Raw genomic sequence first — 72,089 nt, forward strand, 5'->3', positions numbered from 1 at the left:
AGTGATTGTCCCCAAGTCAAAAAGAGAACATCAAAGAAGAAGGCGCTCAAAGCAACATAGGATGACTCGAGCGCGTCCGAAGAAGAGGAGTCCAACACTGAGCAAGTTGCTCATTACGCCTTAATGGCCATCGGAGAGGAGGTAACGAATTTAATAGATGCATATTTATCATTTGATGAATTATTAAATACCTTCCATGACTTATTTGATGAATGCAAGATTATTAGTAGAAAATACAAATTGCTAAAAAAGGAGCTTGATAGTCTTACTTATAATTTCGATAAGTTAAAGACTGAATATCATGATAGTTTAGGTTCATGCATAAAATGTCATGATTTAGAAACTCTCCAAAAGGAAAACTTGCTACTTAAGGACACCTTGAAGAAATTCGAGGTTGGTAGCAAGTCCTTGAACATGATCCTTGCAAACAAGGGTCACGTTCCCAAAAGAAGTGGAATCGGATTTGTGAGAAGTCCTCACAAAAATCCAACCACCTTCATAAAAGGCCCCATCTTACATGTTCGACACCAAGACAAATGCAACTTTTGTTGCAAACTTGGACACAAAACGCATTATTGTCCATTCAAGAAAATTAGTCCGAACAAATTAATTTGGGTTCCTAAAGGAACCATGATAAATTCTATGTAACATGATAAACAATGTAGATCTATTTTTGAGGCACCCAAAAGCAAATGGGTACCTAAAGATCATCCTTTCTTGTAAAGACATAAAACATCTTAAGCTGGGAGCAAGAAATAATATCCTGCTCATTGGATTCTCGATATTCATGAACCAAGATCCAAAAAGAACTCGCAATGCTCTCTAGCCTAAATAACAGAAGAGGATTAGAAAATTAAAATTACAAATGCGATATAGATACAATCCTATTTGATCTCTCAGAATTGGAAACCCATGATTCTCACTTCACATATCCTCTAGATTTTCGAACTCATTGATTTCATCCGTTCGTTACTTTCGAATCCAACTATATCATGAACTTACTAAGTTTGTCATGAACTTGCAAGACCTAAACAATCTGTCACAAACATGTGCATGACATTTAGAGTATGCACGTCACAAGATCTATCTTGATCATGCAAAATTTCTTATCTTACAATAGAAAATTCTTACGTAATTACGTAAGTAAAGTTGATTGCTCTGAATGAAAATTCTTCTCAAGTCAAAAACATTCAAATCAGATCACACTGCGGTCAGAACAAGTGCTCACCGCCTGCAGGCGGTGGCACGGCCCCAGCTGGAGGTAGCACCTTCAGTTGTCACGTGTTGCAAGCGGTTGCACCGCCCCAGCCAGCGGTGCAACCGCCCGCAACTCTGCCTCTTTTTAACCTGAGCTAGGGCCGGCAGTGGAACCGACCCCAACTCACTCCCTTCCCCTCTTTACTCTTCCAAAGCTTCGCCACCTCCATTTCACCCCCTCATAGCATCCCAAATACTCTTCATTTTGAAGCAAAAGATCAACAATCTCTCCTTCTATTGAAGATCTCACTAAGGTATTCTCTAAGAATCCCTTAAATTCTGTCTTTGATTCATTTACTCTTGCTCATTACTATCCTCTTAAATAGCAGTAGTTATGGGGTCTAGAAGATCCTCAAGGGACAAAGGGAAGAAGAGATTAGTGGAAGATTTTGATCTTACCCTTTTCGATTCAAAATATCATACTGAAAAGTTTTCCTCTTTCGAACTTAGGAGTGTCAATAAGGGAAAACATGTAGATTTAAATGAACTAAGAGACTTAGAGACAATCCAATGGTTTGCAAACTTAGATCTACTCCCTATTTTATAAATTAGTGAACCCATCTATCCAAGACTTGTTAGATTATTTTACAATAATATACAAGTAGATGAAGAAGAAAGAATGTCTACCTATCTCTTAGGACAACACATCTCCATTACGGATAAATTCATTTGCGATATGATAGGCATTCCTATAAAAAATAGAGGACTCTACTTTAGATGATCATGGGATGATGAGACTGTTGGGACAACATATGTTGAAGCCTTAGGAACAATTTTCGCCAATCCCAACTTAGCATTTGTTCCTAAAAGTTGTGAACATCTACTGCCACTAAACACTAAGGTACTTCATCATATCCTAACTAGCATCATTCTCCCTAAACAATACCATCATGATGAAGTAAGCCAATTAGAATTAGGAACTATGTATTGGATCATGAAAGGACATGACATCTGTCTTGGTTATCTTATCCAGCAAAACATGTTAGAACTATCTAAGAAAGACATGATGCTCTCATATGGTGGTATAATCACTAGAATACTGAAAGCCTACGATATTCCAATACCACCGGAAGAAGAAGTAATAAAAGTAGATAGGTTTAGCATAATAAATAAAAATCTACTTCACCGATTAAGATGTGTTTATAGAAACAGTAACTGGGTTAGAATGCCTAGAAGAACTGATCCCCCTCAACCTGAACCAGAACCGGAAACACCAGTCTTTAGGGGTACTCAATCTCCTCCGATCTGTCCCTTTGAGGAAACACATTCATTTGAGCAAGCTCCTGCATCATCTGTCGAAGATATTAGGATTCGGATAGACCGATTTGAATAAAGACAAGAACGGTTTGAACATCGACAAGATCAAATCCTATCTGAGCTACAACAAATTCATCAACAATTTGACTCTTTATTTAGGCATTTTAATTTTTCACCTCCTGAATGAGCTTATATGTGTATTGTAAACTCTTTATGTTACTCACTATGATCACAATGCCTTGTACCTTGATCTTTGATATGGTTACCTGATGTATTTATTTGTGAGCAGAGTTACAAATATCACTCATTGTTTAATCTCATTACTCACTGTCGGATTTTACATCGAAACTAAATGTTTTTGAAAACCTTGTGTCTTGGTTTCCATGATTTGTGAAAATAATATACCAATGCAGTTGATGCGTCATGTTATTATATTGCCATAATATTAAACATCAACTACCTGATATTTTTACAAAACCTCTAAATGAAGAACAATTTGATTTCATAAGAAGAGAATTAGGAATGTTGATGTGTCCGAACACATAAACTAGTTAAAATTATTTTTCGGACTTTATTGAATGATCAAATCACTTGACTGCCATTACATGCCTAAATAACATGTTGGAAATTATGTGTTGAATACAAAAATTTTCATAACAATAAGCATGTTTTGTCTTCATGATTATATAGCATAGTCTTGTCCGAATGCTTGAAAGTGTTAATTTCATTTTCGGATTCGCTTAACAATTGGTATCCTAAAAATCAGATTTTCTCATACACTTATTATATGAAAAATATTTTTCTGAAATGGAATTGATGAAATGATTCCTGCTTATAAATTCCATCTTGAAATATTGATGATAGTGTTTTTACTTGCAAAGATTTGTTTCACATACATATCTTGATACCTGTAAAAATGAAGCATGATTCAATCTCTCATCGACTTTAACTTCATGATTTAATCTCTCATCGGTTTTAATTTCACTCAAAGTAAACTCACAAATAGCTGGTATCACAAATGGCCTTCCTCCTTCATGCAAAAAGATTATAACAAATAAAAAGGAAGAAGTATTCAAAGCAATCTATGTATCATGCTTTCCTTTATATGCTTGGAAAATAACATGTAAAGGCATGAACAACTATCACACTTATGCTCAAAATTCGCTTATTGTTCTCTTGCTATCACAATTACCATGCTTTTTGTTGATGACAAAGGGGGAGAAATATATGAGTATTAATGCCATGCTTGCATTACCAAGAGATATATGAATAGATGCTATGATTGCTATAATTTGCATTATGCTTTGTTTGTATCATGTCAAGATATCAAAAAAACTTGCATCGTAATTTTACGTATTGATATCTTACCATGAAATGCGATAATTGCTAAAACATTTGAAATGTGTGCATCATGTAATGATATCAAAATCTTACTTCGCGGTTTTACATGTTGATATATGATGAATTGCTACTCTTACCATCATTCAAACTTGAAATGTGAAATTTGAAAATGAATGTCAAGCCTTGACATCATCTTCAGAGAGATACATCATGATGGGAATCATGATGGGAGTATTGATAAGTTTAAATGATTTTAACTTATCAATATGTCTCTTAAATTCAAAGGGTTTGAATTCAAGAATGACTTATCTCAAGTATGACATATAGACAGGGGGAGTTAAGGTTAACTCCATTATCAATTGATTGTCATCATCAAAAAGGGGGAGATTGTTGAATCTCGGATTTTGATGATGAAGTCAATTGTCATTTGTTATCTAATCTATATGTTGAGATAAGTGTACAGGATTAACTACGATGAAAGTAAGATATGCAGCAGGAGTTACGCCGGAGTCAAGACAATGATCACGTTGGGAGTTCGAGAGTTCGACGGAAGTTCGGATAGTCGTCGGAGGTTCTGCAGGAACAAATCCGAGAAGTCCATGAGCTTGCCAAAGAAACTCGTCGGAACTCGCCAAGTGGATCGTCGCAAGTCCAGGAGTTTGTCGGAAGTCCGCAGGAGCATCACCGAGGGTTCATCGGATGATCGACGGAAGTTCGCCAGAAGAAGCGATTGACGCACCAGAGCAAGATTGCAGTAAATGTCTTAGGAAATATCGTAGTTAGTACAATAATTAAGTTGGAAATGGGAGGTGATCCCATTAACTTAATCTTGGGGCAATTGGGCCCCTGAAAAACCCAAATTGGGCCGAATGGATCAACCCATTCGGACCCTGATTTTTGCCAGGCGGTTGAACCGCCCAAGCCAGGAGGTGGCACCGCCTGGGCTAAGTCTCCGAGCGAGACTAGGTGGTGCAACCGCCCCAGCCAAGAGGTGGCACCGCCTGGGCTCACTCTCCGAGCGAGACTGGGCGGTGCAACCTCCCCTGACAAGAGGTGGCACCGCCTGAGCTCGGTCTTCGAGCTCTGGCAAGAGGTGCAACCGCCTTAGTCAGGCGGTGGCATCACTTGAGCTCGGTCTTCGAGCTCTGGCAGGAGGTGCAACCGCCCCTGACAGAGGTGGCACCGCCCAGAGGCTCAGTCTTCGAGCTCTGCCAGGCGGTGCAACCGCTCCAGTCAGGAGGTGCAACCGCTAAATCCCGGAATTCCGGGAATTGACAGTTTCGAGCTCCAAATTCAAACTGGGTTGGGGCCTATAAATACCCCACCCATTCAGCACTGAAAGGGAACAACATATACACCAAAATCCTGATCTTGTTCTGTGATTTTTAGAGCTCAAAATTGTTGTAAAGGCCAAAAGTTCTTCTCCCTCTTTTCTTCCAAGTTCTGAGCTTTAAAGAGAGGAGAGAAAATTCTGTAAGGGTTGTCTCCTAAGCCCGTCAAAAGGAGTGAAACTGTAAAAGGGTGGTTGGCCTTCGCCTATTGAAGGAAGGCCTCTAGTTGACGTCGGTGACCTCGTCGGTGGAGGAAGCCAAAAGTGGAGTACGTCAAGATTGACCGAACCACTCTAAATCTCGGTTTGCATTTACTTTGAGCATATTATCTTTACTGCAAACCTCCTCTAAAGCTTACTGATTTCTGCACATATACGATCCGGTTTCAAGCTTTGCACTTTCCGAATCGGCGTTTAGACGTAAATCAGTTTCATCGTACGATCATCATATTTCTGTTTGCGTTTACGTTTTGATTTCTATCATAACTGCAAACTGCCTTTATATCCTTGCTTAAACTGCATCTCGCTTAATCAAGTGATTTACGAATCAGTATTTAGACATAAATCAGTTTTTTCGTACGAATATCATATTTCCATTTGCGCCTACTATCTGATTAGAATCATAACTGCAAACTGCATTTATATTTTTGCTGCATCTCGCTTAAACAAAAGTTAAAGTGATTTACGAATCGACTTTCTTACCAAAATCACTTTTAACGAACGAACGCAGTTTTTATTTTTCGTAGAAGGTTTTCCGCTGCACTAATTCACCCCCCCCCCCCCCCCCCCCCCCCCCCCCTTAGTGCTCTTGATCCTAACACGAGGCGCGCTCCTCGGCCGCGGCAACGACCTTTGTAAACCCCGCCCCACCCCCTACCCTCCCGGGCCCTCAATTATAGGTTCTCCTTCCAGAGGGCGGCGTCGACCTCCAACTGGTGCCCAATCATGCGCCTGGCGTCGAGGACCCGGTCGACCAACGCCATGCCATAGTGTTGACTCTACGTGAAGGTCGGTGTCAACACCCGGGCATAAAGGGGTCAAGTAGAAAAGGAAGCCACCACTTACCTAGACGAGCGACTTGGCTGCCCACCCTGCCAGGTCTTTGGAACGGGAGCTATACAGATCCTTAACTATGGATGGGTGGAGCGCCCCCCGGAGGAACTCCTGAGCAGTAGGCCTGTCGCCCTAGATGCAATTGTCGGCCCTAAGGGTCGACCATCGGGCGGCATAGGGGGCCCCTAATTCCCCGGTCAGGAGATCTACCATACTCGGAACCTGGTACTGCTCACCGCTGGCCTAGGAGTGGACACAACACAACTCCCGTATCAGCAATGGGTGCAACAGTGCCCTCTTGGAAGGGTCACCAACGGACGACCCGGCCGATCCCTTACCCTGCACGCCCCCCGAGCCCTCACCCTGGGGGGCAGCCCCAGGCAATCCCAGGATGGCGCTCAAGCAAGTGGCGGGGCTCACGGGTGTTTTCCGAGCCAAAGCCTTCGTCCTCTTCGAAGGGCGCCCCTCTGTTGGAGACGCTGACGCCCTCTTTGGAGTGCCCTCCTACGAGGGCTCCCTACCTCCAGAGCCCTCCTTGTCCCGAGACAGGGGCACGATAGCCTTGACGCTGGCTATCTTCTTCACCGAACAAAGATCCACTATCACTGCAAAAAAAGACTGATCGGTCAGATAAGTCAGGACAAGCGAACAAGCCATCATAAGCAAATGGCCATACCCCTGGTGGCGGGGCTCATCTCTGCTTCAACCATTCCCCCCTCGGTCATCTCCTTAATTGCCCGAGAGGAGGACAGGATACCCCTCAGTCGATCCACGACCGTAGTTTCCCCATTGATGGGCCTTATCGATAATGCCCCACTGGGGGGGCATTACCCAGTGGGGCATTATCGATGGGCCTTATGGATGGGCATTATCCAAAAGGCCCATCGATAATGCACCCACACCCCCGCCACCCCGCCCCCCCCCCCCCCCCCCCCCCCCCCCCACCCAGTGCCTTCCAACACCTAGTGCTGAAGCCCCACTAGGTGTTGGAAGGCACTCCTGATGGGCCTTTCGGACCATCGATAATGCCCCCCCCCAGTGGGGCTTCAGCACTGGGTGTGCCTTCTGACAACAAGGGTTGAAAGAGGCGTTTCTTCTTCATTAGCTACAACGAAGAGTGGGGCTTCAGCACTGGGTGGGGGGGGCATTATCGATGGTCTGAAAGGCCCACCTAGTGCTGAAGCCCCACTCTTCGTTGTAGCTAATGAAGAAGAAACGCCTTTTCCAACCCTTGTTGTTGGAAGGCACACCACTAATCTTAAAACCGCTACAGGCGGTCAGGTAGTACCCGCCTGGCCCCCTGTCCAGGCAGAAGCAAGTCAAAAAGAGGGCCCGGGACGGCTTGATCCCAACCCCCCGACACTCTCAAATGAAGGCCACTAGGTACCGCCATGAGTTCGGTGACACCTAGGAGGGTGAGATCCCCCAAAGGCAAAGACAGTCCCTAATGACAGGGTGCACCGAGAACCGCAGCCCCGCCTCAAGCGCCCCCACAGTCAGCTCGAACCCATCAGGAAACCGATCATACGGCCGCTGCCCGGACTAAGAGACATGCAGACCGTAATGCTCCGGGATGTGGTAGCGATCCTAGAGCACTCTAAAAAGGTCCTCGGTCACCACCGAGTCCACGTCATGCCACGACTTGAGAGCCTCAAGTGCGGCCGAACTCCCTGAGGCCTTTGAGGAGGCACTACTTGAAGACACATAGACCACCTCGTCCTGGGAACCCCAGAAAAAGAAGAAGGAGAAGGAGGAGGGGAAGGGGAAGGAGATGAAGACAATGACAAAGACAATGACGGAGACATCCTGACCTTAAAATTGCAAGAAAAAGCTGGGGCGCGGTGTCACGGACTTAGCTGGTTTTACTTAAGTCGTGCGGCACCCTTGCGTGTCCGTCCACAAAGGTCAGCCTCCCCGAAGCCTCCCATGGTCCCTTAGGACCCACAAAAGAGAGAATGGGATAGAGAAAACGCCTCACTCGGGATCCATAAGCAAACATCTCCAGAAACACTTCATAGACAATGCAAATTACAAACAGACTTTACAAGCTCTGAACAGTTGCACAACAAAGGGTAAAATGTTCCATTATAGACTGAAAATCTCTCACATGTGTCCACATGACACAACCTTTATTTATAAGCCTAAAGCGACCACCAACCTAACTAAAATGGGACTATTAATCCTTTGATTGTCCCTCTACATGCTGTACAAAGCATGAACATATCAAAAGACACGGACATACATAAGCATTACATCAAACATCCTATTTAGAAGTTTGTTCGTGACATTCTCCCCCACTTATTCCTTCGACGTCCTCGTCGAAGCCTTTGTGAACACTACAACTCCTCGCCTTTGTTGAGTCTTCAATCTTCTGCTCCAGTTGCAATGCGCCTCTTGGCTCCCAGCTGCTCTCTGCTACTATTTTTGAGTAGTCGAACCTTTGATCCGCCATGCTACTTCAACTCGCCAATGACTCTGACTCTAGTGTGGGGTTGGCTGAGTTATGTTGATCCCTGTTGGTTCCTACGGATCCTCCAGATGAAGGGAAAAGACCATCCTTACTGCGTTAGTCTCTCAAATGCCTCATGCTGCTTGAACTAGGTGGATGCTTGTTGGAGCTTTAACGAGCATCGTCTCACAAACTTCTGAAGTTTTGGGTCCTTCCTCCATAAAACTTGCCCATTGACTCTTCTTTCACTTAGTTGTCACTTCCAATTAGGTTCGCATCACTTCTGCTTTCAATTGACATTTCGTTGGGAAATGAAGCGGACAATCTACTCTCAGTAGCACTGATCACCGTTGGTGAGGATTTAACAACCATTATCTTCCATTATCTTCGAAGGGTCTTTGAACTTATGCAGAGCTCCTCTGTTGGATAGATAAGAGAATTGGGGTACTTGGTTTCGCCCATTCTCTTAAGGGTTGAGAAGGCAAAGGTTACTTGACTTTGCCCGCCTCCTTGAGGTTGTACTCCATGTATCGAGCTGGTTACTGGCCTTCGCCTGCTCTTTGCTCATACTTCTGAAGCACTTGAAGTGTTTGCACTCCTTGCGTTGAGTTAGCTACTGTGATTCACCTTCTTAATGCCAACGAACTTCTGGAATGCAAGAAGTTTTCACCCCAACTTGGAGTAATTCTCTAATAGATTTGGTCACCTCTGGGATTGTACCGTCTTCTCCATCAACCCTGCCGCCTACTCCCTTGAGTAGTAAAGGTACAGCACCACGTATTGCCTGCTTCGTTCCTTAGTCGTGCACTCTTGCATGACCCGAAGTCCTTCACTTTCGGCTATCTTGATGAGAAACTCGTTGACACCGGTCTTACGAAGTTCCTTGGCCTCTGCCCTTCAGCCTTGTCACAGTACTTGGAGTTTGCCTCTGTATGCTCCACCTCCTCGACCCCTTTTAGGACCAAATGCTCTCCCTCCATGAGAGCAAGGGATCAATGACTTTCACGGAAGTCCCGCCTCTGCGGTACCATGGCGCCGCCATGCCCATGGCCCTACTATCCGTCGCTTCGCATCTGCATCTATTTTCTTCACGATCAGTAGATATGTCTCTGTGGCACTCCTCTGAGTCCACCTCCATTCTAACTGATGCTTGATTTTGGGTAGGTAAGTCCCTTTGGAATCGTCGTCGCTTCCTCGCCCCTTTCGACCCCCTGCTTCAACACCTCTGTGTTCTACAAGCAGCTCCCTTTGGTCGATGCAAAGACAGACTGCAACTCCCATGGATGGCTTCTGCCATCGTATTATAGGGTTTGCACCGATTCTGTTCTCCTTAGCTTCCTTGGTAGCAACGTTCGCTTACTCGACCTTGTCCTCTGACTTGTCGGGCTCCCTTAAGCGAATATGGGCTTTGGAGCAGTCCAACTCTCCAGCTGCTTCGATCATACCTCTGTATGATCAAGTCCCTCCCATGGGACTCATTGGTACTTGCATTGGAACTTTTCCCATAGGTGGAACATAGCCCCCATATGTTGATGACCAAGGCTTTCATCCGATACAAAATTCGATGCACGCACGAAAGACCTGCCTCTACGGTACTATGGCCTTTACTCCTTGAATCCATAGCCCTTCTTACCGTTGTGTTGTTCACCGAAGTGGAGCTTCCAGTAGCTCCCGATCATACCTCTGTATGATCTACTCCCTCATGGGACTATGTCGTGTGTATCGCATTGCCACGAACTGTTCCACCATGATCCGCTGCACCGTGTTGCCTCCTGGTGACATCTCTATTGCATTCTGATCCTTGTGAGATGAACTCGAATTGTGAACCCTCTATATGTGGCCTCTACCAATACATCGTAGGGTCTCTTCCACCTTCGATTTTGTTCGCTCCTTTGGCAATCGACCTTTATCCACCCACTCTTGGGTCACACCTAGATGAAGCACTGCTCTAGGATAGTCTGTCACCTAGTAGCTCCCGAAGTCTCCCGACTTCGCTGCAATTAGTGAACCATTGTCTGGATCCTGGGCCTCTACCCCTACCAGCACAATCTTCGCTGCGCACTGCTTCCTTCATGGCAACTTGAATGGCAACACTGTGACATATTCTTCAAGAGTACCCGCCTCTGCGTCCTCTTGCCCCGTGCTAAGGCCTTCTGAACCCAACTTTACCTCCGCAAATTGAGTCGCCTTAGTTCCTCCATCAAATGCTCCTCTGAGATAAGGTGCATGTGCCCAGAAGCTCCCTTCGTCTTTGGCACCATGCAAGATGAGTCCGCTCCGTCAGAATGAATGACCCATGGAACAACATGATCATGCTCTTGCCTCTGCAAGAGTTCATGTCCTTGACCTCTGTCCAAGGAAAGCATTGAGTTGATGGTGGCCCTTGCACCCACCATTCCATGGGTCAGCCCTCCCTTGAGTCCGATCTCCATATCGACTCCAAGTGTGTTTTCATTTGTGTTGCTTTGTGTCGCTCCCCCACTTGATCTCGCAATGCATCTACCAATGCATTTTCTCGAGCGAGATCATGCGACGACTCCTCGCCGCTTGCTCAGTCCATTGAGCTTCGTGGAGTTATTGTTTGTTGAGGTACTCCTCCTCAACTTATGAGGTCCGTCCCACATGATTCTCCCTCTAGAGAGTCGGGACTTATCCCTCCTGGATAACTGTTCTGTTGGAGCAACATCTCTCTTCATTTCGGAGACCACCATCGCCTTAGACTACTCTGATCTGCTGAACAAACTGTGCATTGTTCTGCCTCCTACAAACACACTTGCTAGATTGCGACTTCACGTCAATGCAGCCCCCGCTGCACCACTCAAGGCCTAGCAACATGCTGAACTCGTTGCACACTTTAGCCTCTTACAGACATATCCTTCACATGCCGAAGAGAAAGTTTCAATGCTCCATGGCGTCGAGTTTCGGTCGCCTTGGGATGGCCGCGAACATTCCATCGTCCACATACAAGCCCATGCATGAGTACCGAATTCTTTGAGTTAGCAATTCCCCTCACCACTGTGAGCTTTGCATAACTCTTTCAGTCGCTGAGCAACTCATTCCACCTTGGATGGTCTCATCCTTTCCCAAGCGCCTCGCTTGCCTTGAGCACCATTAAGTATAGTTGTCAGCGTTGAGCCATAGCTCAAACTCAGCCATCCCAACCTTTGTGCGCTCCACATTCTTCCAAGCCTGTCTATTCCCGTGGTGCCTCTTGCGCGAAGGGTTGGCCATTCCTCTGAATGCCAATCTCAAATGCCCGCTCCTCCGAGCGACTCCTTTTCCCTACATCTCCATGCCCGTTTTCCCCCAAACGGTCACACGTGTGCTGACTGCCCTCAACGCAGCCCCGCTAGGTCCCCCACGTTTGCATGCTAAGTGTTTCTATGAGTGCTTGTCCCGCTCTGATACCATCTGTCACGAACTTAGCTAATTTTGCCTAAGTCGTGCGGCACCCTTGCGTGTTCGTCCGCAAAGGTCAACCTCCCCGAAGCCTCCCATGGTCCCTTAGGACCCACAAAAGAGAGAACGGGATAGGGAAAACACCTCACTCAGGATCCACAAGCAAACATCTCCGAAAACACTTCATAGACAATGCAAATTACAAACATACTTTACAAGCTCTGAACAGTTGCACAATAAAGGGTAAAATGGTCCATTATAGACTGAAAATCTCTCACACGTGTCCACATGACACAACCTTTATTTATAAGCCTAAAGCAGCCACCAACATAATTAAAAATGGACTATTAAGCCTTCGACCATCCCTCTACATGCTGTACAAAGCATGAACATATCAAAAGACACGGATATACATAAGCATTACATCAAACATCATGTTTAGAAGTTTGTCCGTGACATTCTCCCCCACTTATTCCTTCGACGTCCTCGTCGAAGCCTTTGTGAATACTGTAACTCCTCGCCTTTGTTGAGTCTTCAATCTTCTGCTCCAACTGCAATGTCTGCAACTCCTTGCCTTTGCTTGGAGAACACAGAGGTGTTGAAGCACGGGGTCGAAAGGGGTGAAGAAGCGACGATGAGTCCAGAGGGACTTAGCTACCCAAAATCAAGCATCAGTTAGAATGGAAGTGGACTTAGAGGAGTACCACAGAGACATATCCACTGATCATGAAGAAAAGGGATACAAATGCGAGGCGACGGATAGTAGGGCCATGGGTATGGCAGCACCATGGTACCGCATAAGCAGGACTTTCGTGAAAGTCATTGATCCCTTACTCTCATGGAGGGAGAGCGTTTGGTCATGAAAGGGGCCGAGGAGGTGGAGCATGCAGAGGCAAACTCCAAGTATCGTGACAAGGCTGAAGGGCAGAAGCCAAGGAACTTCGATGCATGCACGGAAGACCCGCCTCTGTGGTACTATTACCTTCACTCCTTGAATCCATAGCCCTTCTTACCGTTGTGTTGTTCACCGAAGTGGAGCTTCCAGTAGCTCCCGATCATACCTTCGTATGATCTAGTCCCTCACGGGACTATGTCGTATGTATCGCATTACCACGAACTGTTCCACCACGATCCGCTGCACCGTGTCGCCTCCTGGTGATATCTCTATTGCATTCTGATCCTTGTGGGATGAACTCAAATTGCGAACCCTCCATGTGTGGCCTCTGCCAATACATCGCAGGGTCTCTTCCACCTTCGATTTTGTTCGCTCCTTTGGCAATCGACCTTCATCCACCCACTCTTGGGTCACACCTAGATGAAGCACCGCTCTAGGACAGTTCGTCGCCTAGTAACTCCCGAAGTCCCCCGACTTCGCTGCAATTAGTGCACCATTGTCTAGATCCTACGCCTCTGCCCCTACCAGCACAATCTTCGCTGCGCACCACTTCCTTCATGGCAACTTGAATGGCAACACTGTGGCATTTTCTCTCACCCGTTTTCTCTTTTGTGGGTCCTAAGGGACCATGGGAGGCTTCGGGGAGGCTGACCTTTGCGAACGGACACGCAAGGGTGCCACATGACTTAGGCAAAACCAGCTAAGGCCATGACAGCGGGATGAAGGATGAAGCAAGAAGGACGGCCGAGTTGCAAGAAGGAAGCCGAGGCGCGGGACGGGGGGTTGAAGGCAAATGTGATGATAACCACCCAGGGGAGGGTTTATAAAAGGCGAGCTAACCATAGCGGGGCGGCGGTTTGTCACGGACAAACTTCTAAACAAGATGTTTGATGTAATGCTTATGTATGTCCGTGTCTTTTGGCATGTTCATGCCGTGTACAGATTGTAGAGGGGCGGCTGAAGGCTTAATAGTCCCATTTTAGTTGGGTTGGTGGCCTCTTTTGGCTTGTAAATAAAGGTTGTGTCATGTGGACACGTGCGAGAGATTTTTGGTCTGTAATGGACCATTTTACCCTTTGTTGTGCAACTATTCAGAGCTTGTAAAGTCTGTTTATAATTTGCATTGTCTATGAAGTGTTTTTCGAAGATGTTTGCTTGTGGATCCCGATTGAGGCGTTCTCTCTAACCCGTTCTCTCTTTTGGTGGTCCTAAGGGACAATGGGAGGCTTTGGGGAGGCTGACCTTTGCGGACGGACACGCAAGGGTGTCGCACGACTTAGGCAAAACCAGCTAAGTCCGTGACAGGTTGGGGTTTCCCAAGGAGAGAAATAGTCATCGCATTTAAGACCCGTCACAACCCCTCGGATCCGCTAGATTCGCTTGCCTCGGAGTCCATGCCAAAAGCGTCTCATCGCCCGAGGACCACCGCCGAAGGCCGTTTAAATAAAAAGTTTCTCGCTAAGCTGAAGTGACTCTTTGCTCGGCCCGCCACATGGCACGACGGCATGAACTAGCATCCAGGTAATAGTCACTCGGCTCACGATTCCAGCTCCTGCCCGAGTCGCTCTAGATCGCTCTCGACAAGCGACCCGCCGGCACCGAAACTTGAGCACGAGCATAGTTGCTCGGCCCGCAGGTCAGGCTCTTGCCCGGGTCACTCCAGATCGCTCTCGATAGGCAACCCACTGGCACGAAGGCCCGAGTCCGAGTATAATCACTCGGCTCGCGATTCCAGCTCCTGCCCGAGTCGCTCCAGATCGCTCTCGACAGGTGACCTGCCAGCACCAAAACTTGAGCACGAGCATAGCCGCTCAGCCCGCAGGTTAGGCTCTTGCCCGGGTCGCTCCAGATCGCTCTCGACAGGCAACCCGATCGACACGAAGGCTTGAGCCCGAGTATAATCACTCGGCTCGCGATTCCAGCTCATGCCCGGGTCGCTCCAGATCGCTCTCGACAAGCGACCCGCAAGCACTGAAACTTGAGCATGAACATAGTCGCTCAGCCCGCAGGTCAGGCTCTTGCCCGGGTCACTCCAGATCGCTCTCGACAGACGACCCACTGGCTCTAAGGCCCGAGTCCAAGTATAATCACTCAGCTCGCGATTCCAGCCCCTGCCTGGGTCACTCCACATCGCTCTCGACAGGTGACCCGACCGACACCAAGGCCCGAGTCCGAGTATAATCACTCAGCTCACGATTCTAGCCCCTGCCCGGGTCACTCCAGATCGCTCTCGATAGGTGACCCGATCGGCACCAAGGCCCGAGCCTGAGTATAATCACTCGGCTCGTGATTCCAACTCCTACTCGGGTCGCTCCAAATAACTCTCGACGGGCGACCCACTGGCACCGAAACCTGAGCACGAGCATAGTCGCTCGGCCCGCAGGTTAGGCTCCTGCCCGGGTCACTCCAGATCGCTCTCGATAGGCAACTCGTTGGCACCAAAACCTAAGCATGAGCATAACCATTCGGCCCACAGGTCTGGATCCGATTCCTCGTGGTCGATCCGATGCCCGAGTTGCATCTCGAATGACCTAACGCCCGAGTCATACCTCGCAGTCGAATCCAATGCCCGAGCCGCATCTCGAACAACCTAATGCCCGAGTCATACCTTGCGATCGATCTGATGCCCGAGCCTCATCTCGAACAACCTGACACCCGAGTCATACCTTACGGCTGACTCCGATGCCCAAGCCCTATCTCGAACAACCTAACCCCTGAGTCATACCTCGCGGTCGATCCGATGCCCGAGTCACATCTCGAACAACCCTGCTCCCGAGTCACACCTCACGGTCGACCCGACTCCCCACCCCGTCCGACGCATGAGTCGTTCCACATTGATCCACGATTCGTAGCTCTAACTGGGTCACCTCGGTTCGCTCGCCGACTCGCAAAATCGGGGTCCGTAACTTCGAACTGCGCCAAACCGATTATCCGATCGACCAAGACGATAGGTCCCGACTGCCCGACCAGCAGAGTCAATCCTGCCCGAGGCATGGGGCATTACCCCTCCGATCGCCCCATGACGAGTCTATTCCATTTTTCCCTCCTAAGCGATCAGCACCCCTCCAACTCTAGCATGCCTCTTGGCCCGTTAAAGACCCCACGACACGCCTTGGCGGGGGGGAGAAGTGATACGGTATATTTTGGCGGTCTGAATACGACACAACACGCCAAGTCAGAGCCTTACGCTACACGTCCTATCCCGGGAGCTCGTACCAAGGAGATATGCCACACGTCCCGTCCCGGGAGCTCGTACCAAGAAGATATGCCACACATCCCATCTCGGGAGCTCGGGCCGGTGTCGTCTGACGCCGCTCTACACGTCCCGGAACGACAGCCGGTTAGAAGGGTCGTCCCATCCCTCGGGTGTCGACGGCGATGCCGAATCGACGCACCATCAACCCTCGCGCCATAGTATAAAACCCCTGGCCGGCCTTCGGCCGGAGGGGAGGAGGAGAAAACAAAAAGGGAAAAAGCAAAAGCAATCCCTCTCGTTACTAACTTGTTCGTCGGAGGGGTCACAGTCGGGAACCACCCGACGGAGGCCATTTTTTCAGGAGGGCGACCACTTATTGACGGGAGGGACTCGTCACGGGAGCGTTGGCCGCTCAGCAATGTGGAGTTGTTAATCGACCCCGATTTCGACCAACGCCAATAGCACTTCTTCCTGAGGGCTCGACCATCTTATCATCCAGATTACTTCACAGTAGGCTCTCGATATTAACCCATGAATTTAGTCATGTTGACTCATTGATCATGATATATTTGTTCACTAATAATAATAGTTCTAAGTTAGAAGAAAACGATGAGGGCATTCATTTACGAGGAGTTGCAGCTCCTCAACTTACAAGTCGCTCTGAGACACATGGCAATGTTGCCACAGCTTACAGTGGATCGGCGCAGTCACGATCAAACCAATCCACCAACTGTTCTCCACATCTTCTGAAGGAGGTGAGATGCACAACTGTTGTGCCTACAGAGCCAGTACGTACCGTGATTCACAGGTGTGCAGATCACACTAAAAGCATGCATGGTTTATTCTCTCTTGCCTTGGGCTGCAGAATTGGATTGGCTTTTTTGCGCCATGCTTCGATCAGAGTACTGCTGTCAGATATCGCCCATAGAAATAGCAGGATGAAGCCAATCTGCTACAGCTGACGAGAGTACACCAGTCCTTGATGTGGCTGCAGTCTCCAGGCCTGCTGCTGCAGCATACATATATATCGGCTGCAGATTAACCTAATAAGATCATAGGATGCATCTCAAGATACGCTGGTCTTTATGCATCGACGAGATTGATCCACCTACAGAGAGAGAGAGAGAGAGAGAGACAGAGAGAGAGCAGATCTGATATATATATTATCTGATTTTTTTATATCCTCATAATTGTAGGGTTATTCTTAGCCATCTCTCAGCTTATATGTGGCCGAGGGAAGAATATGCCTCGAGACTAACACATAAACGACTTGATTACCATATTATTAATATTACCCATATTACGAGAGTGGACCTCGACTGTTCCATAGCGGTGCCAAGATCACCTTGGAGAGTGGGATGCCGTCATGATATCTCTGTAAGATGAAGCCCCCATGAGGCTTGATTTCTAGTAATATGATGAAACCCCGTCGTTCTGGTTCAAGACCCCAAAGGAGGTTAGCTATCATTTTCTGGTCATGGTTCTACTTTGCCACTGTGGTTACTCTAAGCCAAGATGGGATAGTCTCTGGCACCGCAAAGCTATTGATAAAAGAGAGCCCGCTTGAATCACTAGTCCATCGACGACTCATTCCCCTGTTCCAGAGGAGAGCACCACCGAGAAAGGAAGATAGGGAGATCCCTTCACCCTCTCCTCGTCCAACTCGCACGACTCTGTTTGTTATAACCCAGCAGCCACTGACTTGAGTACTGGAGAAAGATGATCGGGTGACTTTCGTCGATGCCTCCCTTGATTTTGCACCAGGAATTCTTTCCGAGGATTGGCCTCGTGCCCTTTATTATACCATGCTAGAGCGTGATAGATCTTGTTGATGAGCTCGTCACGTAATCGGTTCATGTTGTGTCAATCGAAAACGTTCAGACGGATCTGATGAGCTCCATCCACTCCCATATGGTCACCTAATGAGTGAGGTACCCAAACTCCACCCTCCTTCACGCCTCATACATACTACATTTTCTTAACAATATCTATATTTATCAATCAAACCATCGATAGATTATAATGGTCACACAAATGTTCTCCATAACTCTCAAGCTATAATGACAACATCAAGAAACGATTGGTCACACCAGAGTCCACAGTATGAAGAAACCAAGCCCCAAGCTCACGTGCATGCAGTACACCAACCGGGGCGGACCCCACCGTGCAGTGTACGTGGCAGCAGCGTCACTGGAAGCGGTAGACACCATGGGCGGCCACGAAGCAACAGGCTCTGCTGCCTTCTCGCCCGCTCAAACCAGCCGCCCGTGACTGCAGGCGAAGGCGAGGAGGCCACCACCAGTTCATGTCCAACGCCAGCGGCGTGGGGACAACCAAGCTTGTGTCCCAGAATCCATGACGCCGCCAGGGAAGAACACCCTTTTAACCTGGCTAAGGTGGTATTCCCTGGGGGGAATTCTGGAATGATCTGTGCCTCTTGGCTCTTCTTGTTCATGATGTTTAGGGGTTTGGGGGGAAAAGTGCAACTGTTGGTGGATGCCTTATGTTCTCAAGCAGCGGCATGTGAGTTGGAGGAACGAAGGAAGCCATGAATTAAGCTTCATTGTTGGAGTCGGAGAAGTATGGAGTTGCTTTGGGGAGTACTACAAACTACCTACCGAACTCTATTAATTATTATGTTTACATACAAAACCAGCCATTCTCCATGAATGATTGCTCCTTGATGCTCTTCTGTTTTTTTTTTTTTAATTAACACAAGGATAGATAAGGATTGATTTGCCGAGAAAAAGAATCATGTGAGATCAAAATTGAAATAGAACTAAGAATAACCAACTTTAAAGTATTTATATCGGACCAGCATGAATGATGATGATTCGTGATCAAGTTTCACTAAGATTAGAGTCGATTTTGAAGGATATCATTATTCACTGCTTATCATTTGTAGAAAAAAAAAATGAATTTAATATCTTCATCAGTCATATCAGGATAAAAAAAAATCAAAATTTACAATAAAAAAATTATCGATATTTAACCATGAATGATGATTCCTGACCAAGTTTCACTGTGATTCGACTTTTTATTTATACCTAAAGCATTAGTCTAATAATCTACTAAATCAAAAAAGTTAAGGATTCAAAACTTTTTAATTGATAAATATTTTAACTAACTATTATTGATAGATAGTAAACACGGAAAATTTCGTCTTCATCTTTTATTATTAAATTTAATATCTTAATGAGTAATGTTTGGATCAGATAGAAGAAAAGTTTTATCCTGACCATAGCAATGGCTTTAGTCTTCATCTCAAGCACAATCTAAGCCGATTGGTGATGGTGACAATAGTCCTCCACGGTGTGCATGCCCGGAAATCATGAATTGTGTCTTGTGACCTTACCTGCACCTATTGTCATGTTCATGTCTCCTATAGTAATAATAAGAGCCATAGGCTGTTGTTTATTGAGTATAGACCAAATATAACGGAGTGAATTACGATGTAGAAAGACCAACATGTCATTATTGGCTTGCAAAACTAGGCAACCAATTTTGTCTTCATCCAATACCAACCTCTTCTCTTTTATCTTACACTACGTGGACATGAGTCCCCATAGAACCTTGGCTCAGATTGAAATCTTATTACCAGTGTCGGTATGCTAATGTATTGATCACCATGAGCAATAATAATAAACCACTAAAGATATCGGAGCTAATTGTGCTCATAAAATGTGCCTCTAGTTTTTTCTTTCACAAATAAAAGTGTTTTTGTTCCTTCATTTTTAATTTCAAGCATCTACCTTTTGAATTTTTTTTTTTTAGTTTCCGAAATGTAAGTTTGGATATCCTCAATCACACAAGTTGCAGAAAAAAGAAAAATGCAGTTTAGATGGTTCAAGTTGCAGCAAATGTACAATAAAGTGTCTTGGTTTTAGTAAAGCCTGATGAATTCTATATAAGTTTGCTCTCCTTGAGTTCGAGTTGCACCAAAAGCCACTCTGCTCCAGTTTGCATTTTCTACTGTTGTTATCACCCTTGAACAGATATCGAAGGAAGAGAAAAGCCAACAAATAGAGACATGGGGGGAAGTTGCAGCATAAACAAACCTTGAAAGACTTACTTTAATGCATGCAGATTCACGAGACCAGCAGAATTCACGAGCTCCACAGCACCAGAAGACGGCTCCAAATCATGTGCATTCATGGCGGTCAGCATCATCTCCTCCGGTCTTAAATGGAATTTGTAGCGCAGTGAATCAGACTATGAATCAGAAAACACACTGTAAGTTTCAGCAGAAGTTAAATCCTTTATAAGTTCACAAGATTGTTGAGCGATGCATGTTTGAAATTATACTTCAGCAATACAAATGGAGATCAAACACAGATGGTCCTTTGGAACTAATTTTGGTACCATCTCCTTCTAATGATTTCTCAAAGTACAAGAGGAAAGACCATTTGTATACTACTATCATATCATATTATTCTAAGTGATCTGGTTTTATTTTTTTTCTTTTAATCTCACCGAGGACCCAGGATGTTGCATTTTTGTCACTGTCATCTCTGGATTTATGCTGAATTGTCACGATTATATTTCTTCACTAGGAATCTGGATTTCTCTTGAGCTGTATCTCAGATTAGCAGGAGTCTTGGGCATGACTGGAGATAAATAATAAGTTTGGAAATGAACTTTTTCATGTTTGCCTATTAACAAAGAAATGAATGGCCTCGAAGTTCCAGTATATATGTGAGCATTGCAAATATGCTAATCTTAATCTAAAGCCAATAAAACTCTTAAACACTAGGTACAATTTTGAAATTCCTATTACATAATAACTGAGCTGAACTATGCCAATAAAAATTATGAGAAACCAAGTCCACATTTATTAGTTTTATCATAATGATAACATTCAAATGCCCCAGAGGAATTTCAGGCATGAGTCAGAATATAACTTAGCTATATTTTCTTCTCATTTAGAAAAAAAATAAAAAGTTACCACTAATTGATATGTGAATTTGAAAAGCAAAACAAAAGGGCATAAACCTGTAACACTTTTAACTTCCTTGTGAGGGCAGTTCAATGATTAGTACTAGTCTCTAGGTCCCAACTTTTATTTCCTCTGTCAGGGTCCCCCAAGACTTCACAGTGCGATGTATATGTTAAATCTAATACACTAGAAGAATGGAGATTGTACTTGGAAGGGTTGTAACCGCTTCAGGGTACATTGTGTTATATTGATTGAACTAACATTGAGAGGTTCTTCTGAGTGTAGAACTTCATATGCATATGTTAAATTGGCACTTCAATCCATTCTTTTTTACTGTACCATGGAAGAGCAATTTAATCAGTACTAGATGCTGATATAAATTGGCCTTCGTCTAGATCTCATTCCAGGGGAATGCAAGAGTTATTGGTTAGCAATATATGATCTATTTGGAATCTTAGTAGCTTCATTCAGCTCACAAGAATTTTGTTGGTCGTGTTACAGGCTACTATTTGTCGAAATGTAAGCATGGTGGTAATGGTGATCAGCATGTGAGGGGCACACATATTGTATTATAATTTGTGCATAGATAAAAATGTACAACGCCAAAATGACAGTTTGACATGCATTTATGAAATCTCAGAATGGAACATAGCAAATTAACAAAAAAGCTGATCCAGATCAGAAATTTCAACCAGCTCAGAAACCCTTTAAACCCATGGAGAGCTTTTGAAAGACCATTTGTCATCCTTTGGCAATTTACTAATAATGGCTATGCAAAGAATAGGACCACCGAAGACAATTATTTGTCATGGTTATTATATGACAAATGCTCCTCATGATCTGCTTAATCCAATGCTGATTCTATTTCATCAACAGATGGTTTCAAAATGCTCATCTACCCTCAATCATTCAGCATAAATCTACTGCTCTAACCAGAATCAAATGGCCAAGACAAGTTTGCTCTTGAGATCACTCACCAATCGATGATGCTATATTTGTCGAATGGAAGAAATGGAATACTGACCTTTGGTGGTACCATGGTTGGAGGAATGATAGGTAACATTAAGGCAGGGGCCCCTTCTCCCTCTTGTTTTGCTCCTCTTCTCTATCTGGCAGTTGCCTCCCATAGTGGACAAAGCAGTATACTCCCGCCCGTGACCGGCTGCATGTGATCAGGAGGAGCTGCTACTGTCACTGCCCCTCTTCGACCCCTTCACGTGCCCCCCTTTGGCTTTTGCATCCGCAAACTACAACCTACGTACCATAATTAAAATACTTATGAATACAGCAAAAAGCACTCCCACACACACCTCATGTTGCATCCTAAACATCTCTTCACTGTGATGCTGTGCATGTTTGCAGAGGCTGATAGGATAGAGTTATCCCTACGGATTGTCACAAGATGTGTGGATGATTCCCCCTGGGCGCAAAAAAAAAAAAAAAAAAGAGAAAAATTATTAGTGCACAAGGTTGGAAGACAAGAATGTGACTGGTGATGACAAAGAAGAAAAAGTTTGAGTAGGACATTTTACATTCCTTGCAATTATCAGGCTTTCTCTCTATTGGTTTGTGCAGGCAGTGGGTGGGAGGGGGGTGGTGAGAGAGAGAGAGAGAGAGAGAGAGAGAGAGAGCAGGGGCTTGTGGCTATTTAAACCAGCCTTCCCTCCTCCCTCTTCTCACCACGAGCTCACCTCAGCATCCACTTGTTGTCTCCCCTCTCTCAGATGGCTGGATGTAGGCTGACATGCTTTGGGTTGCTCCTCCTTGTCCTTCTTCTGGTGTGCTCGAACTTTGATGGCTGTGAGGGGAGGAAAGGAAAACATTGGAGTCTGAAGAAGCCTTCTTATTCCTCCTTGGCCAGAAAGAAGGGAAGAGGAAAGCATGGTGGTGGCCACAGCCATGGCGGTGGAGGAGGAGGTCACCAGAGTCCCGCTCCGAGCCCCAAGCCAAGCCCGCCGCCGAAAACAGGGTATACGACGAAGGCAGCAGCCACGTTCGACGTGCTTGATTTCGGAGCCAAGGGAGACGGTGTCACAGATGACACAAAGGTGGCCATTGTTGCCTTCTCCTCTGATCCTTGTTTCTGCTTACTGAAACTAATCCATGTTACCACTCATTACGAACCCACCATTGCTCTGTTTTAATGCATTAAACACATCTCCATCTTCAACTACATGGTTCATTCTGCATTCCTAGTTTTCTTTGGTTGAAGAGAGACAATAACACCATAATCAAATCATCAGGAACAAAACTGTTTTTTCCTTAATTCTTTTTTGTTTCTTTCACCTACTAAAATTTCTTATGTGATCGTTGGAGAACTAAAACAAACAGCTGAGTTATGGAAGTTGGTGTATAGACTTATGTGTACTTCTTCTAATGCTATCTAGATCCAGCTTGTAAACAGAATACCTGGTGGGCAAGGAGTTGATGCTCATGGATCTGACATCATGAACTGCTAATGCAGGCTTTCCAGGCTGCATGGGCTGCCGCTTGCAAGGTGGGAGGATCAACTATGGTTGTTCCTGAAGAATATGAGTTCCTTGTAGGGCCCATCTCCTTCTCTGGACCTTATTGTCAACCCAACATAGTTTTCCAGGTAACCTCAAAACTCAGCTATAGAAACACAAATTTTCAGCACAGAAACACAATGGTTTTGCTAGAAACAGTTGGCTACAATATATTCTTTTGCTAAGGGTGGCAATTGGGTTTGATCATGTTCCAGTATGTTGGTCTAGGTTGTGCCCGACCACAACTCGAAAGATCTGAAACACAGATATCAGGACCCAAATTTACATGTCCAGAGTCAGATTGCCATTGCATTCAGATAGAGTCCAAGCATATGTATCTGTATTAATTTGCACAGGTTGTGCCTGACCACCACTTGAAAGATTTGATACATAGGTTTCCAGACCCTAAACCTCATGTCCGGAGTCAGATTGTAATCACATTCAGATATAGGAGCTGATCAGTTTGTGAGCCATAAAACCACCACTGCAACATAAGCTACCTGTTATAGAAGCAAAACAACACAAAAAAGTTTAATCGAGTTTACCCTTTTCTCCAACAAAAATATTTAACTAAAAAAAGAAGAAAAAAATCATTCTGTAGAAAATGTAACACACATGAAGCAGACAATGAACTGTATCCTGAAGAATTGCACACACTCTCTTGCAGCTGGATGGGATGATTATTGCTCCAACTGATGCCAGATACTGGGGATCTGGGCTACTGTGGTGGATTGAATTCACAAAGCTTAGAGGAATAACAATTCAAGGCAGTGGAGTAATTGAAGGGCGAGGCAGTGTCTGGTGGACAAATGGCGAGTCTGATGTTGATCCGGTAAGCCTCATGACCATCTACCTCCATCATAAATATATAAGAAGATCTCCCTGAAATTATGGAAACATTATCCAATTCTGCTACCAATCTCATGATTTCTTATCCATTAATCATGGGAACAAGCTGATCCATGTTCATTTTCTGTTTCAAGAATTCCTGTCAGCTTAAGAAATAATTATAGTGACACTAAATATTGAACTAGAACTCCACACTTTCATCCTCCGGTGTTTTCACAATCGAATCTCATTCTAGCAATAACTCTCATATTCATCAGATGTTCCTATGGTTAAAAGAATCATAGTGCACTCATACTGGATTTCCATTCCTAATGATGAAATCTTTGACAGATAAATGAGGAGCTCAGTAAAAATCTGCCGCAGATCAAGCCAACTGTAAGATTCTATTCTTTACCTTGCTGCCACAAAATAAGCAATGCCCAAGACAATATGAATAACATTTTGAATCCATGTTCTTATCTAATCCTGTTTTGCAGGCTTTGAGGTTCTATGGGAGTTACAATGTGACAGTAACTGGCATCACAATCCAGAATAGTCAACAGTGCCACCTCAAGTTTGATAATTGTGAAGCTGTCCAGGTCTTCAATATGACAATTGCTTCACCAGGCAGCAGCCTCAACACAGATGGAATACATCTTCAAAATTCTCGAGATGTTATGATACATCATACCAACATGAGCTGCGGTATGGTCGACTAGCTTGTTCAGGGAGTTCCTTTCTGATGACATACAGAATAATTATTCTGGCAACTGTTCGCTCTCATAAGAATATGAGATCATAGATCAAATTGGCTTCATTTTTTTTTCGAACAATTTTAGTCCTTCCCTGTTCTAATAACAGCTCAGGTTTTTTGCAACTCCTCATGCTGTTAGGCATCATCACTCCTCATGCTGTTAGGCATCATCTTTCTAGATGTTTATTTAATATACAATAATGACCTAAGAATTAGGATTTTTCCACTGGTGGGAGACCATTTCCTCTCCCCACTCTTTCACCTGCAAGAAGAGAAAAGGAAATATTGAGAAAGAAAGTACATTACGTTTACCATTCATATAAACAAAATTATCTAGCACTTACATCATGCTGCACTTATAAATTAATGTAAATCATTTTGCCAATGTAATGGATTTTGTGTTTCTTATAATATAGGTGATGACTGCATCTCCATCCAAACAGGGTGCTCAAACATTAACATACACAGAGTAGACTGTGGGCCCGGCCATGGAATCAGCATAGGAGGCCTTGGAAGAGACAACACCAAAGCATGTGTTTCTAACATAACAGTAAGGGATGTCAATATGCACAACACCATGACCGGTGTCAGAATCAAGACCTGGCAGGTAACATGCTCGAGCAGCTCCAGGAAAGTTATGATTATTTAAACACTTCAAAATTTTGTCAGATAGGCTTCTTAAAAAAGGCTTGTTCTCTTCTGTCAAGAATTTACAGTTGACATAGCATGATAGCAACAATAATCCAAATTCTTTATGCTACCAATACACTTCTTAGAATAGCTACTTTCTTCAGGCCTTAAGCTACATGGATGTACTAATGGTTATCTGCATACATATTGTATCATTCCAGGGTGGATCAGGCTCTGTCCAGAACATAATTTTCTCAAACATAGGAGTATCAGAGGTTCAAACTCCAATTGTCATAGACCAATTTTACTGTGACAGAAGCTCATGCAAGAACCAGACATCAGCAGTGACACTGTCAGGCATTGCATATGAGAATATCAGAGGTACCTACACAGTTAAACCAGTGCACTTTGCTTGCAGCGATGCCTCTCCATGTTCAGACATCAGCCTAACCAAGATTCAGCTTGAACCACTACAAGAGCATTATCACATGTATCAACCATTCTGCTGGCAGGCCTTTGGTGAACTGTACACCCCAACTGTTCCTCCAATTGTCTGCTTGCAGAATGGAAAACCAACAAGCAACCACATCTTGTCTGACCGTGACTTATGCTGATACCACCATGGTCAAGAATTACTGGTGCACATACATGTGTGGTCGTTTAATACTTGTGACCCCTTCGCACCATTACAAGTAAATATCTATATTGTCCAGTTAGCATATTATTACAAGAGTTTATATTAATTTCCTAATGAAGGGATTATACATACACTGTTGCTCGCTGAACTGGTGCTCTGCATATACTGATACATGGACATAGGCCATGCTGAGAGCAGTTCCCACATAATGGAGTGAATATGGATCACTAGTACAATATGATTTGGATTTTGAGAAGCACGCAACAGCCCTGCTAGTTATTTATTATTACATAAGAACCATTTGAAAAATTACATACATACTAAGCCTTTGTTTCTGAACATTTCTGTGACTGCTAAAATTAAGGGTTTTGACAATAAAGGCAGTAGGAAACATACTAAGGCATGCAAAATCTTATCCAAGCAACAAACAAATCAGAAATGAAAGTTCCAGAGGTTGTGTAATCAGCTATGTGCTTTGGAGAAAATGAATGAACAGGTGGTTCAGTAATCAGCTATGTGATTTGGAGATTTACACACATTTATCATCATATGAAAAACAACGTGCCAAATCTTTCCATGATAGATCAACAAGAATTAACATAACTCCAAAATGAAAAGATCTAAAGATTTGATGATTTGATCTCACATTACACTAAAGGCGAAATGAAATTGTGGTTTCTGCAATATTTGATAGCTCCCACAGATAGATGAGCTATATATATTACGCATACATGTCATAAGAGTCTCATGATCACCATAAAGTACTGAAGTGAGGAACTGAACTTTTTACCTGAGCTTCTAAATGTGCAAATAAATATGAAAAAATATTACAAAAAAAGTTGCAAGTTTTTGACATCTGAAGCAGAAGACAGGGTCTCCATGAGTTCGTTAAATCTTTTAATTTACAGGCTGCTGAAATTTTTTTTTTTAAATAATCAAAGTGCTAGGACTCTACGGAATAGTCCTGCATCAAGTGCAGATTTGATGCAGCCTAAAAATCTAGATTAGGGTCCTACAAGTCTATCTATAAAACGATATCCTGTTTGAGTTTGAAATTGAACCAAGTTATATGTTTGTTTTTGCTGATTCTCTTGGCTCTGCTATTTTAAAGGAATTTGTTTAAGACTTCCACTGTTTTCAACTTGAAGGAATTTTAGTGCTGCTCGGCAGCTTATCTACTAAGATTTAAATAGGACTTGGAAGTAAAACAACTGTGGCTACTTAAATGCTTTGTAACTTCCAAGTCTACCAAGTATCAACATGAATAAATTAGGATACTTTTTTGGTCTTCAACCAAGAGATCTTACTCATTGGATAGTTATTACTAGTTCAGAATCCAAACGAATTGCAAAAGCATAACCAATATCATATAATATCTTGTTTGAACACCAAATAGCTTAAAAAAACTCCAGAGTTCTCATTCTTTCCACATTCTCCCAAATTAACAGCCAGATATACAATATAGTGGAATCCAACCAAGTTTTGCGCCTTGTAACATTGGGCATATGTGATGCAATTTAGCTTACTGATTTCGAGCATGACAAAACCAAGACAAGGATGACATACTTGTAAATGACATTAAACATCTAACCAGCTAAGGAATTATCATCCGACGTTTTCATGCGCTTGTTCCTCGACCTCAAGACGCGTTAGGATTCTCCGCGATCTTCAACGGCGGCTCGAAGCACGAAATCACCAGCTAAGGAATCCCATTTCTTGCTAGAGAAGAAAAAGAAGCAAGAAACGGGGGAATTTCTTACGAAAAAGCGACGCCGTCGACCGTAGAGGGAGACGTCCATGCCGGAGAATCGCGAGCTAGGGTTAGAGTTTGGACGGAGAAGCAACGCAGCGATCATTGTGTCGCACCAGAGCAGCCTGACTCGGTCTGGTCGAGCCCGGATTCGACATTCCCATTTATATAACCAATGCTTTTACACATCTATCCTTTTAAGATTTCTAAATGACGTATTTGCCCCTGTGTGCTATGCATGCAGATGGAGCAAATAAAATGAATGCATTCAGAAAAATATTTAATAAAATAATAAAAAGGTTATTTAAAAAACATTGTTTTAATTTTCCTTTTCATATAAGATCCTTTTTATTAATTGTACGACTTAACACGAGGGGAGAGGGGCTAAATAAAGAAACTATAATCTAAGGGCTTTTAAGCAAAATTTCAATGCCGGTGACCGATCGCCGTGTCGTCTGTCGCAGTACAGGATTTGCTGTAGAACTCGAAATAAGTTTAACCAATGAGTTGTCGACGCGTCCAATAAATAACACCTAGTGTTGTCTACGAATCTACGTGGTTGTCAATTATTGGTCTATATATTATCATCTATTCTAAGACTTCAAGCGGATTCCGCGTCGTCTACTTCGCCGCCCCTTTTCCCTCTTCGTCCCCCACCTATAAATAAACCAAGTGAAGACCCATCGCGATCGAGAAGCCGGGTGGGAGAAGGCAATCGAGATGCTAAGCTTTGCGGGGAAGAGGCTGTTAGGGTTAGGGCATCGGGTCTCGGCCGCCGCCGTGGCGGGGCGGGGTTACCACGAGAGGGTGGTGGACCACTACGACAACCCCCGGAACGTCGGGTCCTTCGACAAGAACGACCCGTCGGTGGGGACGGGGCTTGTGGGCGCGCCGGCCTGCGGCGACGTGATGAAGCTCCAGATCAGGGTGGATGAGGAGTCCGGGAAGATCGTCGACGCCTGCTTTAAGACCTTCGGCTGCGGCTCCGCCATCGCCTCCTCATCTGTCGGTTGGTACCTTCGCATCTCTCCCGATTCCCTCTTACTGTACTGATTTCCCCTTGATTGAACTGCTTGTGTTTGCAAATTTCGATTTGGCTGTTGTTCTTGAATTATTAGGTACTCCTCGTGGACTTGAATTTAGACTCTGATGAATTTTTCTGGAGTATTGTTTTGGGGAAGTTGTTTTTGTTTCCTTAATTGTGTTTGATGTGGTTGTGGGGTTGTGGAAAACGGTTTAATTGAACTAAAAGCTACTTGAAATTTCCTTCTTTTTGGGAACCCTCGATACAAAGAGGTAAAGTTCAAGGATTTGGACTGTGTTTTTGCTTTTAGTGTCTTTTGGGAACTAGCTAAGGTGGATGAAATGTGTAATTGAGGAATTGAGGTTCGTGTTATGGGTGATGGATGGCTCCTTTATTCATTTAGGTACAACAACAGTGTTATTTGGTTTTTGAGAATTTTGTGGCCTCAAAAGCTGGGAATTGAAGAGTCAGTTCCATCTTCCGCTGAGTTCCTGCTGTTTTCAGCTTGTTAGAAATGGTATTTCTTCTGCTGGTTTGTCCTAATAAAGAGAGTAGCAGGTTGGACATGTTCTGGCTTCTATGGTCCGTCATGGCATCTGATGGCATGGTGTGGCCTGTCTGCATCATCTGATTGTCCAAATTTGTGGAAATGGATTACACTTGTTGCGTGGTTTGGTTTCTCTAGGGCAGTTTATTTCGGTGAAGCTTGTGTTAGCAAGGATTGCTGAGCCAGTTGCTATATGCCGTGTCCAAAAGATAGCAACGCTCTGTGTGATGAAACATCAATCCTTTTTCCTGACCCTCAATAAGTTATCTTAAATTCTTTATGAGTTATCTGAAAACTCGAGCACGCACTATTTAAAAAACAGTACTCACTCCTTTAAAAATTAGTTGTTTTTTCTTTTTTTGATAAGTGGCTTAATGGGTGGTTTTGTACTAAGCCAAGTGCAGGCATTTCAACTTTTTTTTTATCAAGTTAAGCCTCTCTGTTGCCAGCATAAAGTTATTGAATTATGCATTCTTTACGTTTGTTGACTAAAATTTCTGTCTAAAATTGCTGAATTTTGCATTTGTTTCAGCTACTGAATGGGTGAAAGGGAAGAAAATGGAAGAAGTGCTATCCATTAAGAACACGTAAGCAAATTTCCTTTCTTGTGTTTCTTTTATGTAATTGAACTCTGTGTGTGCCTCCCACTATATCGTTCATGTTTATTTCCTCTATCATTCTTCTGTTATAGATGTTCTCTGGTCTTGAATATTGATTCATCCTTTTCACTTTTTGCTTACTTTTGTCCTTCTCTTGATGTTGAAATTTATGGTTCTGAATCCTGATTTCTCATTTACTCCCTTTCTTGAACCTTTTATTTTTCCTCTTTTTTGCCTTCTATGATGTGCTTAAATATGTTTGAAGTACATAAATCGTTGTTTAAATTTGCTGTGGATGTAGCAGCTAATAACTTGGCACATGTTGCTGTTTGCATCCCTTGATTTATGTCACTGACATGGTTGTTAATCACTTGGTTATGATGTCACTGTAATGAGTTCTCTCTTAGATGCTCTCTTAGAACTTCTATGGTTAATAACATATTTATGAACCTTTTATAGCATCATGATTATTTCAAATTGTTTGCAACTGTTAATTAAAGTATGTTATGGAATTGTCATTTAACAATAGATGAAAGCAACATAGGTTATTGGGTGAACTTGAAAGTAAGGTAAGTCATGCTTACAAACAGATTCTAAGAAAAAAATCCAAACTGTATCATCAAAGTATAGACACTTAAAAGCCTAGATTAGCACATGGTGGGTTGGGGTGTTACCTTCACCAATAGGTTCATACTTTTTGCTTTGTAGTATTGCTACTCTGTGGGTCAAGTTCAGGTCAGGTTCATTGGATAGTGATGAACAATTTAAGAATACTTCAAGAATTCAATATAAACTAAATGAACTGGATATATTAGCAAGATGGAAAAGGATTTTTTCCTTATTTGATGGAAAGAGCTGTTATCTGTTAGGAATCCATTGGATGGTTAAATTTTCCATCTCTCTTTCTTGGCTGAAATCAAGATGGAGTAAGTCTAGTTTTGTCAATGGAAGTGAATTCTAGGTTACTTTGTCTCCTCTTTGTTCATCTCCATCCTTCTTTATCTAATATCCATAACACTTGGTGTCTTTGAATATTATTATTTCCCTCTCTCCTTTTCCATGTGCTCTTTCTTTTATCTGTAACTCTCGTTGTACTTTTTGAATTTCATTATTCTTTTTTATTTGTTGCTGTCTAGTTCCTGCTCATTGGTTTTTTTTTTTTTTGTATAACTTTTTCCCGATTGGTTGTGTAGTTAAATATATTGTTCTTTATTTTGATCATATATTAGGGTAATTTTCAGGCTGACGTTGAAGCTTCACAATGGTTTGATGGGCTTTTTTTGGGGGATGTTGATTTATGTTTTGGCATTTCTGGAAGGTTTCATAATTCTCTGTTAAGTTATTTCCCGCCATGGGAGAGCTTCATTTTGACATGACTTCAGGTTATTTGCTGGCATAAGAGACCAAATTAACTAATGTTCCTTTTAGTTCTACCATCACACCATCACATGGCAAGCAAGTCTCCTCGTTGGTTTGTGCCAAAATGGTCAGAGTAGATAGTGAATTTTGGGCATCCTTCCAAGGTTGACTATAGTATTCAAAATGAACAGCTGGGTCAGCTTGGGATTCTTGGAACACAAACTTGTGATCCTTTGTAATGGGGTTTAGTGAACTAAGCTCAGGGCTACATTTAAAAAAAAAAAAGAAAAAGAGTAAGCTGAAGGCTACATTGTTCAAGTTGGGCTTGGATTAGTTTGCTTAGGTATTGTGCGTGGGTGGTGTGTAGAGTCGAGTTGATTCAGAATACTCTTCGATATACTAAAAGTAAGCTCAATCCAAGTTGCTTGTTAGGCCCTGCCCTTTCTGCAGGAAGGTAAGCTCCCATCCTCCAATGTCTTCTCATCTTTTGTCAATATGTAGGCTTTTATCTCCATTGTTTGGGCATTACACCTCAACCTTTCTTTGCTCATCCCACTGTCATTCTCCATCTGTCTCTCTCCCTCAGTCGTCTCTTTTATTTCCTAATTGCTTTCATGTGTTAACAATTCAAGTGTTTATCAGACACCAAAGTCTTAATTTCAATTAGTTAATTGGTTCATAGGTAACTGTCATTAAGGTTTGCATCAGGAAGCCAATGTCCAAAATACATTGGGAGACCCAAAAAATAATGATCTTGTTATTTGCTAGCTCAACACTTTTCTTTGTTCAGGGGCATGATACGTGCCTTCTAACTCCATAACATCCTCCTGTTATTTGCTAGCTCAACACTTTTTGTTCATGCCAGACTTAATTTCTTCTTCAATAGGTCAGTTTGTATTTTTTATCTCCCTTCTAACTCCATAACACCCTCCTGAATGTTGCAGGGAAATCGCAAAGCATCTTTCGCTTCCCCCAGTGAAGCTCCATTGCAGCATGCTTGCCGAAGATGCAATTAAGGCGGCAGTAAAAGACTACGAAGCAAAGAAGGCCAAAGAAGGAAATGCCGATGCCGCCGCCCAAGCTGAGAAAGCGTAGCAGACCTGAAAATATTTGCTGAAAGATGCGAGCTAATGCAGACAGCCATCCTTTCTATTTTCACCTCTCGGCTTTTACGTACCCACAATAATAGCCGATGATAGCGTTGGAGTCCGTGCGTGTCTCCTGTACATGTAAATCGCAAAACCAATGTGCTAGTGCAAGCACTTTAGCTTGTGATAGTTATGCGAGGTTTATTATGGAGTATCGCTAACTCTTGACGTTACATTTCATTGTTAATATGATGGTAAAAACAAAAACAGCGCAAGCAACATCATCATCATCATCATCACTACTTTTGCCTTCAAACCTAGAGGAATGATCAGAAATTCTTGTCATGTTGTCAAGGGAAGCCGTGCCCTTGGATTTGGAATTGGCGATTTTAATGGTCTTAAATAAAATCATTTATTTTGATTCTAATTTCAAAATAAAATCATTTATTTTGATTTTTTTCTTCAAAATGCTCATTCAATTAATCGATTATTAAATTATTAGAAAGAGATTCATCATTTGCAAGGATATTTAGGCTTTTTTTTATCTGATTGGTTCAGAACTAAATTGGATTGTTGGTTTCAGTTTCGATTCTAGATTTCAAGAATCGAAATCAAATCATCAGAATCTGATTCTTTTTTAATTTAGAATAGTTAAACCGTTGACTTGTTTCGATTTCTAATCTAGGCAAGTGAGAGTGTATTGTGTTAGAAAAAAAAAACAAAAACAAAAGAAAAGAAAAGAAAAGAAAAGAAAACAATCTGGCTAACGTTGAACCTGGTAAAATGAAATGGTTAAATAATTAAAAAATGAGATTATTCAGGAATACACATTGAATGCTGAGATTACGCATTGAATTTTTGGTAGTTGACCCATAATCAAAAAAGTTTTAGTGATTGTTTCATAAGAAATGAAACAAAAGATAGGGTAGAACTAGGACAGTTATTGTATGAGGTCTACCCAATGCTAGATGCAGAGGCGCATAATAGATCGATATGAACATCATGAGCTGTCCCGTAATAAAACCAGTTGTTGCTGATACCTCCTTCTCGGTTCCTTTTTTCATAACCTGAGCTCGAAGAAGGAAGAGATAAGAGGGCCCCATGGAGAATGTGGTCAGAAATCCATAATAGAGTCGGACCAAAATGAATGCACAAGCGTCATAGCATCTGTTCTCTATTTATGTTCTTCGAAGTCTCATCTATTATACCCCAACAGTCTCTTCGTTCCGCATCAATGGCTTTGTGTATGTTGCACTCTACTGCACCAATTTTTTGATGACATGACCTGTATCAACATCAGATGAATTAGCTGCAAAAACACCATCATATCCGAATGTGTATAGGTTATAGCTTTGTTGAGAAAAATCCTCTATTCTATTGAGGGAAATCTTTTCTCCTAATTTGTATAAATAGGAGAGCGAACATGTTAATGTATTGAAGCATTTAAAGCTTCTTTAATAATTGTTCTTATCTTATATTCTTTTCATCATGGTATCAGAGCAGTGAGAAAAGCGAAGTTTCGCTCTTGCGAGCTTCGCCCTTGTCTTCGGCCAGTGACCAACGCCGCTGCAGCCACATTCCTAAGAGGCTCCACGACCAATCCTCATCTTCCTCACCACGGTAGCCTTCGCTGCCTTCGCTGATCTGCCAAAAGTCGGTGGACTTAAGGAGAACAAAGGGCGGACTTAAGGAGAACGAAGGGAATGTCTGTGCCCTCACAACAACAGCAATCGCAACAGTAGCAGCGATCTGCTCTTGCCCTACTCACGAAGTTTCTCGCTTGTAAACCATTCTTTGCATCGATCCAAGATCGGTATCCTTATCAGGAGCGCCATCTTGCGGGGGCATGATAGAGATAAGATTTTCCCAACTATACAAGGAAATATCTCTATTCTGTTAAGAAAAATCCTCTATTCTGTTGAGGGAAATCCTTTCTCCTAATTTGTATAAATAGGAGAGGGAACATGTTAATGTATTGAAGCATTTAAAGCTTCTTCAATAATTGTTCTTATCTTCTATTCTTTTCTTCAGTAGTTGTGTTAAGAAGCAGAATGATGTTCATTCCCCCCTTCCCCTCCGTAATGTTTATATGTCAAAGCTTGGATTTTGAACCAAATAGTTTGGAGATTGAGAGGTTGATCACTATGCAAAATCACATTTCCGTTCTTCCATAAGAGCCATAGGGAGTTTGCATTGAGAGTTTTAAGCTCGTGATGGATTGGACATCTAAATCATTGTCCTTATGAAGCCATGATCAATGTTTCCATTTATCAAAGTACCTCGTGATTGATTGGACAAACTCCTCAAAAGGAGTTTATAGATAAATATCAAAATATCGAGGTTCCAAATAACTTCCCAATCTTTTCATATCTAATTATACTCTCCTTATCGATCCAGAATAAATTGGTAAGGAACTTGTTAAGATATAGAGATCATCGACTAATGAATCAACTTGATTGATTATCTATTAAAAACATAGGTCCCTTTTGATTATTCTTTTTGGTTGACATGGAGAGCTAGTGTTATAGGTAGGACGAAGAAAATTGTAGGAAGAGGCAACACGCTAAGAGTGGCTCAGTCTTCAAATGACAAAGCTTAGTTTGGGAGCTGGGTCATCTCCTTTGCTAGGTGGCTTTCTGGTCACACCTTCGAGCTACGTTGATAACCCTACATAGCAGGCCTGTGTCGGGGTGTCCTAGCTCGATCCCTCCGATACTTAAGTCAGAAAAATAAAGAGGGAGGAAGATAAGGGTATCAACAATAAATTAAGAGAGTAAATAGTCGCTTCTGCTTGTTTGCCCCGGCTTGGCCCGAGACACAACTTTTATACTTGGGTACTAGAAGGAGCAAATGGGCCTCCGTCAAGGCTCCCCTTACTTAGCATGGTAGAAACATTTAATGTGGGTGGCGTATCAATGTATGCTCCCAAGGGCAATGTTTGGGGACTATTGCGATGACGCCTCTAGTTGAGTTTCTTTGCTTCTTCGGGTCAGGCAAGGCGTGATCCTCTCGTCATTCATATGGCTGGTGAAGTCGGCCCATGCCGTTGACTATTAATGTAGAGCTAGGTTTATTTTCCCGGCTATGGGATCGGTGAGGAGTAGTTCCTACAGGCTCACTTAGGGAAATCGAGGCAGGTGACATGACATCCCGTTGGTGGTCGTAGGGAGTAGGTGGCTCCGAGCCTTCGTTTAGTGTTGCTTATGTGGTAGGGGGAGTTGGGAGGTGTCGGGGTTCATCCCTATCACTCGTCCCCCTAGAAAGACATTCTTCGAAGCTTTGAAGGAGGTTTCGAAAGATGTTACTTTTCTTGCATTCCTGCATGGCGATGTGAAAGTCATTGGCTCCATGGTGGTTGACGTGAAGCTCCTCCGGGGTTAGCTATGCTTTCTTGTTGAGATGACCTTTTCAGATGGGTGTTGACCTAAGTGACCCCTTTCTCTTTTCCTCCCTCTCTATCTTCATTCTCCCCCTTCCGCACAGGAGTTTATTTTTTCTCATTTTCTGACCTCCCCCTTCTGCTTCGAGAGATTTCCTTCTCTGTTTTTGCCTCCCCCTTCCATATAGGAGGTTGGGCTTTCTTTTGAGCCTACCCCTTCTTCCACTTCTGGGGGCAGGTACTTAATTGCTTAAGAGGGAGTGTAAGTCTGCAATAGCGATTGCTGGCTCGACCGTGTGGGCAGGAGGATTGATATCAATTCGTCATAGTGACTTCCACTATAGTAGGTCTTGATTCGACCACTATAGCGAGAGTATCGGTATTAGTCTATCATAGCAACTTACACCATAGCGGGTATTGAATCTGTAGGGAAATATAGAGGTGACATCATATGCGTAGTGAAAGAACAGAAATAAAAAATCCCCAAATTTCTCATAAATTATATTTGTCGTCATGCGAAGATTTATGTGCAAAATCCGTAAAATAGAAAACTACGTATATCAAAAATTATGTTTTACCTAGGGAGATTGTATATCCCTGAATCCCTACAGATCTATAGAAAAGGATGAAGGAAGTTAAGCGTCATCCTTTCTAGTGGTGATTCACATAGTAAGGTTGGGACGTCGCTTCTTAAATCTCTAGGCCTACTATCTGAGAAGGAGAAGGGGAGAGAAGAATAGGAGATGACAACTAAGAGAAGCTCTAGCTTATAAACCTTTGGTTCCCTCTTATTTATAGAGGCTCCCTATCAACTTAACCCTAATAGATCCTACCCTATTGGGTATTGGATCTCCATCCAACTACCCAAGCCTCTTAGATTAGTGGATCTTTATCCAATAATCTCTTATTGGTTCTTATTGGATCTTATCCATTGGATCCAATAATTCAAGAGCTTATTGGATATCCAATAAGATAAGGGCTCCGAGGGATATCTAATATCCAAACCTCTACTCGTCACAACGCCTACCATAAGTATGTGACCTTTTAGGCCCAATATCGAGCTAGTCGTGAGTTATACTCCTTCTATCTTAGTGAATTATTATCTCTATAATAATTCACTCGACTCATTGACTACAGACGTACTAGGTCACTACGCTACAATCCCAGACAATATAGGGGAATCCAATCCATTTGGACCTATCTGTCCTCAGTTACCATATACCTATAGTCCGTCATCCATTTAATACCTCATAGACCGTATACTGGGCATGGTACTATTAGGATCGGAGCGGCACTAAGAGGGGGGGGGGTGAATTAGTGCAGCAGTGAAGTGCGATAAACTTTTCACGATTTAAACACTTTTCGGAAACTTCGTATGATAAAAGCAACGTTTTCGTTTAAAAACGTTTCGATTGCATTTTAACTTGAAGAGATAAGTAAGACGGAGACAAAGCAGTATAGCATTAAAGTGCAAATGGTTTGCAGTAATATAAATGACAATAAGTAAATGCAAACCAGAGATTACACCGATTTTACAGTGGTTCGGTCAAATGACCTACATCCACTTGCGAGGCCCCTCTTCGATGAGGCTCCCACCTTCCACTAGCAAATCTCTTGAAAGGGAAGGGTAAATACCCCTCTTACAACTTTTACAAGCGGTTCACTCTCTTACAGATTTTCAACAAGAAAGAAGGAGGTGAACACTAGCAAATTGAAAACAAGACTAGCAAAGACTCTTCTGACTTTTCTCTCAATCACTTGCTGCTCAAAAAGTTGTATTCTCAGCTGAGACTTGAGGGGTATTTATAGGCCTCAAGAGGATTCAAATTTGGGCTCCAAAAATTTGAATTCTCTTCTGTTCCCAATGCTGGCGGTGCCACCGCCCAGCCCAGGAGGTGTCACCGCCCAGCTCTCGGGTGTTGGGCGGTGCCACCGCCTAGGCCAATTTAGCTCACTGGTTGGACTCTAAACTTGGCCCAAACTAGTCCGAACTCGGGCCCAATTGGCCCCTACTTGGGTTATAGGATTAACACCTAATCCTAACCCTAATTAACGTGCTAACTATGAATTTAAAGACATTTTCTAAGCTATTACAAAGTCCGTAAGTCAAGACTTCTTCCGGCGAGCTTCCAGCGAACTTCCGACGGTCTTCCGATAAACTCTCGGAAACCATTCTGCGGACTCCCGGCAAGCTCCTAGACTTCACGATTTGATCTTGGCGAGTTCCAACGAGCTTCTTCGGTAAGCTCCGATCTTTCTCGGTGAGCTCCGTGAACTTCCAACGAACCTTCCGGCGAGCTTCCGAAAAACCCTTCGGCAAGCTCCCTACTCATTCTTAGCTAGTTCCGGCAGCATTCCCGATGAACCTTCGGACTTCCGTCGAACTCTCGAACTCGCAATGAATCCTTCGTGCTTGACTCCGACACTTTGTTTTGCTTTATGTCTTCGTCGTTATCGTAGTTAATCCTGCACACACAAGCAAAAACTCTACTCCGATCTAGACAATTATTATAAAGCGAATTGACATTCTGTTACCCGGCACGTCATTGGTTGGCGCTTCGTCTGATTCTTTGGTGCATCTTCCTCTCTTGCGGCTTGTTGCCCAATCGGCGGTTGACCTCCGCAACGCCGATATCCTTAGTGCAATTCTGCTCTTGGCCCGATGCCCGACGTCCGAAGCCTTCTGCCATCCAATATCCTAACGTGATCTCCTCCAGCGCAACGCCAATTCCTCCTGCCTTAATTGTCTAATCCTGATCGAGTAGACCTGCATCACTCAAAATGCAGTTAAACATAAACATAATTATCAATTGGTTTCATCATCAAAATATGAGATTCAATAATCTCTCCCTTTTTGATGATGACAACCAATTAATGACGGAGTTAAACTTGACTCCCGGAGTTTAAACAAACTCCCCCTATCAATATGCCATATTGATAGAACCTTGAATTCAAACTGAATTCAAGTCATTGCAATATTCATCATGAATACTTGCAACACGAACTCATGCATAGACTTATGCATATCATGTCATCAATATACTTCTCCCCCTTTGTCATCAACAAAAAGGAGAAGTACAACTATTCTTTGTGTTTGTAATATAAGTTCAACTTATTGCATGAAAAACATAATATTAAGTTTTATCATCATGCAGTTTTGAAGCTAGAAAATTTAGCAAGTAATGCATCATGCTTAGGACATTTAAGCTATCAAGTTTTAGATATGCAAGTTTTACAGCATACAAGATAGCACTTTTGGTAATGTTCAAGATAGCAAGTTCTACATCATGCAAGCTAGCAATATTGAGATGTTCAAGAAAGCAACTCTTGCTTCTTGAAATATACAAATTTGTCAAGTTTTGCTAGATGTGCAAGTTAGCATTTTTGCCTCTTAAGATAGGCAAGATAGCACATTTGCTTCTTTTGAGATAGCAACATTTTGCTTCTCTTTAGACTACAAGCTAGCAATTTTTACGATATGTAAGTTTCACAATATACAAGCTAGCAAAAATTTTGAAAGCAAATGCAAGATAGCTTTCTTGTGTAAGCTCATAATTCTTGCTTCCTATTGCAATGTGCAAGTTGCAAGTTTTACTTCTTGAGATAGGCAAGATAGCACTTTTGTAATTTTTGTTTCTTAAGATAGGCAAGCTTGTGATGTTCAAAATAACAAGCTCTTTCTTCTAGAAGTGTCATTTTTGCTTTCTTTGCAAAGTGTAAGCTAGCAAAATGTTTGAAAAAGTGATCAAGTTTTGCAACATACAAGCTAGCAAAAATGCCAAACTAGCAAGAGATAATGTTTTACATGAGGCAAGCAAACAATTTGGCAAATGTTACATTTGCATCTTCTCTTTTGAGAAGTGCAATTTTTGCTTTCATCTTGAATTGTGCAAGCTAGTTAGTTTGCCTCTTTTCATGATGTCCACGCTAGAAATTCTTGCTCCCCCTTTGTCATTGTCAAAAATAAATCAATCATCATTAATAAGCATATCATACATGATACTCAAACATTAAAATTTTTAAGCATTTATCAACATGTTGATCATGATACCAAACATTCATTATTTAAAGCATTTATGATATACATCATATGCAATAAATACATCATGTACATCATTATCATAAGTATTGCATACATCATTTTAACTTTATGAATATTTCATCATTGCATGCATTATACCAAAACATTTCAAGCCATGCAAGCCATAAATACAAAGAAAGCATGTCATGAAGGATAAAATCATTTGAATACCAAAAGACATGATTCATATAATAAATATCTTCTTTAAATAAAATATCAAGAAAAATCATAGGAGTACAAAGAAGAGATCTTGTTTTAAAAGAAAAATCAAGTAATAACTCCAAGAACTCACAAGGAAAAATCATGATTCATTTAGAAAATCTCCTCTCAAGAGAATAGCAAGTAAAATCGTAGAAGATCGATTAATGAGAAATTTTGATTTATAATAAAATCTCATGTATCGAATGTCGAGAAATCAAAATGATGATTTATATAAAAAATATCACAAGTTATATTCAAGAGAAAAATCATCATTCATTTTCAACTTATTCAATTTGTCACATCAATATTTCTTAGATATGCATGATACCAAAATATGGTTTTAAATCTTTAACATATAACATGCATAAATTGAAAGGAGAAGGGAAGAATTCAAACGTACAAAGATTTCAACCATCTCATAAACAAATGTAAGACCAAGTCATGAATCCAAAATTCCATGAATCAAAATGATCATCAAAGGTAATCTCATGTTATTCCAAGAAATCAATATCATGATTTTGATAAAACTCATTTCAAATTTAAATCATCAAAATCATCAAAATATCAACATTACTTTCAAGAGATTCAAAATGGTATACATAGATTTATCATAATAAACATCAAGATCAATAGGATAGAGAAAAATAATTTTTCAAGGAAAAAATATTTTCCTCTTTTTAGTTGTTTCAATTCATATGATTTTATTTCACTTATACCAAATAAAAATATGTATAATGTTTAAAACCGAAAGTGTAAGATTTATTACAACAAAGATTAATAAGGCACTTTCATTATGGTAAAAATCAATAATCCATAAATCACAAGATTCATATGCATAATTTCAAAATTTATTAAGCATGATCATTATGCATGACACTAAAACATGGTTTCAAAATGTTTAATATTTTCATTACATCATTATGCAATGGTTTCATTGAACATAATTTTGAATGATTCTTATAGATAACTAAAACTTCTTTAGTTTTAATTTATGTGATTGACTTTATATTAGCATGCTCAAGTTTTGTTCTTATTTCAAAAACATACATCATGTTTGAAAACCAAAGACAAGGTTTAAAAAAAAATCATCAAGCCTTCCATATAAAAACCATGCATCATCATTGAAGGTTAATATGGAAATCATCAAAATACACATTCTTGCTTCTCAAGCACATATATATGATTATTTACATCTAACATTTTATTCTATTAATATAAAACATACAATTTTCAAGAAAAATAATTATTCAAAAGAAAAGAGAAAATGCATCATGGAAAACATCAAGTAATTTCAAAATAATTCAAGAGATTTAAGTTACTTACCATGTAGTCGAAGCCTGTCAAAGCCCAATTCGTCGTTTCACCTTTGGAAGTTCTTGATTCATCCTCGGTTGCCTTCCTCTTCTTTGGTCTCTTCCTCCGTTCAAGTTCATTGTTTATTTTAGATTTTTGTTTAATAAACTTATTAAGATTTAGTGTTCGAAATTCAAGTTCATCATTGTCCTCATCACTTGAGTCATCGCTCAAGTGGTATTCATTTGTCCGGAGTTCCAAATCCTTCCTGTTCTTTGGAAGGTGATTTTATTCATCATGTGCATTGTGTATCATTTCATATGTCATCAACAACCCAATTAGTTCTTCAAGTGGAAAAATATTTAAATCTTTTGTTTCTTGTATTGCGGTTATTTTAGAATCCCACCTTTTTGGAAGGGATCTTAAGATCTTGCTTACAAGATCAAAATTCGAAAAAGATTTACCAAGAACTCTTAGATTATTGACGACATCCGTGAAACGGGTGTACATGTCGCCTATAGTCTCGCTTGGTTGCATTTGAAAGAGCTCAAAATCATGCAATAAAATGTTAACTTTCGAGTCTTTGACTCTACTAGTTCCCTCGTGCGTGATTTCAAGTGTTCGCCAAATATCGAAAGCCGTTTCGCACGTAGAAATCCGATTGAACTCATTTTTGTCCAAAGCGCAAAATAAGGCATTCATAGCCTTTGCGTTTAAAGAAAAATATTTCTTCTCCAAATCTGACCATTCGTTCATCGATTTAGAGGGACGTTGAAAACCATTTTCAACAATATTCCATAAATCCAAATTCACAGAAATCAAGAAAACTCTCATTCGAGTTTTCCAATAAGTGTAATCCAATCCGTTAAACAATGATGGACGAACAACCGATAAGCCCTCTTGAAAGCCATGAAGAGCCATTTCTCTCGGGTGTAAATCCGAAATGAGAAATACCGAGCTCTGATACCAATTGTTAGGATCGGAGCGGCACTAAGAGGCGGGGGGGTGAATTAGTGCAGCGGTGAAGTGCGATAAACTTTTCACGATTTAAACACTTTTCGGAAACTTCGTACGATAAAAGCAACGTTTTTGTTTAAAAACATTTCGATTGCATTTTAACTTGAAGAGATAAGTAAGATGGAGACAAAGCAGTATAGCATTAAAGTGCAAATGGTTTGCAGTAATATAAATGACAATAAGTAAATGCAAACCAGAGATTACGCCGATTCTACAGTGGTTCGGTCAAATGACCTACATCCACTTGCGAGGCCCCTCTTCGATGAGGCTCCCACCTTCCACTAGCAAATCTCTTGAAAGGGAAGGGTAAATACCCCTCTTACAACTTTTACAAGCGGTTCACTCTCTTACAGATTTTCAGCAAGAAAGAAGGAGGTGAACACTAGCAAATTGTAAACAAGACTAGCAAAGACTCTTCTAAGACTTTTCTCTCAATCACTTACTGCTCAAAAAGTTGTATTCTCAACTGAGACTTGAGGGGTATTTATAGGCCTCAAGAGGATTCAAATTTAGGCTCCAAAAATTTGAATTCTCTTATGTTCCCGATGCTGGCGGTGCCACCGCCCAACCAAGCGGTGCCACCGCCCAGCGCTCGGGTGCTGGGTGGTGCAACTGCCCAGCCCAGGAGGTGTCACCGCCCAGCTCTCGGGTGTTGGGCAGTGCCACCGCCCAGCCTAGGCGGTGCCACCGCCTAGGCCAATTCAGCTCACTGGTTGGACTCCAAACTTGGCCCAAACCAGTCCGAACTCGGGCCCAATTGGCCCCTACTTGGGTTATAGGATTAACACCTAATCCTAACCCTAATTAACATGCTAACTACGAATTTAAAGACATTTTCTAAGCTATTACAAAGTCCGTAAGTCAAGACTTCTTCCGGCGAGCTTCCGACGAACTTCCGACGGTCTTCCGATAAACTTTCGGAAACCAATCTGCGGACTCCCGGCAAGCTCCTAGACTTCACGATTTGATCTTGGCGAGTTCCAACGAGCTTCTTCGGTAAGCTCCGATCTTTCTCGGTGAGCTCCGCGAACTTCCAACGAACCTTCCGGCGAGCTTCCGAAAAACCCTTCGGCAAGCTCCCTACTCATTCTTGGCTAGTTCCGGCAGCATTCCCGATGAACCTTCGGACTTCCGTCGAACTCTCGAACTCGCAATTAATCCTTCATGCTTGACTCCGACACTTTGTTTTGTTTTATGTCTTCATCGTTATCGTAGTTAATCCTACACACACAAGCAAAAACTCTACTCCGATCTAGACAATTATTATAAAGCGAATTGACATTCTGTTGCCCGGCACATCATTGGTTGGTGCTTCGTCCGATTCTTCGGTGCATCTTCCTCTCTTGTGGCTTGTTGCCCAATCGACGGTTGACCTCTGCAACGCCGATATCCTTGGCGCAATTCTGCTCTTGGCCCGATGCCCGACGTCCGAAGCCTTCTACCATCCAATATCCTAACGTGATCTCCTCCAGCGTAACGTCAATTCCTCCTACCTTAATTGTCTAATCCTGATCGAGTAGACCTGCATCACTCAAAATGCAGTTAAACATAAACATAATTATCAATTAGTTTCATCATCAAAATACGAGATTCAACAGGTTTGGCATGAAAAATTTCAAGAGAGGTCTCAAACCGATGAGACATGAAATATCACTTTCTAGGAGTATGTCCTCAAAGATTCATGAAAAAATGACAGCCATGGATAGGATATCCTATACGTCAGCGATAGAATCTATCATATATTCTATATGTTAAGATTAAGAGTGCACTAAGAGGGAGGGGGTGAATTAGTGCATCAGAAAACTTTCGCTATTTCAAAAACCTTGTTTCGATTAAAGCCGATTCAACGAGAATGATTTCAACTCAATTCGTTTTGCAAGAAATTTGAGCTTGAAGTCTTAAGTGAAAATGCAAGAGAAGACTAAGGTGATTTGTAGCAATGTAAATCATATAAATGAAAAAATATAGATTTTGTAAAGTCTTCGTAGAAAGCCAATCACGGAAGATGTTTCACGTCAAAGTGAATGTAGACGTATTTAAAGCACAGTAAGGAGGAGAGGTAGTTTGCTATAAAGGAAAGATGCTCAAAGTAAATGCAAATCATGATTTTAGAGTGGTTCGGTTAATGTGACTTACATCCACTGTCGGCTTCCTCCTCCGACGAGGTCATCGGCGTCCACTAGAGGCCTTCCTTCAATAGGCGAAGGCCAACCACCCTTTTACAGCTTTTCTCCTTTTGCCGGTCTTAGGTGACAACCCTTACAAGTTTTCACTCCTCTCTTGGATAATCACAACACTTAGAAAGAAGGAGAAGAACTCTAACTTTTACAACACTTTAAGGCCTCAAGACTCAAGAGTATTTCAAGAATTTCGTTGCCCTTTTATGCAGGAAAGGGTGGGATATTTATAGACCCCAATGACATTCAAAAATGGAGCCTAAAAGTGTCCAATCCCGGATTTCCGAGGTCCTAGCGGTACCACCGCCATTACTGGGTGGTACTATCGCCTGTCATCGGGCATTAGGCGGTACTACTACTTGACAAAGCTCGAAGATCGAGCTCTGGCGGTACCACCGCCTGACAAGGGCGGTACCACCGCCTGACAAGGGCGGTACCACCACTGGCAGCAATAACTACTGGCAGTACCACCGCCTAATAGAGACAGTACCACCGCCCAGAAATCCTGGGAGACCGAGTCTCCCAGGCGGTGCCACCGTCGACCAGGATTTCAAGGACCGAATGGGCTATTCCATTCGGCCCAATTTGGGTCTGTTAAGAGCCCAATTGGCCCCTTATTAAGTTAGTAGGATCACCTTCCAATACTAACTTAATCTACACTCTAACTATGACAATTAAGACATCATTATTGCAATTTGTGTTCCGATGCGTCAATCACTTCTTTCAGCGAACATCCGACGAACCCTCGGCGATGCTCCGGCGGACTCCCGGCAAGCTTCTAGACTTTGCGACGATCTTCTTGGCGAGTTTTGACAAGCTTCTATGGCAAGCTCCTAAACTTCTTGGCTGGTTCCCTAAAACTTCTGATAAATGTCCGAACTTCCGACGAACTCTCGAACTCCCAATGTGATCTTGGTCTTGACTCTGGCATAACACATACTACATGTCTTACTACCATCGTAGTTAATCCTGCAAACTTTTCTCAATATATAGATTAGATAAACAAATGACAATTGACTTCATCATCAAATTCTGAGATTCAACACTATACTATGTTCCAAGCCTGATATAATGCATGCTCTAAGTGTTATGAGTAGATATCAGGTGGATCCAGGTTTAGAATACTGGAGGGTAGTAAAGTATATCATTAAGTACTTGTGAAGGACTAGTGATCTTTTACTAGTATATAGAGGAAGTAGCCTTAGGGTTAAGGGCTACACAGACTCGAGTTTTTAGTCAAATATCGATGATAGCAAGTCTAATTCAGGGTATGTGTTTACCCTGAATGGAGAAGCAGTATGCTGGAAGAGTTCCAAGCAAGATACTACTACTGACTCGACCACAGAGGCGGAGTACATTGCTATGGCAAAAATAACAAAATAGGAAGTCTGGATGAAAAAGTTCATCACAGATCTAGGAGTCATGCTAGGTAGCATGGAGCTAATTCCCTTATATTATGACAACAATAGGGCGATTGCTTAAGCGAAGGAACCCAGGTCTCATTAAAAGTCTAAGCATGTTCTAAGGAGGCTCCACCTGATTAGAGAAATCGTGGCTCGAGGAGATGTAGTTGTAGAAAGAGCTTCATTCGAAGATAACATCGCAGATCTATTAACAAAGTCATTGTCTTATATTGTTTTTAAGCATCACAGGGGTCTGATAGGGATCAAACACATAGGTGATTGACTTTAGATCAATTGGGAGATTGCTAGTCATAAGTGTCCTACAAGCCAATCACATGAGTGATGGCACGTATGACACGATACACACCCTTTTTGCTGATTATTTATTTGATATTTTTTTCACTTTATTTTGCTTATTGCATGTATGGTGATGTCAATGGGAATCGGATCATGATAATGAGATCGATTCGCTTTTAACCACAAACCCTAAATAATCTCAGCTATATGTTACTCGAGAGAGACATCAAGATAATTGGATAGACTGGTGTGCTATATACCCATCTATATAATGGAGGTAGTTAGTCTCATAACTGCTCATGTGGGGACACTAGGGATATAGTGCAGGTACTCATTGGAGAATGAGTTCACTGATCGATCCGCTCACGGAATATTGAATGGTTGATGATACCTCATTGTTAGACAGTGATTTTGTTATCCCAATGGTGTATCTGGTCCGTAGACTTGAAACACCAAGGATATCCTATATAAGTACTCATCTCTTTGATCTCAAACTTATAGGTTTAGAAGTTACAAATCTAGCACAATTGGTTATTGGGAGTGGTAGCCAACCTTACGAGGAAAATTGAGTATCGATAGAGAATCGTCTACTCTCAGTGTCATAAGAAGAATATCCTATGTGTTCTTGCTCAAACAAATCTCTAGCCAGGGTCATTCAGATTGAGGGAGAAAGAGTTCTCTAAGAGAATTCGATTAGAGTGAGATCGAGTAGAAACAGTATGAGCTTGACAGCACCATGCCCAATATATGGTTTCTAGAATATTAGATAAATGAGGGACTATAGATACATGATAACTAAGAATAGACAGGTCCAATGGATTAGATTCCCCTGTATCATCTAGGGACTACAGCGTAGTGGTATAGTACATCCATAGTCGATAAGTCGAGTGAATTATGAAAATAATAATTCACTAAGTCAGAATAAGTTCTGATAAGTATGACTCATGACCAACTCAATATTGGGCCTAGAGGATTATACACATATGGTAGGTGGTACAACGAATAGAGGTTTGAATATGAGATCTATGTTGGAGCCCCTATCTTATTAGATATCCAGTAAGCCCCTGAATTATTGGATCTTATGAATAAGATCTAATAAGAGCCAATAAGAGATTATTGGGTAGAAATATACTAATCCAAGAGGTTTGGATAGTTGGATGGAGATCCAATACCCAATAGGGTAGGATCCATTAGGGTTAAGTTGACAAGGACCACTATAAATAGAAGGGAACCTAAGGGGCATAGGCTAGACCCTTTTTGTTTGCCACCTCCTATACTCCTCTCTCCCTCTCCTCCGTAGCAAACAACTCCAGTTTAGGGCATGTGGACAGCAAGAAAGGTCAACCCTTCTTAATCGAGTGGTGCACATGAAAAGGATGATTGTTGAGTGATTTAAGGAGCATCTTCACAGTACCTACCATGTGGATCACTGCTAGAGAGGATGATAGTTGACCTCCTTCATCCTCTCCTATAGATCTGAAGGTTTTTAGGTAACATATTTTTCATATATACGTAGTTTTGTAGTTTTGTGTTTTTTCGTGCACCAATCTTCCCACGATGACGAGAAACTATTTTCTATGGGAAATCTAGGATTTTTGTTTTTTATTCTTTCGCTTGCATATGATGCTGCCCCAGGTTTCCTAATAGGAGATCTCTTGACCAACAACTAGGAAAAGCGAGCAAGCCTTAGGCCCATCGTGAAGGTCTGGATTATTAATAAGGGATGGATGTCCTGCTTCCCTCGAATCTCCCCGGAAAACTAGGTGGTGAAGCCGGATAGGGGCTCATCCTCCTTTTGCCTAAGCTCAAGCAAGGCAACAACCAAGGGCTTGGATCGCATGCTGGTAAGGAAGTGGAGCTTGAACTCTTTAGTGAGCTATGAAAAAGAAGTAACTAAAGGAGGCTTGAGGCGACTGTACCATTCTTGGGTTAGCCCCCTTAGTGTCATTGGGAATACCCGACACATCAGAGCATCCGAAGTGCCAAACAAAGACATTTGGGCCCAGAATGCGATGGTGTGTTATATAGAGTTAGAGCCTCGATCAAAGGTTTCCAGTTTAGGGTGGTGAAAGCTAGCTAGGATGGGCTCCTCTTGGATGCTTTGAATAAAAGGCGATATGTGGGGCATGTCAGGTTCATCGCGGGGGTGTCGAAGTTCCTACTGAACCTCATCTATCCTTTGGTTCATGGCTTGGAGTTGTACCTTCATCGAGTGTTCCTAGGAGTCAGTAGACTAGGTCTTCAATTCTGGCAAGGTTTTGGTGCAACTTGGTGGAGCATTGCATTTTGCCATTAAGGGGTGTAGCATGTTAGGATCGTAAAGACACTAACGGGTGGGGAGTTAAATTAATGCTTTCGAAAAAACTTCGGTTGGAAAAATTTTATTCGATAAAATCCGTATTGGAAATGCATTTAACTTAAAATATGAGTAAGAGTAATAAGTAAGTAAATCAGTTAGTAATAGAAATAAAAAGCATAAAAGAAAATACAAACCAATTTATAGTGGTTTGGTCGTCCCAACTTACGTCCACTCCCGATTCCTCTTCCGTCGAGGCCATCGACTTTCACTACCAATCTTTTTTTCAATGAGCGAAGATCAACTACCCTTATTACAATTCTTTCTCCTTTTCATAAGCTCAGAAGAGAACCTTTTACACCTCTCTTTTACAATAAGACATCACTTCTCCCTTAGAAAGACTTCTAAACTCAATGAGGAAGAAACTCAACATTTTAAGAGAGTTTACAAACTTAAAATCATAATTTTTTTTATGCTTTAGCCAGCAAGCATGAGAGGGGTATTTATAGGCCCCAAATGACTTCAGAAGTGGAGCCAAAAATTTAAATCATCGGGTTTTCGGGGTACTGGTGGTACCACTACCTACACTGGGTGGTACTATTGTCGGGTTTTTAAAAAAAGTACAATTTCATACTTTTCAGTTCATAGGCGATTTCATTGCTTAGCCCAACTTTACGTCATTGAATCAGCATCTAATAGCCTAATTCAGCCTTGATTCAGGTCCAATGGGCTCCTAATTAAGTTGGCATGATTACACCCGAAACCAACCCAATTAGACTCCAAACTACTTCAACCAAGACTTAACAATTACAATCATAAATCCTACATTATCTGGCATATCATTTGTTCATCCAACACTTTGTTTAAACCTTCGGCGTTGTTAGGATTGAAATTAGCACTAAGAGGGGGGAATTATTGCTTTCGTAAAAATTATATCGATTCAAAAATCTTATTCAATAAAACCTATATCAAAAAAATATTTAAACAAGAGTGTAAGAAAAAGTAGTAGATAGTCAAATTAATTAGTAACAAAAGTAAATAGCAAGGAAAAGAGCATATCAAATTTATAGTGGTTCGGTCATCGTAACCTACGTCCACTCTCAATTCCTCTTCCGTCGAGGCCACCAACTTCTACTAATAATATTTTTTCAATGTGCTTACAACTCTTTTCTCCTTTTGATAGTCAGGAGAGAACATTTACACCCCCTTTTTATAAGGTAACCCTCACACACTTCCTTTATATCAACTTTTAAGCTCAAGGAGGAGGGAACTCAACGTTTTGGTAGAGTTTTCTCAGTGTTTTCCTTAAGAATTATTACTCCTTTCTTACTAACTAAGTGGGGTATTTATAGTCCCCAAATGGTTTAAAAAATAAAGCCAAAAATTTAAATTTCTAGGTCTTCCGAGCATAAGCGGCGCCATCGCTTCCCAATATGACACTAGGCGGTACCACCATCCAGTCTGGCGGTACCACTACCGACACACTAATACTACGCAGTACCACCACCGACACACTAATACTAAGTAGTACCACCACTTGACAGCTTGAAAAAGTGTATTCTTGACTTTTCTATCTCATAGGCGGTTCCACCGCTAGTTTGGCAGTGCCACCGCTTGACCTAACTTTTGGGTCACTAAATGAGCCTCCTAATGAGCCCAAATTAGTCCCAATTAACCCCTAATTGAGTTGGTATGATTATATTAAAAACTAACTTAATTAGCCCACTAACTACTTTAATCTAGGCATGATCGATTACAAGACACAAATACTATGTTGTTCAGCATGTCATTGGTTCATCCGACACTTCATTCAATCCTTTGGCCCATCGTCCTCTCCTTCAGCGTATTACCCAATTGGCATATTGACCTCCCACAACTTTCTATCTCCTTGGCACAATATCCAATCCTTCGGCACGATGCCCAAACTCATGGCACAAAGTCCTTTAGCACGTCGACCATTCCTCCGGCCTAATGTCTGATTCTTCCTACTTTAATTGAAAGACCTTTCTATGATCGAAGTTAGTCCTACGTCACTCAAAACATACATTAGATCATAACTTCATCAATTGATTTTATCACCAAAATCCGAGATTCAACAATCTCCCCCCTTTTGATGATGATAACCAATTGATGATAGAGTTTAAACTAAACTCTCTACATCAATATGTCATATCCAAATAAAGTGAACTCGAATTCAAAAAGAGTGATAACTTTTGAATCCAAGTTGAAACAATATTATTGCATGCATAATTTGAAATCATGAGTATTTCATGCATAATCGTAACATAAAAGTACATCATCCCATTTATATTTCAAGTCATCATCATAACTTCTTTCCCTTTGTCATCAAGGAGAAAAGTGCAACCAGTAAGTTGTTTCAAGTATTGCTTCTCTTAAAATATGTAAGCTAGCACTTTTGCTTCTCTTTTGAGATGTGCAAGTTAGCAATTCTTTATTTTTCTTGAGATGTGCAAGATAGCAAGTTTTTGCTTCTTCTTGAATTATGCAAGCTAGCAAATTTTGGTTCTCTTTTGAGATGTGCACACTAGTAATTCTTTCTTCTCCTTTGTCATTGTCAAAAAGAAGGGAATAATACAATGATGTAAATATTCAAGTCATCATATGAAACATATCAAGAAAAATTAATTTGATGATGAGGTATACAATTCATGAATACAAAGGAATTATACATAAAACTAAAGTCATAACCTTAAAAAGTCAAGTGACATATCATGGTTAATTTGGATAAATGTCCTCTTTAGTAAACAACAAAAGAATCGTAGGAGAACAAATAATAAGACATAAAAAATTCTCAAGTTATAAATATCGAAAAATCAAGATCAGGATAAAAACTTCTCTATAGCAAATGGCAAAAAGAGATATAGGATAACAAATAAAAGATCTTGATTCATGTATAAGAAATCTCAAGTCATCAAGATCATGATTTATAGAAAAAATCTCAAGTTATAATTGTTGAATCTCGGATTTTGATGATGAAACCAATTGATAAAGTTTCTGATCTAATTTGTGTTTTTGAGTAACATAGGACTAGCTTCGATCATGAAGAGACAATTAAAGCAGGAAGAATCAATGTTTGATCGTAGTGAAATATGTTAGAAGATTGGATGTCGAGCTTGAGGATCGGTCGACATATCGGCAGAAAGCTTCATGCCATGAGTTCGGGCATTGGACTTAGAAGAGCGTACATTACGTCAAGAAGATAGGAATTGCAAAAGTCAATATGTCGATTGAGCAAAAGGCCACAAAAGAGGATGATACATCGAAGGATTGGATGAAGCGCCGATGAACCAATGACATGCTATAAAACATTTGATTAATACTTTATAATAATTGTCTAGATTGAAGTAGTGTTAAGATTGAATTAGGTTGAAATTATGCCAACTCAATTAGGAGCTAATTGGGCCCAAAGTGGTACTGTTTTGGGCCAAGAGAAAGGCTCATTTAGTGACCCAAAAGTTGGGCCAGGTAGTGGCACCGCTAGTGGCTCAATCACTGAGACAATCTCTAAGACTGTGTCAAGTGGTAGTACCATCAGACTAGGCCATCGTACCACCCACTATCGGTGCTATAGGCGGTGATATAGCTTAGCATAGGCGGTGGTACCGCTAGTACACCAAAAATCAGGAATGATACACTTTTAGGCTCTAAGTTTGAATCCTTTTGGGGCTTATAAATACCCCTCTCATCCCTACTTAGATCATACAAGAATTGAGAGCAAAAAGAAAGAAAAATGCTGTTATAATCTTGTGAGAACTCCTCTCAAGCTTTAAGTGTTGTTGAAGTTTAAGAGAGGAGGTAGTGGGGGTGTAAAGGGTCTCTCCTGAATATGTCAAAAGGAGAATCGAGTTATCAGGGTAGTTAATCTTCGCCTATTGAAAAAAGATTGGTAGTAGAAGCCGGTAGCCTCGAGTGAAGAGGAATCGGGAGCGGATGTAGGTCATGACGACCGAACCACTATAAAACTTGGTTTGCATTTCTATTCTTGCTATTTACCTTTACTACAAACTGCCTTACTTGCTTATTGCTTTCACTACATTTACGAACGAGCTTCAAGTTAAACTCATATTTCTGATATCGGTTTTTATCGAAATGAAGATTTTCAGAACTGACATGATTTTTATCGTAAGCACTAATTCATCCCCCCCCCCCTTATTAGTGCCGACTCGATCCTAATAGTTGGTATCAGAGCTAGTTTCTTTCTGTTTGGTTTAACACCTAAGAGAGATGGCTTTTTTCGGCTTTCAAGATGGTCACTCTATCATTCATCCTCCTATGTTCAATAAAACGAACTACACTTATTAGAAAACTTGAATAAGAGTTTTCTTTTTTCTTTAAACTTCGACTTATGGAATATCATTGAAAATGGCTTTCAAAAGTCTTCTAATCCAATGAACGAATGGAATGATTTGGAGAAGAAAATTTTTTCTTTAAATGCAAAAGTTATGAATACTTTATTTTGTGCCTTAGATAAAAATGAATTTAATCGTGTTTTTATTTATGAAACTACACATGATATTTGGCATATTCTTGAAATTACACACGAAGGCACAAGTAGGGTTAAAGATTCAAAAATTAATCTTTTGATGCATTATTTTGAATTATTTTGAATGAACCTAAGTGAAACTATTGTCGACATGTACACTTATTTTGCGGATATCGTCAATAGTTTAAAAGCACTTGGTTAATATTTTTTAAATTTTGAACTTGTTAACAAGATATTAAGATCTCTTCCAAAAAGTGGGGATCCTAAAATATCGACAATATAAGAGGCAAAAGACTTAAACAAGTTTCCACTTGAAGAACTTATTGGTTCATTGATGACATATGAAATGACATGCAAAACACATGATGAACATGATGAACTTAAGAATAACATTCCAAAGAACAAGAAGAACTTGACACTTAGAACAAAAGAAGACCACTCAAGCAAAAGCTCAAGTGATGATGACATAGAACTCCTTACAAGTAAATTTATAAAACATAAGACTAAGAATAAAAATGAACTTAAAAAGAAGAAGTTACCAAAAAAGAAGAAAGTATTCAAGGCAGCTTTAGATGAATCAAGCTATTCGAAGGCGGGAAGTAACTTAACAAAGACAAGGTGGCGAACTACGCCTTAATTACTTTCGATGATGAGGTAACCAAAACCTCCTTAGTTTACTATGAAATTACTTGATACATTTCATAAGTTATTTTTAAATTAGTATATAAAATTTTAAAAAATAAATAAAAGGGGATCATGCTTTTCTTTCTAGTGTTTTTAAAAAATTAAAAAAATTGATCGTGATAATTACATTTCTTTATGATAAAAGAATAAAATATTAAATTTAAATCTAATGCTTATATAACTAATAAGATTAATCATAGGTATATTTTTAAGAAGCAATAATGTGTATCTTGATGATTTTCGTATTGCTTTTTTATTTTGATTGAAGTAATAATAATTTTTTTATATTATACTATTGATCTTTGTCCTAATGAACTTTGGTTTTAAACATGATGCATAGTTTTGACATAAAAAACAAAAATTTAGGTATGCTTATATGAAATCAATCACATAAATTGAAACAACTAAAAAGGGAATGATTATTGAAAATTTCTCTCACTATCTTATCGATTTTTTAAAAAGAGATTAATGATTCTATTTATGTTATTTTTTTTTAATATCTTGAAAGTGATTTTGATAATTTGACAATTTGAATTTGAATGAGTTATTAATCCAAATCATGATCTTGATTTCTCGGAATTCATAACTTAATATTTTCTTTGAAGATCATTGACTATTTAATCTCCTAAGATTTCTTTTTGTTATTTACTAAAAAGAAGATTTATCAAGATGAATCATTCACGAATTGATCTTTCTTGATCTTTCATCTTTCATATCATACTTTTCATGACTCCTTTGTATTAATATTCTGATTAGAACATTAATGCAAAAGAAAACAAAAAGTGCTAGCTTAAATGATAAACTTATGCATGTTAAATTCTTGATTTCTCGATATTTGATACTTGAGATTTCTTTTGTGTGAACTAAGATCTAATATTTATACTCACATAATTATCTCATTTTACAAAAGAGGAGACTTATCTACATAAATATTGATTCTTTCACTTGATACTTATGAATTGAAATTTATGTTATATGAATCAAGATTTTTCATTAATTGTTCTCCTACGATTCTTCTTGGTATTTACTGAGGAAAGATTTATCTAAATAAACCAATGATATATCTTTAGACTTTTTAATGTTTATGACTCAAATTTTATTATGTATACTTTTCATGTATTTATGATTTGTATATCTCATGATATGATTGAATCATTGATGTAAAAAAAGATAAATTGTACTATTGTATTCTTCCCTTCTTTTTCGCCAATGACAAAGAGGGAGAAAGGATTGCTAATGTGCACATCTCACAAGAGAACTAAAATTTGCTAGCTTGCACAATTCAGGAAAAAGCAAATCACGCTAGCTTGCACATCGCAAAGAAAAGCAAACTTGTTAGCTTGCATTTTCTAAAATGATGTAAAATTTGCTGGCTTGCATATTCTAAAATGATGCATTGCTATCTTGCTAACTTGCAATCTCAAGTAAAAGTTCTATCTTGCCCATCTCAAGAAGCAAAACATGCAACTTGCATATTACAAAAGGAAACAAGAATTGCTAGCTTACACACTTCAACAAGAGACAAAAATGCTATCTTACAAATCTCTAAAACTTACTAAGCTTGCATGTTTTATAATTAAGTAGAACTTACGTGTTACAAAAATTACTAGTTTCATTTCTCCTTTTTATTGATAACAAAAAGGGAGAAGATATGATGATGAGTTGAATCATGATGAGAAGATATGATGATGATAATTATGCAATGGGATGATATACTTAGATATTTTGATTATGCATGATTTTATGTTGCATGATATGATTAATTGGTTATTTCAATATTTATTATGCATGCAATGGTGAAATACTTAAATTCTCTAAATTTAAAGGTTCTATTAATATGACATATTAATAGGAGTTTAGTTTAAACTCTGTCATCAATTCGTTGTCATCATAAAAAAGGGGGAGATTATTGAATCTCGAATTTTGATGATGAAACCAATTGATAGAGTTTATGATCTAATCTATGTTTTTGAGTAACGCAAGACAAGCTTCAATCATGAAGGGATAATTAAAGTAGGAAGAATCAATGTTTGGCTGGAGTGGAACATGCTAGAAGATTGGATGTTGAGCCGGAGGATCGATCGACGTATCGACAGAAGGCTTCGTACCATGAGTTTAGGCATCGGGCCTAGAAGAGTGGACATTGCACCAAGGAGATTGGAGTTATAGAGGTCAACATACAGATTAGGCAAAAGGCCGTAAAAGAGGATGATGCGCCGGGATTGGACGAAGCATCGATGAACCAATGACATACCGAAAAATATTTGATTAACACTTTGTAATAACTATCTAGATCGAAGTAGTGTTAAGATTGAATTAGTTTGGAATTAGACCAACTCAATTAGGGGCCAACTGGCCCAAAATGGGGCTATTTTGGGCCAAGATAAAGGCTCATTCAGTGACCCAAAAGTTGGGTTAGGCGGTGGCTCCGTCGGTCCAGGTGGTGGCATCGTTAGTGGCTCAATCACCGAGACACAGTCCCAAGACTATGTTAGGCAATAGTACCACTAGACTGGGCAGTGGTACCACCTAGACATAGTCTCCCAGAATATGTTGGGCGGTGGTACCATCTAGTGTCAATGCTGCAAGTGGTGGTACCACCCAACACAGGTGGTTATACTACCAGTACCCCGAAAACTAAGGATGAAATACTTTTAGGCTCCAAGTTTGAATCCATTTGGGGTCTATAAATACCCCTCTCATCCCTGCTCAGATCAGACAAGAACTAAGAGCAAAAAGAAAGAAAAACGCTGTTGTAATCTTATGAGAACTCCTCTTAAGCTCTAAGTGTTGGTGAAGTTTAAGAGAGGAGGTAGTGGGGGTGTAAAGGTTTTCTCCTGAACATATCAAAAGGAGAATCGAGTTGTACGGGTAGTTGATCTTCACCTATTAAAAGAAGATCGGTAGTGGAACCCGATGGCCTCGAGTGAAGAGGAATCGAGAGTTGATGTAGATCACGATAACCGAACAACTATAAAACTTGGTTTGCATTTCTATTCTTGCCATTTACCTTTACTGCAAACTATCTTACTTGCTACTCCTTTCACTATGCTTACAAATGAGGTTTCAAGTTAAACTTCTTTCCGATATTGATTTTTATCGTAACGAAGATTTTCAAAACTAACGTGATTTTTATTGTAAGCACTAATTCATCCCCCCCCCCCCTCTTAGTGCCAACTCGATCCTAACAATAATTCTAAGAAATCAAAAGAGAAATCATAATTTGGATAAAACTCATTCAAATTTAATTTGTTAAATCATCAAAATCACTTTTATAGTTTAAGAGATTCATGAATTTCCTAAATAGATTTATTAATCTCTTATTGAAAAATTTGATAAGCTTTAGGTTCAAGAAAAATGCTTTTCTCTTTTTAGTTGTTTCAATTCATGCGATTGATTTCATACACATGCCCAAGTTTTTTTATGTCAAAACCATGCATCATGTTTAAAATCGAAAAATAAGATTTATCACAAAAATCTTAAAAATTAATAAGCCATAAATCATAAAAATAATCATTATTTCAAATCATCGTTACATCATTAAACATAAAGCATTTTCAATCAAAATCATTTTGTTTCAGCTAGTGAGAATCATCTTCAATCATCATTAATTTTTGCTCATAGCTTTCGATCGTAGAGATGTCTACAAGAAAGGTGAATTTGCTATAGGTACTAATTTGACTTTGAGTCCCTTATGTTTAGATCTACCTATCTTATTTTTTGATATAAGGTTCCTTTAGGAATCCAAACTAATTTATGCAAGCCATTTTTTTAAATGAATATTTATAAGCAAAATGTCCACATCTACCATAAAAATTAATTTATCCTTAGGGAAAACATGTAATGCTGGTCCTTTAGTAAAAATAGTTGGTTTTAGTTGAGTGTTACTCACAAAGTCTATTCCTTTCTTTCTACGAACATGACCCTTATTAGCAAGAATCAAATTTAAAGATTTACTACTAATTTTAAAATTTTCTAGTGTTTGTTGTAATAGCAAATTTTCCTTTTTGTATGAATCTAATTCTTTATATTTAGTATAATGTGCTATCATGCAATTGTCATGCTCATTTTTTAATTTTTCAAAATTACTAGAGAGAGAAGCATGATCCTTTTTTAGCATTTTATATTTTTTACCAACAAATTTAAAATCATCAAAATCATCAAACAAATCATGGAATGCACAAGTAATTCATTGTAAGGTAAAGGGGTTTTGGTTGAGTCATTTATCTCATCGTTGAGAGCCATCAAAACATAGTTCACCACTTCGTCTTCATCGGTTTGCTCCTCGTCTTCGGATGCACTCAATTTATCCTATGTTGTCTTGAGTGCTTTTTTCTTCTTTGACAACTTCTTCTTCAGTTTTGTATACTCATCTTTGGATTACCCTGGCTTCTTACATTCATAATAAGTGGTTGCATCCTTTTTGAGTTCATTTTTGTTGAATCTCACACTAATTCACAACCTCCACTGCAACAACCCCCCCCCCCCTTTCTCTCTTAATAGTTCGAACACTTTTTATATTCTTGTTTTAATTTAGTCTTGTTCTTTTATATGAACTTTTTGATTTTTTTTGTTGAGGAGTTCTATATCATCTTCACTTGAGCTCTCGCTCCAGTGGTCTTCTTTGGTTCTAAGCACAATAACCTTTCTGTTCTTTGGAAGGTTGTCTTCATGTTTGTCATGTGCCAAATATGTTATTTTATATGTCATCATTGAATCGATGAGTTCTTCTAGTAGAAAATTATTTAAGTCCTTTGCCTCTTATATTGCAGTTACTTTCGGATCCTAACTCTTTGGAAGGAATCTTAGAATCTTATTTATAAGTTTAAGATTAGAAAAACATTTGTCAAGAGCTTTCAAACAATTGATAACATCCGTAAAACGGGTGTACATGTCAACAATGGTTTCACTTTGCTTTATTCGAAATAATTCAAAATCATGTATTAAAAGATTTATTTTAGACTCCTTAACTTAACTTTAGTTTCGCATAAAAAAAATGATTAAACTTATTTTTATCTAAAGCATAAAATAAAGCATTCATAGCTTTAGCGTTTAAGAAAAATAATTTTTTTCTCAAAGTCATTCCATTGTTTAGATGGTGTTTGAAAATCATTTTCGATAATATTCCATAAAACAAAGTTTATAGAAAGCAAGAAAATTTTTATTTATGTTTTCTAATACATGTAGTCTGTCCCATCGAACATAGGAGGACGAGTGATAGAATGACCCTCTAGATTGCCAAAAAATATTATTTAGTTTCTCTTGAGTATTAAACTAATAGAGAGAAACTTGGCTCTGGTATCAATTGTTAAGATTGAAATCGGCACTAAGTAGGGGGGGGTTGTGAATTAATGCTTTCGTAAAAATTACGTCAATTCAAAAATCTCATTCAATAAAGCCCGTATCAGAAAAATGTTTAAACATAAAGTGCAAGCAAAAACAGTATATAGTTAAATTAATTAGCAACAAAAGTAAACAGAAAGGAAAAGAGCACACCTAATTTATAGTGGTTCGGTCATCGTGATCTACATCCACTCCAAATTCCTCTTCCGTCGAGGCCATCAACTTCTACTAACGATCTTCTTTCAATGATGAAGATCAACTACCCTCTTACAACACTTTTCTCGGCTTAGGAGAGAACCTTTATACCCCCTTTTTTAAAGTAACCCTCACACACCTCTCTTGGATCAACTTCTAAGCTCAAGGAGGAGGAAACTCAATATTTTGGTAGAGTTTTCTTAATTTTTTCCTTCAAAGTTCTTGCTCTTTTCTTGCTGCCCAAGTGGGGTATTTATAGGCCCCAAATGGTTTTAAAAATGAAGCCAAAAATTTAAATTTTTGGGTCTTCCGAGTATGGGTGGTACCATCGCTTGGCAGTCTGATATTGGGCAGTACCACCACATAGTCTAGCAGTACCACTGCCTGACACATTGATACTAGGCGTTACCACAGCTTAGAAAAGTGTGTTATTGACTTTTCCAACTCATAAGCGGTTCCACTATCAGTTTGACGATGCCACTGCCTAAACCAACTTTTGGGTCACTGAATGGGCCTCCCAATGAGCCCAAATCATTTCCAATTTAGGCCTAATTGGCTCATAATTGAGTTAAGATAATTACACCATAAACTAACTCAATTAGTCTCCTAAAATACTTTAGTTTAGACACAATCAATTACAAGACACATATAATATGTTATCCGGCATGTCATTAGTTCATCCGGCGCTTCATCCGATCCTTTGGCACATCATCCTCTCCTTCGGCATATTGCCTAATCGGTATATTGACCTCCTACAACTTTTGATCTCCTTAGCGCAATGTCCGATCCTTTAGCCCGATGCCCGAACTTATAGCATGAAGTCCTTCCGGCACGTCGACCATTCTTCTGGCCTAACGTTCAATCTTTTGACATGTTTCACTCCAGCTCAACGTTTGATTCTTTCTGCTTTAATCAAATTATTTTTTCGAAGTTAGTCCTACGTCACTTAAAACACACATTAGATCATAACTTCAGCAATTGACTTCATCATCAAAATCTAAGATTCAATAAGCACATTATCCTTTCCTTCAGCATATTGCCCAGTCTATCGGCATGTTGACCTCCCGTAATATCCGATCTTCTTAGCGCAATACTCGATCCTTTTGGCCCAATGCTTGAACTCATGGCACGAAGTTCATCCTCTAACACATTGACCAATCCTACAACACATCGACCAATCCTCCGGCCCGACGTCCAATCTATAACATGATGCTCTTCGGCCCAATGTCTGATTCTAATTTAATGATTAAAGTTTATGATAGAAGTTTCTCTTACATCACTTATCTTAAACACTTATTAGTTCATAACTATATTAATTAATTTTATCATCAAAATTCGGGATTCAACATAGTGCAGTACCACCCGTCCCCTCTAATCGAGGAGGTTCTTAAAAGGTGAGGCATGGACTCTCCGATTGAGCTTCAAGTGAAGGATGTGCAACTAGCTACTGAGGGTGGGGAGTGAGGCCATTGTGCTAGAATCGTCAGTTGTGTCAACTGAGGTAGGAGTGGAGCGATGGCTTGCATCACGCCAATGAGGGTCTGGATTTGCTGAGCAAGGCCTAGGAATGCCTCTAATGGGATGGGCAAGGAGCCCATTCCTAGCCCTAGAGGGGAAAGTCCTAGGTCATTAAAAAGATGCTAGTAAGGCCCTAGCATTTAGGCCAAAGTGGATGCATCATTCTATTAGAAGGGAGGCACGTGCCCTCTCTGCTCGAAGGGGATAGGGGCCATACATAGTGCCTTCTCATTAGAGTATTCATTATGAGAAGTGGTACAAGGACGTTCCTGTGACATTCGACCCTTCTTATAGCATCAAAATGTTAATATGCAAAGATCGTTAACTAGTGAGTTGGCCCAGTTGGTTATCTGTTGAAAGCACAGGTCCCTTCTGATAACTCTTCTTGGCTGACATGGAGAGCTGGTGCTATAGGCAGGATGAAAAAAGCTATAGGAAGAAGCAGTGCACTAGGAGTGGCTCAGTCTTTGGGCGATGAAGCTTAGTTTCACAGCTATGTGATCTCCTCTACCGAGTGGCTTCCTGGTTATACCTTTAGGCTATATCGATGACCTTGCACAATAGGCCTATGCCGGGGGTGTCTTGGCTCGACCCTAATAATACTTAAGTTAGGAAAACAGAGGGAGAGGAAGATAAGTGTATCATCAATGAATTAAGAGAGTAAAGAATATTTTCTGCCTATCTGCCCTAGCTTAGCTCGGGGTATGGCTTTTATACTTGGGTGCTAGATGGAGCGAACAGGCTTCCGTCAAAGCTCCCCTTACCCGACATAGTGGAAACATTTAATGCGGGCAACGTGCCAGTACGTGCTACTAAGGACAACATTTGGGGACTATCAAGATTACACTTCTAGTCGAGTTTCATTGCTTCACTATCGCGAGTGCACCTCTAGTCGATTTTCTTACTTTTTTAAGTTAGGCAGGTAATGATCCCCTCATCGTTTGTCCGATTGGTGAAACCAAACCATGCCAGCAACCATTAATACGGAACTAGATTTATTTTTTTGATTATGGAATAGGTGAGGAGTGTTTCCTACGAGTAGGTAACTCTGAGCCTTTGTTTAAGTATTACTTATATCACAAGAGAGTTGAGAGGTGCCAGGTTCATCCTATAAGAACTCAAAATTATTTATGTTTCTGTGCTGATTTTTAGTGCTTCCGAGTGCTGATTGCTTCTGACAATTTGGATAGAAGAAATGTTTGACGGTCTCATCTACATAGAGAAACAGCAAAAAACAAATTATAAAAATTAATATTTAAAATTATACATAGTCTAAGAAAATAATTATTAAAAATATAAAGAAAAACGATAAGATTGTTTTTTCCGACTTAAAAATCGGGTTCTAATCATGCAAAACCAGTATGAATCATCGAGTCACAAAAGCCTTAGCGTTGGGTGGGTTTTACTTTCTTGTCCTACTCGAAGTTAAGACAGATTGGGATAAGGACTTGCAGAAGCTTTCATCTTCTTATGAAAAGGATAAGCCACAAAAGCTATTTCCTTAGCGAAAAAGGAAAAAATAACCTTTAAAATCACATGAAATCTTCTTTCTGGGTGGGTTGTGATATAACAGCATGTACTATCTGCATCAACAATATGATACTCGTGTTATGGACGTATGATTGTGTGATATGTTTGTCTTCCTGCTGTTCCTCTCGATGCATGAGCATGTCAAGCCCACATGATTCACTAATGCATGGAGAACACAAACATTTCAACTTCTCATTGCAGTTTGTCCAAACTAGAAGAGATTTTTTTTTCTTTTGTTTTTGGATCGACGTGTCGTTTCCGATGCTCATGTCGTTGGCATGTGTTTTTGGTGGTGTTCTTCTTTTCAGGCCACTGATGAAGCGGACAATGTAATTAATGGTGATCTTTAATTATTGGAATGGAAATGAGGACAACAAACACTAGCTCTAAGCTTTACCACTGCACAATATTTCCTCTTGGGCCATCACATTATATCAATGGATATAATACCCAATAATATGAACAAAATGAACTTTTAATCACCTTTTAAGAATAAATATTTCACCCGAAAAGAAGTTTAAGACACCCTTCTTTTAAGTTATCAGATTTATATAGAACAAATGGAGAAGGATATGAATTTTCCCGTAAATCAATGATGGCGAAAGATTTATGGAGTCTTACAATTATTTAGTTTAATATCATATAGGAACTGAAAAAAGACTTGAATAAATTTATAAGTGAGCCTAAGCATCATGAGTCAATAGTTCATTCTCAACAAAAATAAATTATTTCATCAAATCAGATCATATCATATAATATGGAGCAGACTCAAGTTAAGTAAATATCAATTGTAGACACAATTAAAAGACATGTCATGATAAGTAGCTATCACTCAACTAAATTTTTACATTTATTCTTTTAGGAGAGCTCTAAAGTAAGGAGATTGATAGTACTCTAGCTTAGTCTAAGCATCTTTGAATCAATAATTCAAGTTTAACAAAATTAGTAATTTAACTATTTCATCATATCATAACTTCACTTCAGTTAGTCAGAACTTTAAAGTTTTATTATTATTATCGTCATGTTCACAGCTGTAGTAGATTCTTGTGACAAGAGTTGGACTAGACATTTTCCTAAAAGAAGTTGACTGGTGAAACAAAAATACAACTGCTGAAGATAAAGGCTATGTGGGTCACTCGTTGGTGGATCGTTTCTCAGTAATTTCAAAAACATAAGTTGATAAGAAATGATCCAATATATTTAGAGTTTTAATATCTTCTTTCGGTACGAACAGAATATATAAATCCAAATGATGAGGTAATATACCATGATAAAAAAATTTTGATTTGAGTTACCAGTTACTCCTAAAGTTTCTTTCAGTTGATATTAAATAATAATATAAAGTTATCCTTCATGAAACATCCGTAAAAACTACTAGCCATTACACCTTCTATTCAAGTTTCCTTAATTTTTCTTTCCAGAAAATATCTCATATTTTATTTTTTTCAAATAATATTTTCTGTTTTAAATAATGTAAAAATTATTTTCTTATCAGACACCCTATACACCATTGGTCCAATGGTTTCACAAATTCAAATGGATGAATTGGTCTACACAATCACATGATTCGGTATATAGGGTGAGTGAACTCATTCCAGTGTAAGGATTATGAGTCCATTTACGTGATTCACAGTGTTTAGGATTAGAAGTCTATTTATATGATTTATATGTTTTTGTCATGGTTACCAAAATACTATAAACTATTATTAATTATTAATTATTATTTTGGTGATATTCATAAACTATTATAATTACCTACTTGAATTTTAGTATGACATATCAAATGAGTTCTAGAGTATCGTTTGAGAAAATAAAATATAAATATTTTTTTAAAAAAAAAAAATTTTAAAAGGAAAATCGCTTCTCTCTCTCTCTCTCTCTCTCTCTCTCTCTCTCTCTCTCTCTCTCTTTTCCTTTTTTTTTTTTTTCTTTAATGCAGGAGGTTGGGAAGCCTTCGGAAGAACTAGTGGTAGTAAGCATTGCACCTTTCTCTTCTTTTTATTTTTGAGGCACAAGGATGTCGGCAAGTATCCAATTTATTCTACTTGTCTGATATACTGCATAAATGCACAAGTCACCAGTCAAAAAAGGAAGAATAGTTAGCGTTTGATGCTATCAAGGAGATCTATGGAATGAGTTGAGAAAGTCTAAGCATAGGAAAATGGCATAACTTGCAACCAATGGAAGGAGTTGACAAGTATAATAAGCATAGGAAAATAACATAATTTGCAACCAAAAGATACTCCATGGAGTCCATCTTGGTTTTATAATGTTCATCCAACTTTCTTTACTCAATCACTTTACATTTACCTTGATAGCTCTTTAGGCTTCTAATGCAAGCTTAATCATAATCTGATTAGTATTACTACATAAGCGATAGATCTCAAATTTAAATACATGTGTGAATATAATTTTTTTATAAAAAATTCATGATCATAAATCTCTCTTTGTGACCTTTTTTTTTTTTCTTTTAATGTGTAGCTAATCAAGACCTTAAAACTTCTATTAAAAATTAAATTGAAGAGAAAGGGTATATGAGAGGAAAGAAAGAGGAAAGAGAGTAAGTAGCAAACAAGTCGAGGTTCATGTTCTCTTTCTTTGACCATTTCTACTGGACGAAGTACTAAGCTTACTATGAGTTTGACCCTTCACCAACAATATGACCTCCAAGGACTGTGATTAGCAGGGAAGGTCGGCAAGAAGGGTCGGCCTGTGGGTTTTAGGTCAGCAGGCGGGTCTCCGTCAGGCTCAAAGGTGTTGATGACCTTTTGATGGGAGACAAATGCATGACGAGTGTCTCACACTCACGCTAGCTTGTGGAAAAGGATTGAAGGCATGTGAGGTGACACCATCATCCAACAAGGACCGCTTCAGTCTCCACTGTGATGCTATCACCTCCACCTGTAGCAGCTGTCTTTAAAGGATATCTTTGCGCCACCTCACCCGCCCCTTGCATTCAGACACCGTACCCGGGGACTCCTTCGAGAACACGAAGAGAGACAGAGAGAGAGATAGAGAAAGTGTGTGTGTGTCAGTGAAGGTGAAGCTAGGCAACAGAGTACAGAGAAGTAGTCTCTGTCCGATGGCAGTGCCTATTGGTGGGGTGCATTTTTTTTTCTGAGGGGGAGAAGGTTTCAAAGTCAGAGTCAGAGTTCTCTATCATTCATGGAAGCTATGCTTAACTCTCGGTTGACAAAACTGTTCTTTCTTAGCATTTTGTGAATTAATCTTCCTGTACCTGCTCCCAAATCCAAGGCCAAAAAAGAAATAAATGAAAATGACCAAGAATAGAGAGAGAGACTTCTACTTGCATATGTATCTCTTTTTGTTGCTTTCTACCTAACAAAACAAAACCAACCATAGAAAACCACTGTCAAGAGGCTGCTAGGTTCCATATCACACATTTACCTCCTGATCTCCAAAGCATAAAAATCCTTCTTTCCTTCATTAGTTTGCTGTCTCTCCCCTTCCTCCCATTTGTACTGCCAAAATATCTTGTGTGAGTGGCATAGTGTGGTCTACGGTCGTGGCATTTTACCGAGTGGCATATTTTGCCGGATCAGAGGGAGTTTCATCAATAATGGGCAATTGCTGGTTCATTGGGAGTCCATCCAAATACAGAGTCTCTTCTACTGCAAAGTCAGGTCAGTTTCTTAAAATCCATGTAAGTTTGATTTTGGATTGAATAGAGTGAAGATTTGGAGCATCTGTTACTTTTAATTTCTTTCATAAGCAACTTGTTTCATGATGAGAAGCTTCCGTGATAGGATCCTGAGTCTAGGTCATCCCTCATACATTTTTCTGAGTTTGGTAGTTTTATGGTTCTCATTAGAGAGATTTGGAGCATGAAATTGTAGATTTCAAGGGTTTGTGTGTTATATTGTGATGGGAAACATGAACGAGTTTGCTTTTTATTTCAAACTAGCAAATTATGTTCAGGTAGAGAAATTTGCTGAAGACATGTCCCAGATAATTCCTTTTTGCTTTGGTTTAATCTTTTAATTCATGTTATGAATAGAGGAATCAGTAGCTGTGAGTATATGTATACATAAAGAATTTTTATTACAATCTCAAAACAATATTGTGAGCATATGTATACAAAAAGTTCTTTCATTACAAGCTCAGAACGATATTTTTCTCTTTTTTCATTAGAATCTCCAAAAGACCAGAGTCCTTCAGTGAAAGAAGAGCAAAAGAACGGCAGCAAGTTGCCCTCCAACCCAGAGGAAGTTGAGGATTTGCGAGGGAATACCGCGACAAACCCACTTATAGCGTTTACTTTCGATGAAGTTAAGACTATCACAGGAAATTTCAGGCAGGACTATGTTTTAGGTGGAGGGGGATTTGGTAGTGTTTATAAGGGATTCATCACTCGAGATCTCAGGGAGGGGCTTCAACCTCTTCAAGTAGCTGTGAAGGTCCATGATGGTGATAACAGTTTCCAGGGTCACAGAGAATGGCTGGTAATTGCTGTTGACTCTTTACTTGGTTTTCATCACTGTTAGTGAGTTCTGATGGACAACTGTAATGTTTGTAGGCTGAGGTTATATTTCTTGGGCAACTTTCTCACCCAAATTTGGTAAAATTGATTGGTTATTGCTGTGAAGATGAGCATCGAGTTCTGATATATGAATTCATGTCTCGGGGAAGTGTCGAATCCAATCTCTTCTCAAGTAAATCTCTGGAAAGTTTTCACCAATTGCTGTTAGTACTTTCAAACAACATAATAAGCAGATTAAGCACATGTTTGTACCATGAAATCTACCTTACTGCTCTGGGCCACTGATGACAAATCTCTCTTTTTTTCTTTGTTAGCAAACTCCAAATTTTGTTTTGATGCTTTGAGTGATATTAGTTAATGCTATTTCTTGCTCTATGTGCTTTTTTGACTTTGACTTGGTCAATTTCAATAATTTTTTTCTTGTCCTGTCCTATAGGAGTTTATTCAATTTTGGTATTTGATCTGGAACTCAACCTGCTACACATATTCCTGGGCCCCCGTCATAAAGAAGTCATTACAAGTCATTCGAATCCAACTTTAACTGTTTATGTTTTTCCTTGAGAAGTTTCATCAAGCTTTCCTGTCATATCAGTTTTCAGTGAGATCAGGTTCTCCTGAGCTATAGCAAAGATACTTGAACATTAATTTAGCTGCCTATGACACAAAAAGATGCTCCCCTCTGTCTTGATTCTTGAAGAGGGTAACAACCTAAAATCTGTAAAATAGAAATAAAAGGTCATTACAACTAAAAAATGCTGATGTTGAAACAGCTTTTGCTGCTTTTTTTCTTTTCTGAAAAAGCTGAATGAATTGAGGCTGGATCATGTTTTCTGGAAGAACTATCATGAAATAAAACATTTGGGTAACAAGAGGAAGTCATGTGTAAAGCTATTTGAGACTACCAAGGAGATACTTTCTTTACGCAGAAGGTCATTTCTTTTGGACCTTTTAAGTTTTGACACTGTGAGGAATCATTTGGAAATGAAGTTAAAATAAGATTATTTCTTTTTATAAGATAAAGGACATCTGGGAATGGAGGAAACTAGTAAATATTGATCATCATTTGCTATCCTAAAATTGGATATTGTGTTTTGTATATGGATCTGTTTATCCTAAAAATAAGATTATACTTTTGGTACTCTTTTGCTCACCCTCTGCCTCTATTTTTTCCTATGAAAATGTTTACATCTCACGTTATCTGATTGAACAGTGTTGCTCCCCCTTCCTTGGTCTATCAGAATGAAAATTGCATTAGGTGCCGCTAAAGGGCTTGCTTTTCTTCATGAAGCTGAAAAGCCTGTCATATTTCGTGATTTTAAGACGTCTAACATTTTGCTAGACCAGGTTAGTACATTGAACTTCGTATATTCATTTTTGCAGCAATAAAGCAGAATGTCATGGTTAGTAGGATATTGATCATGTAAAATCCATTGAACAATTTGTTACACCGATCCAAAAAATGCCCCTTACTCCCTAAAATATTGTACAGCCAGATAAATGTTCTGCCTGAAGACAAGAATTGATTGAAGTTCATCACCTAGATTTGTTCTTCCTAAGAAAGTTAAAGTAGTTCATGATTGTTTATTTATGAGAAATAATATCGATTGTTTGTTAACTAGAAAGAATATTTTTGTCTACTCAACAATATAGCAGAATGCCCTGCTTAGCAGGACATGTAAAACCCATTGAACAGTATGGTGCCCCAGTCCTAATGTATGTTCATCACTCCCTGTAATATCATACAACCATCGAGTTGTTTTGTCTGAATACAATACTTCATAGAAGTTCATCAAGTTGCTCTGCCTAAGAAATTTAAAGCAGTATACAAATATTTATTAACAAGAAAGAATAATGTTATCTGCGCTGTTCATCATTCGTTTAACTTTTCTACTATACTAGTATATTGCAGAAGCCATGTATAACATAGTTTCTCTCTGTTACTAGTTCTTTGATTTAGCAAAGAACTCTCTGTTACTAGTTCTTTGATTTAGCAAAGAAATGCTGTGTAATTGGTAACGTGTATTAAAAAGTGCAAAGCAGCACATTTATCTTTGATACAAATGCAAACCTAATAGATTTTCATTTTTTCCCTTATAAAAGCATAACATCAATCAATATAACTACTATAATATCTTATCTAAGGCTTCTACTTGTTACATTAATTAATCATACAGTATCTATGATTAGACTAGCCTGGGAGACTTGAGGCTGTTCTTAACAACATTGATTGGTTGCTACTGTTTGAACAAGTCCAAATCTTGCATTCTCTTCATGAAGGAAATTGAGCAGAAACTGATTTTCAATGAACCATCAACTAGTCGTTGCAATGGTCATATGCAAGGTTCACAATTTTGTGTACCGGTAGTACCAGACAAGGTCCAGACCAGCGATCCATACCGGTGTACAAAAATATTGGCACACCAGTACATACCGAGTTTTTCGAAAACCTCGAAAGCTGAAAAAATAAAAAATGAAATTACCAGGTATAGGGCTTGTACCTGGGCAATACGGGATGGTACAAGCCTTCCACCTGACTTTACAGTTCCTATACTAGGCATACCACCCGATTTACCCTAGTCTACATTCCATGGGGTCATTGGATCATAAATACTGCTCACACTGAATCGTACCAGCAGTATTGCAAACCTTAGTCATATGTTCGATGTTGGTGCTTGTGTTGGTAATTCAGAGGTAAATGTTTACATATATGTAACAGGCAATTTGTGGTGAAAACATCTCTATCTCTTTGCTGATCCCAGAAAAAGAAAGAAGAAAAAGATAGGAAATTGATTAACATGTTCTTCGAATTACTTTGGACCTCACAAACACTGTTAAAGTCCATAGTTAAAACCTTGTTTCTAGCATTGCAAGCATCTCTTCAGTTGACAGCTACATGCTACCACCATGGGTTGACACTTTCTCATTCCATTATCACTAAAAGATAGTTCTGCATATTATTCTACATATATCGAGCATTAGAATCTATACTTGTTGTTCTCTTTATAATTCATAGGACTACAACACAAAACTTTCTGATTTTGGGCTTGCAAAAGATGGACCAGTTGGTGATAAGTCTCATGTTTCTACTCGGGTAATGGGAACTCATGGATATGCAGCACCAGAGTATATTATGACAGGTAATGTGCAGACAGAACCTCAATGACTTTGTAAAGGGTGTTTTCCTCATTGATGCTCCTTGTTAATAATGATTTAAATGTCAATGTATTGTTTCAGTGAATTGCAAGTATACATGATCAAGTTTTATTATTTTGATGCACATTTACTCTATGTTCATAATGAAATGCACTCTTCTGCTTATGTTTATGGGACATGAAACTTTACTGTTTAGTATCCTACTAGATTTTATGTTGGAGATTACAATAAAATATGATTTATATATACATTAGATCCTAGTTAAATTTCACATTTGTCATCCCAATGAAGCTCATTTGTCCAAGCAATATGATGCCTAGTTAAGGAACATTGTGAAAAGAAGACAGATAATAGGAAGTTGAGGCAGATTTTTAGGCCACTGTTTCTGAATCATTGTAGTCTCAGGGCCATGAAGGAGTAAAAAAACAGGTGCAGATCCTCTTGTTTCATTATGCCGACCAATTTGCTATTACAAAGGAGTTTCATGTTGGAAATTGGTATTTCTTTCCTTTTGAATGATAAAATTTTGTAGATTTCTTTAGATCACAATGAGAATGGCATCAGATGGTCGGTAATGTTAACTGAATCACTTGAGAGAGAAGGTTGACAATGACTTCTTCAAACATTTAATAGGAAATGCCTATAATTCATATACTAGAATTGAATGAATAAATTAGTCTGTCAGATGGTGATTGGATATTGGCAAAAGTAGAATCTTGGGTCACAAAGAGTGATTTGATTTAGAAATATTAAGCACAGATTGAATGCTATATATGACACTGCAAATAAATGTTTTAGCTAGTACAAGTTTCACCTTGGATTGAATCTGATAGTCTGCTATCTTCTGCATTGTAGATACATATAATTGGGAAAGTTTTGGTTAGTTTAGGCCGACCTGATAAATTTCTCATTTCATTTAGGGCATCTGACTGCCATGAGCGATGTTTACAGCTTCGGAATCGTCCTCCTCGAGCTCCTAACTGGAAGGAAATCGCTAGACAAGACACGTCCAGTGCGACAACAGGCACTTGCCGACTGGGTGGCACCTCTGCTCTCTCAAAGGAAGAGAGTGCTCAACATTGTAGACCCCAGATTGGGAGGAGAGTACCCAGTAAAAGCTGTTCAGAAGATGGCAATGCTGGCTCACCACTGTCTCAACCGGAACCCCAAGGCAAGGCCTCTGATGAGAGACATCGTTGACTCCTTAGAACCTCTGCAAGAATCTGTTGAGTTCCCAAGTATCGGTTTCATTTATACTGTAGTATATGATTAGCTTGGGGAAAGTACTGGATGCGAGTTTTTGCTTAAAAAGATCGTTCAGTGTCTGTAACCTGAGGGCAAATTGTTGAACCAAAGATTTTGTCGTAGTCAGTTATTGACAGAGTTAAAGTCGTCAACAGAGGGGAATGGAAAAAGGATAGTGTTCATTTCAGAGATGAATGCATGATATGTATAGAGAATACTGGTTGTGTAATGTTAAATTTTGTAATACTAAATGTATATGCCACTTTTATAATGTGATGCATCCACATTGTATCATGCAGGCAAAAAGCACATGAAGGCAGCAGAGTCCAAAATGTATCTTGCCTCCTGAAAATTGAAGTGTTTTATCAATCATTCACTTTATTCTGTGTTGATATTAATCAGATCAGCTGGTTAATTGAATTAGATACTCACACAG

The 72,089-nt window shown here is 40.0% G+C and overlaps 3 protein-coding genes and 2 long non-coding RNA genes across 8 annotated transcripts; 3 read left to right on the forward strand and 2 right to left on the reverse strand.

Moving 5' to 3' along the window:
* Positions 1 to 20,063: 20,063 nt before the first annotated feature.
* LOC108953038 (uncharacterized) lies at positions 20,064 to 24,372 on the reverse strand. The gene is made up of 5 exons (XR_010497276.1): positions 24,236 to 24,372; positions 23,523 to 24,120; positions 22,805 to 23,209; positions 22,138 to 22,533; positions 20,064 to 20,389 (listed from the first exon to the last, which is right to left on the reverse strand). It is a non-coding gene; the product is annotated as an uncharacterized LOC108953038 (long non-coding RNA).
* On the forward strand, positions 22,788 to 26,583 carry LOC103988749 (polygalacturonase At1g48100-like). Of its 3 annotated transcripts, none has more exons than XM_065154652.1 (7): positions 22,788 to 23,161; positions 23,578 to 23,709; positions 24,288 to 24,452; positions 24,800 to 24,844; positions 24,946 to 25,153; positions 25,646 to 25,809; positions 26,054 to 26,583. In XM_065154652.1, exons 1-7 carry the CDS (start codon positions 22,838 to 22,840, stop codon positions 26,444 to 26,446), a joined length of 1,431 nt encoding a protein of 476 aa, XP_065010724.1. In that variant the 5' UTR covers positions 22,788 to 22,837; the 3' UTR covers positions 26,447 to 26,583. The 3 variants fall into 3 exon arrangements, with proteins under 3 accessions (XP_065010724.1, XP_009405655.1, XP_065010725.1); XM_009407380.3 differs by having other exon boundaries at positions 22,789 to 23,161; positions 25,619 to 25,809; XM_065154653.1 differs by lacking the exon at positions 23,578 to 23,709 and having other exon boundaries at positions 22,789 to 23,161; positions 25,619 to 25,809.
* LOC135640330 (uncharacterized) lies at positions 24,834 to 28,346 on the reverse strand. 2 transcript variants are annotated; one of them, XR_010497274.1, is made up of 2 exons: positions 28,061 to 28,346; positions 24,834 to 25,464 (listed from the first exon to the last, which is right to left on the reverse strand). It is a non-coding gene; the product is annotated as an uncharacterized LOC135640330 (long non-coding RNA). The 2 variants fall into 2 exon arrangements; XR_010497275.1 differs by having other exon boundaries at positions 28,036 to 28,346.
* A 548-nt stretch (positions 28,347 to 28,894) lies between these two features.
* LOC103988748 (iron-sulfur cluster assembly protein 1) lies at positions 28,895 to 33,050 on the forward strand. Its single transcript, XM_009407379.3, has 3 exons — positions 28,895 to 29,228; positions 30,323 to 30,377; positions 32,693 to 33,050. Exons 1-3 carry the CDS (start codon positions 28,940 to 28,942, stop codon positions 32,841 to 32,843), a joined length of 495 nt encoding a protein of 164 aa, XP_009405654.1. The 5' UTR covers positions 28,895 to 28,939; the 3' UTR covers positions 32,844 to 33,050.
* Positions 33,051 to 66,024: 32,974 nt separating this feature from the next.
* On the forward strand, positions 66,025 to 71,924 carry LOC135641851 (probable serine/threonine-protein kinase PBL16). The gene is made up of 6 exons (XM_065157621.1): positions 66,025 to 66,398; positions 66,907 to 67,217; positions 67,292 to 67,427; positions 68,466 to 68,599; positions 70,269 to 70,392; positions 71,329 to 71,924. The coding sequence occupies exons 1-6, from the start codon at positions 66,335 to 66,337 to the stop codon at positions 71,679 to 71,681; spliced, it is 1,122 nt and encodes a 373-aa protein (XP_065013693.1). The 5' UTR covers positions 66,025 to 66,334; the 3' UTR covers positions 71,682 to 71,924.
* Positions 71,925 to 72,089: the final 165 nt, after the last annotated feature.

The sequence above is a fragment of the Musa acuminata genome, chromosome BXJ3-6 (assembly GCF_036884655.1).
Source record: "Musa acuminata AAA Group cultivar baxijiao chromosome BXJ3-6, Cavendish_Baxijiao_AAA, whole genome shotgun sequence".
Classification (NCBI taxonomy): Eukaryota; Viridiplantae; Streptophyta; class Magnoliopsida; order Zingiberales; family Musaceae; genus Musa; species Musa acuminata.

Bases quoted from the DNA above. Each gene is read 5' to 3' on its own strand.
- LOC103988749 (XM_009407380.3), top strand. From the start codon at position 22,838: ATGGCTGGATGTAGGCTGACATGCTTTGGGTTGCTCCTCCTTGTCCTT. The intron at 23,710-24,287 runs GTAACCTCAAAA...ACTCTCTTGCAG, and splicing joins AACCCAACATAGTTTTCCAG to CTGGATGGGATGATTATTGC. The intron at 25,154-25,618 runs GTATGGTCGACT...CTTATAATATAG, and splicing joins TCATACCAACATGAGCTGCG to GTGATGACTGCATCTCCATC.
- LOC103988748 (XM_009407379.3), top strand. From the start codon at position 28,940: ATGCTAAGCTTTGCGGGGAAGAGGCTGTTAGGGTTAGGGCATCGGGTC. The intron at 29,229-30,322 runs GTTGGTACCTTC...CATTTGTTTCAG, and splicing joins CATCGCCTCCTCATCTGTCG to CTACTGAATGGGTGAAAGGG. The intron at 30,378-32,692 runs GTAAGCAAATTT...TGAATGTTGCAG, and splicing joins GTGCTATCCATTAAGAACAC to GGAAATCGCAAAGCATCTTT.
- LOC135641851 (XM_065157621.1), top strand. From the start codon at position 66,335: ATGGGCAATTGCTGGTTCATTGGGAGTCCATCCAAATACAGAGTCTCT. The intron at 66,399-66,906 runs GTCAGTTTCTTA...TTTTTTCATTAG, and splicing joins CTCTTCTACTGCAAAGTCAG to AATCTCCAAAAGACCAGAGT. The intron at 70,393-71,328 runs GTAATGTGCAGA...CATTTCATTTAG, and splicing joins ACCAGAGTATATTATGACAG to GGCATCTGACTGCCATGAGC.